This window comes from Aulonocara sp. 'chitande type north' Nkhata Bay, linkage group LG3 (assembly GCF_057382095.1).
Source record: "Aulonocara sp. 'chitande type north' Nkhata Bay isolate Kocher_YH1m ecotype deep benthic linkage group LG3, A_spYH_male_GT1.1, whole genome shotgun sequence".
In the NCBI taxonomy this organism is placed as follows: Eukaryota; Metazoa; Chordata; class Actinopteri; order Cichliformes; family Cichlidae; genus Aulonocara; species Aulonocara sp. 'chitande type north' Nkhata Bay.
In genome coordinates this window covers 68,904,384-68,976,472 of record NC_141346.1, presented here as the reverse complement: position 1 = coordinate 68,976,472, position 72,089 = coordinate 68,904,384, and the positions used below count along the sequence as shown (strand labels likewise).

Sequence of the window (72,089 nt, the reverse complement as noted above, 5' to 3'; positions counted from 1 at the left end):
CTGTGGGACGTAAATGATTGTTTTGTATGCAGATCTGTACAAAGGATGGAAACACTTGATTACAAAGGAGATCTCAGCTGTGTTGTTATGGATGGACTTCAACGTATTTGTTAAAAAAGAGAATAAAGCAAAGTGTTTTAGCTGTTTGGGAGTTTTTGTTTGATTCGATTCAGTTTTATTTCTATGGAGTCAAATAATAACAAAGGCTCTAGAACAGCCCTGAGTTTGTCCAGGTGACACTCCTCTGAAGAACAAAGACAAAGGGGAAGAAGGGGATTCGTTTTCAAGTCTTGTTTCTTTCAAAATAAAAGCTGAAATGTTTTGGAAGCATGATAATATTTTCAGCCAGGATGCCGTCTCCAAGGAGACCTGCACCTCAGCGCTGAGCTCCACATCACGCCCTGTGAAAGCACAGATATAAATCTGCTGCAGTGAGACGAACTTTACCCAACACAAGTGTAGAAGTAGACATTTGACTTTACCTACAACCTGTTAACAACAAAGCTTTCATTGCCTCTGTTGTTGATGTCATGTAGGACTAATCATACTTCACATCAGCCAAGCACACGTCAGAGGATCTCCAGGCTTTCAGTAATAAAGCCAAGCAGATGATGTGAACATAGCAATAGTAAAACATGCATCAGAAAATGCTGAGGATTTTCTATGAGTCTGTGGTGGCCAGTGCGATCCTCTATGCTGTTGCATGCTGGGGGAGCAGGCTGAGGGTCGCAGATGCCAACAGACTTAATAAACTGATCCGTAAGGCCAGCAATGTTGTGGGGATGGAGCTGGACTCCCTCAAGGTGGTGTCGGAGAGGCGGATGCTGTCCAAGATAAAGACAATGTTGGATAACACCTCCCACCCACTCCATGACATGTTGGTCAGTCACAGGAGCTCGTTCAGTGAGAGACTGAGATTACCGAAAAGCACCACTGAACGACACAGGAAATCATTCCTGCCTGTGGCCATCTCCCTGTACAACGCATCCACTTAACACACTGTTTGCTGCTACAACTACACGTTTCTTTTCCAAATATTTATTTATAAGTGACTTATGTATGTATGTATGTATGTATGTATGTATGTATTGTTAAGGTTCAGAATATTGGGGATGGAGACAAGAGGAAAAACCCACAATAACAACACTGGTCCGGTCGGGTTGAGTCAAACGATGATTTAATGATCACACACGTGGGAGATGGACACTGTATGCAGACAGTCTCAGATCTCATCTCAAAAAACACATCTCCATAGTTTTATGAAATCAGGGTATTAGAACGCCCCCTCATGCGTAGCGACAGGTATAATACAATCAATGTTGACAATTTTATTTAACACAAAGAATAACATTGTCTCCTTCCCGAGGGCAGACGCTGACTGCCCCCCTTCTCCTGGAACCGTCTGTACCCTGCTAAGACACAACATGGCAACTACAAGGACTCTTTCATTTATTAAGACCATCAGTGTGTATTGCTCTAAATCAAGTATATAATATTAAATGAATATTGCTGGATCAGCTACTTCTACTTAAAACATATTAAAACATGACTGAGCACAAAATCACCAAGAATGACATCTTATAAGTGCTGTGTAAGCGCGTGCGGCCTTCCAAGCTCAAAGCCTTTGCCCTCCATAGATCAGCCAAACTCGCGCTGGCTGTAGCTTTTAACCTTTAATTACCTTGAGCACAACTCTAGAATGAGCAACAAACTGCAATGTGTATGGAATGATCATGATTACATCTGCAATGGAAAATCATGTTATTATTCTGGTACCTGTAAGAAAGATCAAACTAAAGTTATCACCATCACTGTAATGCAAAGAATAATGTAAGATCAAAAACTTCAATTCATGCTTAATGCAAAGCTGGTTATATACTTCTAATGAACTAATAATGGCATATTAAAATATTAAATAATAATGAGAAAAACATCCCCTCCTTATTCTACAATTCCCTCTGTTGACCTCTGGAGAATCCAGAGGTCACAAACAGTTGTGTCCCTCCTTGGCCTACCCATTCAGTTCCACATGCATCATTGGCATCATGGACATTGGAGTAATGACTCCAGGGTCCACTGCTCTCACAGACATACTTTTGAACATTCTTCTGGCACAAGGGATGAGACAACAACAAATAACCATAATACCCACCACAACAGACAAAGAAAACATGACCGAAGCGATGACCCCCTTCCACCGTCCGAACACTCAGGTCAGCCAGCCTTCTAACGGATTACCAACACCGGAGTGATCATGCATAGTTTCAGAAAGGCTCTTTAGGCCCTCCAGAGCCTTGGTTACCGACCCATCTGGAGCAGTATTGTTTGGAATAAAATTACAACACTGATCGGCCAATATAGGACAACCGCCCCCTTTTTGTCCGCTAACGACATGTCAAGGGCCATTCTATTCTGCACTCCCATTAACGAGGTCGGACCCACCTGCTCCGCCAACCCCTCCATGCCGTCTCTGGTGAGGTTAGAGAGCCTCAGTACATTATAGTGAACATAATTGATCCTATCTACGTTCTTGCGTTCTTAACCCTTTTGGATCAACCCCCGCTATTTCCACCCCCAGAACCAAATACATAGATTGTTTGCGATGCCAATTCCCCAATGATAAAGTTAACGCGTTTCCAGAGGGGCTAAAATCCCTCTGTAGTTTAAGCCCGTTTTCTGATCCTGATTCTAACGGTTCCCAATTTTGCCCAGTGTAACCCCTTACCTGGTCCCAATTACGGCACCAGCTGTCATACGGACGATTTCCCCTCTCGCAGTGCGTACTCACTGAATAATCCCAACAGACCCACACATTGTATCCCCTCCAAGCACTGCCGACGTCCCTGCAATTAACAACATCACACAGATCAAACGTAAAGGAAGTTGTGGAGCCAATAACATAATCTAATTCTAAACCACCATATGGGCTGAGACACTCATCCTTTTTACCAGAGACCTCGCGCTTCACTCTTGCCCGCAACCTTAAATCACTATGGACCACGCGTGATGTACTTGGTGTATCAAACAACGCCGGACTGGCATGGCCTCCGTGCTCAGACTGGTTTCCCGGGTCGGTCTGCAACAAACAAATCAAAAAACAAATAGCCATGATTAGCAACATAGTTGACATCAAACTCATAATAATTTTGAACATTGTGATGGCTTTTGAAACTCTTCTTTCAGCACCAGTGTCTAATTGTTGTGATGGCATGGTGGTATGTGAATGTTATGGTGTAGTAAAAAGTTCAAAGCCCTTTGTCAGAGCCTCTCTCCTGTTTTAGGTGTTCAGTGTGGTACCGCTCCTTTTCGTTGGCGCGGCGATCTCCTCCTTGGCTGCTCTTCTTTCTTCGACCTTCCGGGTAGACTACCGGTCGGTCCGTTGCACAGGTGTGAGGGATTATTGTGCCGCTCAATTTCACCTGCGTCGGGTTGAGATTGATCCTTCCCCACCAAGCCCTCGTGCGCAGCTGCGCACTGCGTCCAGTGATACCAGGTGTCGCCTTTCCCCTTCAGTTGGACCGCTGTCGCCGTCCGAGCCGATACCTCATATGGACCAGTCCAGCGGGGCTCCTTCCACTTTCGTTTGATGACTCTCAGCCACACTGTTTTCGCGTCTGGGACCTCTCCTTCTCCTGTGGGCCCTTTACAAGCCGCCTGTTTCGTGAAACTGGACACTAGCGCCTTTAGCTCGTTCCAGTAGTCTGCGTGGGACCGGTTCCCCTTTTTGTCCCGTTCACCCGAGCCCACCGTCCAAGGTGCCGGAAACTGTCTCCTGGTTTGCAGCTCGTATGGTGTAAAACCTGTGGATTGATTAACAGAACATCTTATGGTCATCAACGCAACCGGCAGGGCTGCGACCCAATTTAGCCCTGTTTGCGCGCAGATTTTTGCCAATTTGTTTTTCAAATTTAGGTTCATTCTTTCTACTTTCCCCTGAGACTGAGGATGATAGACCGTTCCAAATTTATGCTGGACGCCCAACATTTTTTCTACTTTTTCCAAATCTTGATTTTGAAAATGGGTTCCATTATCTGATCTAATTCTTTTCGGGAACCCATGACGGGGAATGTAATGATTGATTAAACACTTAACGACAGTCTTAGCATCCTCCTTTTTTGTAGCCCAGGCCTCTGGCCAGCCGGTCAAAGCGTCAACACACAATAACAAATATCTTACACCGCCCGGCCCAGAATCAATCATATCAGTGAAATCAATAACAATCTCCTCTCCCGGCCTCTCAGGGGGCCGAAACTTACCCACTTCCGGTTTTACTGCTGGCTTAGGATTGTGTGCCCCACAGATTAAGCACATCCTGGCCTTCTCCCTTATCATTCCTCGCAGCTCAGGATGCCACCAATGACACAAATTTCTTTCCATCTGGGCTCTCCCCACGTGAGCAAGTCCGTGGGCTTCATCCACCTTCTGTTCTGCCATTTTGGCTGTCAGCACAGGGCGCCCGTCTGGCCCCCTCCACAAATGTCCATCCTGCCAGGCTCCTTTGTTTTTCCACACCCCCTTTTCCTCTGGGGATGCCTCCTCCTGGGCCCGTTTAACTTCCTCAATCAAGTCAACAGATCTCTCCTCTTCTGGGGTTACCTGTATCATTTGTCTCTGTCCTTTGTAGCCTGCGGCCTCCTTTGCGGCTTCGTCTGCTCTCTGGTTTCCTTTTTCCACCATGCTGGTTCCTTGGGAGTGAGCTTTGCATTTTATAATGCTCACCTCCTCTGGGTCAGCCAAGGCCTTTTCCAGTTCCTCCATTTCATGTTTGTGGGAAATAGGTGCATTGGTTGCTGTTCTGAATCCTGCTCTTTTCCACTGAGGCAGCTCCACATGCGCTGCTCCAAACGCATATGCCGAATCGGTGTAGATGTTCACTCTCCTGTTCTTGGCTAGTCTCAAAGCTCGAGCTAAGGCTATCACTTCAGCTCTCTGGGCCGACTGCTTTCCCTCAATCCTTCCTGACTCTCTGACCTGATAATCTCCTTCTACTCTGCAGACCACCACATACCCTGCTTTCAGTCCTCCTTCGTCTCGGTGGCAACATCCATCGGTGAACCAGTCCTCAGCTCCCGGTATGGGTTCGGCCTTCAGGTCCTCTCTAATCTTTTCCTCAATCTGTGCTCTTTTGGCGCAGTCATGTGGTTCCCCTACACCCATTAAATCTGCCATGTTAATTCCTTCATGTGTGAATGTCAAATTTGGGGCCTCTAAGACTTTGCTCAGTCTCTGATGTGCCCGTGGTGACATACAAAATGCTTGTGAATTCACGTATGCCACTATGCTATGTGTAGTGAGTATTTTTAGTGGGTGTTCTCTCACTACATGTGCTGTTTTTTGGATAATTCTCGCGACCCCTGCTGCATGTTGTATGCATGTAGGATGCTTTGCTTCTGTTGGATGTAGTTTTACACTAACATACATGAGCACTTCTCTACCCCCCCCTTTTTTCTGAAACAACACTCCATTTACAATAGAGTTTGTTTCAGAAACATCCAAATAGAATGGCTCATCATAATTGGGTGTGGCTAAATCTGAGGCCCTTGACAAATCCTGTTTTACCCTAATAAATGCGGCTTCAGCTTCAGGCGTCCAAGGCAACTCAGCCTTAAAGTTTCGAACACCAACTTGCTTCATTAGGCCCCTTAAAGGGGCAGTTTTGCCTGCATAATCCGGAATGAACTGCCTGCTGTAACCTGTTAAACCAAGAAAAGAAAGCATTTCTCTCACAGTTCGCGGTTTTGGGTGTGTCAAAATTTGGTCTCTGTGTGTGTTCATCAAACCCACTGATTTGTGTGCGATTACCCGGCCCAAAAAGGTCACTTCAGGGCGAACTAACTGCAGCTTGTCTTTACTTACTTTAAAGCCACATTCCGCCAACCTATTCAACACAACGAACGATGCCGCTGTACAATCCGCTGCTGACGGGGCTGCAATGAGAAGATCATCAACATATTGTATTAATGTACAATCATTAGGCAAATTACATGACGACAGGGCTTCTTTAAGCACCTGATTGAAAATGCCTGGAGAAAGTGCAAAGCCTTGTGGCAAACGTGTGTATCTGAGTTGTTGGCCTCTGTATGTGAATGAAAAAATGTCTCTGAGTGACTCATGCAGAGGAAGACAAAAAAAATGCATTTGCCAGGTCTATGCACGTGAACCACTTTTGGTCACATGTGATAGCTGATAAAGCTGTGTACGGATTTGGTACCGGTGCAGTAGTAGAGAGCAATATTTCATTAATGGCTCTCAAATCATGTGCCATACGGTATTTTCCTGTTCCATGTTTCTCCACTGGTAGAATTGGTGTGTTCCACAGTGAGTGAGAGGGCTCTAACACCCCGGCCCTTAGCAGGCCTTCTCTTGTTTCTGTAATTCCTGCCTCTGCTTCAGGTTTGTGTTTATACTGTGGTCTATTGATTGGTGTGTGTGACTTGAGCTGGAACAAGACAGGAGGACACTTAGCTAGGCCAACATCCGTGGGCCCTTTTGACCATAGACTGTCAGGCAGATTCGACAGTCCAGCAACTGCGTGAGGATGATCTACACACTCCTCACCATGTGTTTTTGAAATTTCTTTATGTTCCAAGATCACTGTATCCTCACAGGCACAAGTTATGCGATAGGTTTTACAATTTGGAGCATAAGATAAGTTAGGAATTTGGGTTCTTTGCCACCCTGTGTCATCCAGTGCTTGCCTGACCATTGGACCTAGATCACCTGCACCATGACCTTGGTGGACCGCCAATGTAATGTGAGGGGTTGAATTTTGTTCCACATTGTACCAAGGCAATTGTTCATCAGTTAATTTCACAGCCGCGGCTACACCTTCTGGTCCGATGTAGATGTCATGTGTTTGCACATTCCACGTCTGACCCTCAAGATCAGATTGAAATAATTCACGATAGGTGTCGTCATTCTCTTTATCATAAAACAGGGTAACGTGGTAAGGGTCGCGCGGAGGGGAGTAAACTGCCAAGCTCATTATCCAGGGTCTCCACAGCTGAAATTGCCTCAGAACATCCTCTTTCACTAGTCTCCCCCAGTAGATATTGACTTTTGCTCTTTCACAGTCTTGAAGCAGGTATTGAGTCTTTGAACTTGTTCCCAGGCACGGAAAATGCTGGCCCCCTGGCAGAGTCACAGATAATCCATCTGCTGAACATGTGATTGTGGCGCCCAACTTCACGAGCAGGTCCCTGCCCATAAGATTTACTGGCGCTTGCGATGACACCACATAGTTGTGTTTCAAAGTCTGCTTGCCCAGCTTTGTCAAAGCTGGGTCAGTCACTGGCAGAGTTGTCGGGATCCCGGAAAAACCCACCACGTTCACTGTGTGGCAGGACAACGTTGCACTGTCTGGTGCTGCTCTCAAGGTTGAATATGTTGCTCCAGTGTCTACTAAGAAGGGCAATTCTGTCCCTTCTATAGTCATTAACAGCATGGGATCTGCCATTACCATACTGTTTGGTCCCTCCGGGTCCCTTCAGTACTGGTCCTCCCTCCAGTCAGCCACTGGATACTGCGCGGCTGGTGCTGCACTCGGGTTTGGGGCCTGATATGCTCCCCTAGAGCCATCTCTTGCTCTCGGAGCTCCACGTGCCTGGGATTGGTAGCCTCTTCTTTGATTGTTCTGACGACGTTCTGGGCAATATTTGCTCCAATGACCCTCTGCTCCACACCTCCAACAGACATTCCAAGGCACACTGCTGAGATTCCCCGTGTCACGAGCTCTTTGTACTCCCCCCGCTGAGCCACCACGCCCTCTGTACGATTCACCGGTTCCCCAATTCCCTGTGGGTTGGTTCTGCCTTGGTGCATTGGCGGGCCATCCGTCATTAGTGCAGGGACCCGGGCCACTATCTGGCCATTCAGGCCCAGGACCAGGCTGGGTCGCAACTATCATAATTTTTTCTGTTTTTTCTTTTTCCTCTTTTTTCTTTTCGCTGGCTTTGTTTCTGGCCTCCACCAACTGTAGTTTGAGTAGAGACGCTTGTGCCTCCTCCAACTCTTTTTTCTGCTTGTTCGCCCTGTCCTGCTCCAGCTGCAAACGATGTGAGACGTGTCTTTCCCACTGCACCGAATCTGCTACGGCAAAATCTGGGTTTTTCTGTAGATCTTCTGTGACCTGGTTTGGCAGCCCTGCCAGCACCGCTGAGCGAAACCACGCCCGATGCTCACCTTCTCTACCCGGATGGGTACCTGTTTCTAACAACCACTGATCTCTGGCTTTTTCTAAAAACTCTCTAGGTGTGTTTTGGGGGTCCCAAATTATTTTAGGTATGGCTCCTGTATTAGGGGTTGGGTACTTTTCACGGACTGCGTCAGACAAAGCACATTGCACTTCATGATAAGGCAAATCATTTGCATAGCGAGTTGTGCGAGCTATAGCCTCTACATCTGCTATCCCACCACCGAGCATACACCGCGCAGAAATGGCGCGAAAATCACCAATCGCAAGCTCCTCTCCTTCTGTTAGTCTGCCTAATTCACGCAACCACCTTACTCCGCCCCCAGTTATAGGTGGAAGCTGTTTAACCAATGCCTCCAAATCTCTTACTTTGTATGCGCGGTACACTGGTTCATTTTTTGCACCAGCCACTAAAGGCAAATTATAATGAGTGCCCGCAGCTTTTTCTGCTTTGGTCACAGTTTTACACTGTCCCAATTTTCCCTTGCCTTTTGAACTCTTAAAAATAGGCCTCCTCTGTCCCTGCTCTTTTTTTTTTTCACCTGTCTTGACCTAAAATTCCTGGCTATACTTGGTTCTGACGAGACTCCTCCTCTGTCGTTATCTTCATCATCTTCTTCTTCCTCTGTGGTAGATGAGTCATTGTCGCTCTCCTCTTCTGCCATGCTTTTGGTCATTTTGTCCTTTACGGTCTTCAGTGTATTTAATACTTCCAATAGCCCTTGCGGGGCTTCAAGCATTCGTCCGAATACTTCTCCTGCCCATGTGTCTGACTTGGCCATTGCTTTAGAGTGTTTTGACCTGGTTTGGGCCTGCTCTTCTCTTGCTGGTGTTGGCAGCCCGATGAAAGCCGGTTGTGCCATCCTTTCCACCGGTGAAATCATTTCCTCGTTTGTTGCGGTCCAATCCGCTTCTCCAGTCTGGTCTGGCAGGCTCTCTCTTGATGCTTCGGCTTTTGGCCTGTCTTCTCTCTCATGTGAACAAGAAGGCAAAGGCAAGCCTTCCTCTGCGGCTGATGTTATCTCTTTCCCTTCCCCATTCAGGGACTGACATTTAACTGTCATAGGCCCTTCATTATGAAACACCAGTGGTGCTCTGGTGTATTCAACATCAGCTTACAGGCATGATATGTTGTCGTCCTACGGCATTAGATGTTAATGTGGCCCAAGGAAGAATCTCTGCTGTGTGATACTTGTTAGCATCTCCTGGTTTTGGAATCCAGTTCTTCATTTGGCCTTCCAGCTTCTTATTTTGGTCTTTCAGTTGTTTCAAAGCCTCCATTATGCTTTCCATATCTTCTGTTTCCGCTGTGTTATCCTCCTCCATCCAGGAAGATGCTCCGTTCCACAAGAACATCCACTTGCAACACTTTGCATGAGTTTGCTGTAGTTTCTTGATTTGTTATTTAATTTTCCAGTTGATTGAACTTTTCTCTGCCTCGGTTTGCAGTTGTTCCAGTTGCTGCTCACATCTCTCTCCTTCTATTTTGAGCACAAGACTTAGGGCTATTTTGTCATCCAGCCCTCTCTGTTGGGAATCAATAAGCTTGTTTAGCTCAGCTTCCATTGCTTTGCAGTCCTTCTCAGCTAACTTTGTTGATCCAGGGGAAGCTAAGCGAATAGCTTTTTTTAACTGTTGCTGCTGCTCCTTTAGAGGCTTATAGCCTCTGTGCCCAGTAGGTGTCGTGTTCGGGCCGTCAGCCATTATCCTAGAACACAAGCTTACCTCCCTTTTTTGTGACGTTATACGGCTCCTCCTTCTGGATCACTCCGCAATGTCTGCCTGTTAGCTTTCAGAATTACTTTCGCTCCTCCAAGGGTCACTGTCTCCTTATGATCTGCTTGGTAAGACACACAGCCAACGCAGTGTGTCAAGTCTTAACCAAGCCTCTTTCAATATTCGCTTTTAATGACCACTTTTCACTCTGGAACATAAATGTTATAAACTCATACACACTGCATGTTAACTTTGGGGCACAAAACAATAACACAGCTCAAATGCATTCACACAGCCTTAAATTTTTTCACAGAAAATTGCCCCAAAGCAGTATCATGTTTGCTCACAAACTAACAAATTCACCGTGTTGTTTACCGAGCGAGGGAGCAATGGACCAATTAAATCCAAACTCCTCAATAATTAGCTGTATAGCTCGCTCTACTTCAATGCCAAACCATAGTACTGTGATTAGCTTTATTCAAATCAAATCTATGTTTCAAAGCCTTTCAAACGCACACCCACACACACAATTTCAACCACGCACTCTCAAGCACACATTTGTCTCCTTTAAATCTACTAATCGCTTGGAGACATCTCCACAGATAATTACATTATTTCCCAAGCAAGCATATCAAAATCAAAACCGTCTAGTACCGACTCTACCATAGCCTGAGCAAAGTGGGCGGCCTCTGTGGGCTCCCAATTTGGATCATTTTCATGCTCAGTCATCTCCTTTACGCCTTGAAATAGAAATAGACAACGTTGTATATAGGCATTTAGCTCATGCAGCTCAATCTCGGACCCCACTGTCATCTCATAAGGTGAAACACCTTCCTCAGTCACTATGTGACATTTACAGGTCACCTCCAGTCGACCCTCTTCCTCTGCAATTTGTATGTTACAGGTTGCAAAATAAAGCACAGGCATGTTTGCTTATTCTATTTAAACAACGATTTAACAGTATTAAATGAGACTGTTTAGTGCATGGGACACAATATAATCATTTATTGTTGAAGGGACAAATGTCAAAGGGGTTCTAACAGGTCCACTTTATTGCGTGCTCATAAATTATTGTTATCTGGGTCACTCACCCAATATGCTTTATTGTTTGAAATTATTAATTATGTCACGCTTATTAGTGGCTCATATTTATTTAAGGCCTATGTTTGAACTTGACAACAAAGGCAGAGCATCATTTCATCCTTTCAGGGTGAAACACTCCACTTTCTCTGTGTCATGGCAGCTCAGAAAACTTCATGAACTTTACTTATTTAAAGATATGGCTTAAAATCAGTTGTGTTATCAGTATAAAATATTTAAGATTTAATTAAATTATTTTCAATTGACTTACAGCAACTTACTCTGATCTAGGAACGCTCTCTTATCCTCCTCAAAAACTGAAGTTACTCAGTCTTAAATGCTTTTTACATTACATAAATCAACTGTGATTAACAAATAACCTTCTAGTGATTCCCACTTGGTTTAAAACATTCAAAAGCCTTCTAGGGACCTATTCTGATCATAACCTATGTGTTTGTAAGCTTGTTTGCATTTAACCCTCTGCACTCAAGGCATTTACTACACTTTATCAATCCGGACAGTCACGCCGAATGAAGCTTCTGACCTTCAAAGGCCGAGTGCCAACTCATTATAAGCACATTTGCAAGGTGTGTCTGAAAATTATTTAAACCACTCTTTTTAAATCAAAAACTATTTACATTGTTATAACATCAAAACCAGCAGCATATTTACAAACTTTCAGCAATAAAAAGCCTTCTGCTTATAAGGCTCACACACACTCTGGGCAGGAAGTGAAAAGCTCCGTTCTCCTCCCAGCCACACGCTCATTTGCATGTTCACACCGTCTAAAAATAGCTCGCAGCGCTGCAGCTGCGCTCTCATCACACACAGGGTCACACAAAGCTCAGATAGAATTCTATTCACAAAAGACGTCTTATATTTACAATCACTGACAGACATGACAGATTCAGCACCTAACAAATTTCGACAAATTTAAATTAACGGGTCCAACCGAAGAAAGCTTCACTTTTTTGTAATCAATTAACCAGTATCTGTTTCCTCCAGAACAGCCTATGGCCTGATTTCTAAAGTCCCTAACTCAATTTAACTTTGTCCAAACAAGCACATGACACCGTTTTAAACGATGAGGAGTCTCGGTAACTCCTAGCTTATTTCGGGATGCCCTGTACCCCACAGTTAAACCAAAACTGAACTACCCCTGTTCGCCGACAGGTCAAGACCGCGCGTCCACGGCCAGGAGGGAGCGTAACCTCCGGGCTATGTGCTTCTTAGCATCTTCCAGTGCCGTCCTATAACAATTTTCACCTAAACAATTTTGACAAATTTTAACACATCAATTAAACAGTATCTGTTACCTCCAGAACAGTTTCTGACCTAATTTGTAAAACTATTAAACAGTATCTGTTACCTCCAGAACAGTTTCTGTCCTAATTTCCCTACCAAACTACCTGAGCCTTCAGCTCAATATCCAGGGACTCAAACCCAACATTATATCTGTTACCTCCAGAACAGTTTCATATTTCTTCAACTTCATTAAACATTCTTAAGCAACTTTAACTGCATAACACACGGTGATTCTCATCAAAATCAAAACAGACACCCACCAGCAACGTCAGTGAGCAGGCTTTTAATTTAATGCAGCCCAATTTGGCACAATTTGGGAATCAACTCAACAGGCAGTGCCTTACCTTTTAGATGCACCCGGGAAGCTCACTCACATCAGATCCCTGGTCCGTGCCTGTCCGCTCGACAACCTCAGACCGTCCACACCTCACACTTCCACCCCAATACCACAGGACGAGCCCCCAAAATGTTAAGGTTCAGAATATTGGGGATGGAGACAAGAGGAAAAACCCACAATAACAACACTGGTCCGGTCGGGTTGAGTCAAACGATGATTTAATGATCACACACGTGGGAGATGGACACTGTATGCAGACAGTCTCAGATCTCATCTCAAAAAACACATCTCCATAGTTTTATGAAATCAGGGTATTAGAACGCCCCCTCATGCGTAGCGACAGGTATAATACAATCAATGTTGACAATTTTATTTAACACAAAGAATAACATTGTCTCCTTCCCGAGGGCAGACGCTGACTGCCCCCCTTCTCCTGGAACCGTCTGTACCCTGCTAAGACACAACATGGCAACTACAAGGACTCTTTCATTTATTAAGACCATCAGTGTGTATTGCTCTAAATCAAGTATATAATATTAAATGAATATTGCTGGATCAGCTACTTCTACTTAAAACATATTAAAACATGACTGAGCACAAAATCACCAAGAATGACATCTTATAAGTGCTGTGTAAGCGCGTGCGGCCTTCCAAGCTCAAAGCCTTTGCCCTCCATAGATCAGCCAGACTCGCGCTGGCTGTAGCTTTTAACCTTTAATTACCTTGAGCACAACTCTAGAATGAGCAACAAACTGCAATGTGTATGGAATGATCATGATTACATCTGCAATGGAAAATCATGTTATTATTCTGGTACCTGTAAGAAAGATCAAACTAAAGTTATCACCATCACTGTAATGCAAAGAATAATGTAAGATCAAAAACTTCAATTCATGCTTAATGCAAAGCTGGTTATATACTTCTAATGAACTAATAATGGCATATTAAAATATTAAATAATAATGAGAAAAACATCCCCTCCTTATTCTACAGTATATATATGTATATATTGTACTATTCTTAGTTAGCGTATTGTCTGTCTTGTCTTAATGTTGGTTTAAAATGGAGCACTGTAACAAAAAATAATTTCCCCCAGGGATCAATAAAGTATTCTGATTCTGATCATAATCAGCTGTACAGTGGGGCAAAAAAGTATTTAGTCAGCCACCGATTGTGCAAGTTCCCCCACTTAAAATGATGACAGAGGTCAGTAATTTGCACCAGAGGTACACTTCAACTGTGAGAGACAGAATGTGAAAAAAAAAATCCATGAATTCACATGGTAGGATTTGTAAAGAATTTATTCGTAAATCAGGGTGGAAAATAAGTATTTAAGTTTATTACTCTGTATCACACATGAGTGCCCGAGGGAGGCGGGGCTGACTGGGGAGACACAGGAAACAGAGAGACAGGGCTGACTCGACATGAAACGATGAAACGTGGGACACGGGAACAGAAACTAAACACAGGCTGAAATGAACACTGAGGGAGGGAGAACTAAGATTACTGAGAGCCTGATAAATAAGAAGAACAAAAACCAAGAAAAACAAGAGTCAAAGAAAACCAAAAACACAAAGCATTGGGCCAGGACCCACTGCTGTGACATTTATATGTGATAAAAACATTAAAAACTGCTCAGATGTTGAAATCTTTCTACGTATACTTTAGGTTCAGCTCTCCAGCCTGGCATTTGGTTAAGCATGATTCAAACATTTGATTTTGTTTAACTGGTTTTAATTATAGTTACTTTTTGTGAACATTTGTTGCAGCATTTAAAAATACATCATTTATTTTCAAACTTTTATTTGATTTAGAGCATCATATTTGACCAACGTAAATGTTTTAATTTCATATAAAATAACTGAAACAGTGAACTAAATATCTGAAATCTTTCCTTCCTTAAAAGTTATAATCCTACTTAAGTTATAGTGCAAACGCTTAAGCAACAAATATACTTGATGCTAATTAATTCATATTTCCCTTTGATGTTGCAACTATGCGGTCACTTCTGTCTTTAAACAAAATAATATTTTCCAGTTACAGAAATCATAAAGTCCAAACTAAAGTGCTACTGTTGCTATATGCATTGTATATAAATCATGGATGATGGTCCTGACATGAAGGAAGAGAAAGTTACAGGTTGCATCCTTTGACTTTGTCTCCGTGCCTTTGGGCGATTTTCAGAAGGACAGATGTTTCTGTTCAATTCTTAAATCAATTTTTTCAAACACAAACACTATTTTAAAGCTTCTAGAGAGTAAAATATTAATGATAATTATAATAACAATAATAAAAACAAAAGCTCTCAGATCCATCAAACCAAGCAGCAGAAAGAACAATAACTGAAGAGAAAACTTTAACCTTGTAGACTTCATTATGTTCCAGCTGCTCTACAGACGCTGTGACCTCAAACTTAAGCAGGTCGTAACGTATGTGCAGCTCAATAACTTCATAATCAGACCCTGTGGTATTTAGGCAGCAGAACAACTAAGAATAACAACTACAAATAATGTTTTTAGGTTTCTGTTGTACTGCAAGGTTCTGTACAGGAGAACCAAACCAAGAGCAAATATTACGTCTCATTTACACCTGAGCACGAAGAGCCATCAACATTTAGCAAATTGAATCATCTTTGTTTAGATGCAAGAAGAATCATATAGAAATGAAAAAGTAGAAATAGAAATCCAGAGCAAAGATATCCTCTAATTCAGCGTAGCACATGTGCAGCTGCTGCGATTCACGTAAGCATTCGGCTCGTCGCTGTTGCAGATTTTTCTCTCGCTTTTCTGGCTCACAGCGCTGCAAACACAAAAATAAATATCCCCAAAGGTGTGAAAGGGAGCTAATTAGTAAGAGTATTGTTACTCTCCGCAGGAGTAGTCCAGCAGTAGAAATCAGTCCAATAACAAGGTGTGTAACATCTAGCAGGGTGACAGAAAAACCCAGGGCAACTTCTAAGGACCTCAACGTCTCTCTCACATTGTGTTTTTTAAACATGTTTCCATTTGTGTTACGTTCCCCTGGGGTCTAGGCGGGGAGGGGGAAGTAACAAAAGTGACCGGGTCAGAAAAAGGAATCAAGGAGGCGAAACAGTTAAATAAAACAGTTTTATTGAAGTAATTAAACTAAAAGAGACGGACAAGCCGCTATCACCATAAGAGTAACACAAACAAAACTCAGGCGTTGGTCAGTAATGCAAAATGTCAAAAGGAAAACGCAGCTCACTAGCTGAAAACCACAAAACACAGCTCACCAGCTGGAAACACCGCAAAAACACTCAGCTCACTAGCTGTACCCACACAAATGGCACTCTGGCCCAGAGCTCACCCTGCTCTGGGCTTAAATACCTTTAATTGCTGATGGGAGTCAGCTGTACAGGAGGGAAAGGTGGCACTTCGGGCAGGAAGTAGTGGGACACTCCCACACAGGCATCCTCAGGAGAGAGAGAGGCCCTGCTAGGGCCGTAACACCCCCTCCCATAAATGCAAACCCATGGTTTGTCAAATTTACGATAACACAAAGTGAGTCCATAGCCGTTTCATGAAGAAATTGCAGGGTTTCCACCTACCAAACCCCATAGCACCGGTTAGGCATTACCTGCGGGAGCTGCCAATCCCATCTCAGTGGGTTCACAACATTCCCAGAGAGTGGCCCCAAACCCTCGAAACAGTGTCCCATGGGATAGCCAGGGCTTCGAACTATCACGTGTGGAGAACCCAGCAGGCAGCTAGCAGGCTTCGCTGAAACACAGACATACTTGTTAGCAAGGGGTGCAGATCTGAAGGGTGGTTTTGAACATGAACCGGAGAAAGGGTCAACCAGCGGCAGCTCAGGGTTAGTTGGCCTCGTACACTGATTACGGGGTGCTACCGAGCAATTATGCTCCAGGTTTAGCCTTTCCGTAGGCCTGGCAAGCTTGTCAGTTTGAGAGCCACGACTGACTTTTCTCAAAACAGGCCCCTTTTGTGTTGAGTGGGCTTTCTGTTTGAGTGCCAGTTTGACACAATTGGCAACCACATGGCCAGGCTTGTGACAGAAAAAACACAGTTTGGGCCTAGGTCTTAACACCATAACTGCATTTTCCTTCTTAGCTGGCCCACTTTTACCTGTCCAGGCTGCGCTATAGTGCAGAGGGATATCCTGTCCTACCGCACTTGCTGTATGAGTCAGCTTAAACTCATCTGCCAGGGTGGCAGCTTGCTGTAGAGTTGTAACCCTCTGTTCACTTAAATAAAGGGCCACAGACTTAGGAACAAAGATTTTAAAATCCTCCACCAGCATAAGCTCACGTATGGACCCCACATCATTAACCTGGGTTGCCGCACACCACCTATCAAAGAGCCTCGCCTTCTCCCTGGCGAAGTCAAGACTGTCCCTGTGCCAACTCCAACCCTCTGCCTATAGGCCTCAGGTACCAGTTCATAGGCTTGGAGGACGGCACTTTTGATCTTTCCATAAACCAGGCCGTCCTGCCTAGACAGACAAGAACACGCTTCTTGAGCCTTACCTGTCAACCGACACAGCAACATCACCCCCCACACATCTTGAGGCCACTGCAGTGCAGTTGCCAAGCGTTCGAACACACTGAAAAAGCTGTGAACACTGGATTCACAGAAGTCTGGAACCAGGTGAATGTTATTGCTCACAAACAAGCCTCTAGACATCTGTACACTAGCAGCTGTGTCAACCATTTTGGGGATGGTGAAGAGTTAGCAAAACGCAACCTAATTAAGACAGTTAACAGACCACTACACAACTTACTTTAGCTGACCAACGTACCTTCCGCCACACACACGTTAACAAAACAACTTACCCAGTTCCAAAACCTTGCCCTGTCTATCTTCCGGAGCGTGCTGGGCTCGAGGCAACTTTAAAGGCAGAACTTCAGCGACCGGAGCCCTGAATTGCTTACCCCCAACAGAGAATTAATCTCCACCCAGGATTACTCCTAAAACAACAAAGGCAAAATAACAAAAGAGTGCCCGAAGGAGGAACTTAAAAAGCTCAGCTGGGCCCTCACCTACCTTAACTGGGAAGTTATTAATCTCTAAAAGGTGCCAAAGCGAGATAATCAAAAAGAAAACCAAATCCAACACAGAACTCCCTTTTCAAAGATCCCGGACGAGCCCCCACTTGTTACGTTCCCGCTGTGGGTTAGCTGGGATAAGTGATGGATGGAGGGAATTTTACTTCAGCCACAGAAATCCTAAACAGGAAGGAGGAGCAGAGTTACAGTGGATCACTATCCAGCAGGGAAACAAGGTTTATTTCAATTTCTTGGCCATGAGTGAGATTTACTGAGTGGGCAAATTAGTCCTGTGCTACATCCATAAATAATGAATAAATTAGGAGCTAAAGCTGAAAGGACAGTTTATTTGTACCATCTTCACGTGAACACATTCAAGAACATCACAGATGAAGAAACATTAAAAACTTCCACACTACATAAAGCAAGAAAAATAGTTTTTCTTTCAGGTGGTTTCAGAAAAACAGAAACATCAAACATCTCCAAGACTCTCTTTGAAAGAACTAAAAACCTTTGTTCTCATGGTCCAATCATGAGTGAACTCCCCGATGAAGCCTTGTGTGCTAAAACATGTCAGAGTTTTAAAGGTTAAACATGAGTTTCCAAAACGTTTTGCTGGAGAACAATGAACTATTTGACTGAGTTTCAATCATTTACAGACGAGCAAAACCAGGACAGAGAAAAAAGGACAAAACTGACCCAGTAAAACAACAGAAAAGAAGATCCCATGTAGATCTGTATTATGTAGAAGTTCAGCCCAGCAACCAGTTCAGTTCAACACAAGTTTAAATGATTCTATCTGAACTCTGTGGAGCCTGATCTCAAGCTTTTTGAGTCTGACCAGAGGATCTTTCTGTGTCTTCAGATTCACTGTGATCCAGTGATGGGAGTGATTTCAGCCCTGAGTGATCGCGCTGATGTTTGCACAGAGCAGACAATGAGGTGAATGTTTGGGCACATTGGTAACAGTGAAACAGTTTATTAGTAACGTGGGATCGTTTGTGTGCAGAGTATGAACTGAGATTCCTGAAGCTCTTGTCACACTGGTCACAGCTGTAGTTTCCTTCCATGTGTCCACGTTCATGAATGTTACGATTACCTGACTGTGAGAAGCTTCTCTCACAGTGTCTGCACTTGTGTGGTTTCTCTCCTGTGTGGACTCCTTTGTGTGTTTTAAGCTGACTTGCAGTGGTGAAGGATGACCCACACTGATCACAGAGGTGCTTTTTAACCCCACTGTGAATCAGTTCATGTTGTTTTAACTCACTTGGTGTGGTGAAGCTTCTCCCACATTCTTTGCAGTATTTCAGTTTGTCTCCAGTGTGTCTACGTTGATGTCTTTTTAGGGCCTTTTGCCAACTGAAAGTTTTTCCACAGAGGTCACAATGAAAGTCTTTCCCACCACCACAGTGATGACAGGGTTGAGAACTGGATCCATCTGTGTCACTCTGCTTCTAAACAAAGACACAAAGACAGTGTAAGTCAGTCCTTCAACATTTGTATCCTGAACGTCGCCTGAAATAAAGAGCATCTCTGCAGACGTCCAACTACATTTCACTGTTTCAGTTAACACACTCAGTTTACTGGGCTGCAATAACTACAATACTACCACCATAATACTACAGTAATACTAAAATCATAACTGAAAGGAAAATCTGAATAATCACTCAGAGCTGCTTTTCCATGGAGTAGAATTGCTAACATGCTAACACAGTTTAATGAGCAGAGTTGTTCCAAACAGTCAGGCTAAAATGACAAGATAACAATATAAATACATACCTCACAGTAGCTGCACTTGTAGAGTCTCTTTCTGGTGTGGATCTGTTGGTGTTGTCTCAGGTGCTGTGGAGTTTTAAAAGTCTTGTCACACAGGTCACATTGATAAGGTCTTTCCTCAGTGTGGGTAAACATGTGTTCTTGTAAGTGTGTGTGAGTTGTAAAGTATTTGCCACACTGTTCACAGCAGTACACATCATGTCTGGTGTGAATGCGTAGGTGTTCATTTCGTCTCCCTCTCTGGCTGAAAGTTTTTCCACAGATGTCACAGCTGTATGGCTTAATTCCAGAGTGGGTAACTAGATGCCTCTGTAAGTGGCTACTTTGAGTAAAAGCTCTGCCACACTGATCACAGCTGTACGCTTTAACTCCACTGTGGATGAGTTGGTGTTGTTTTAGGGAACGCTTCAAGGAAAAAGACTTTCCACACAAGTCACAGCTGAACGGTCTCTCTCCAGTGTGGATGACCTGATGCTGTTTTAGTTTAGCCCTCACAGTAAAACCCTTCCCACACTCGTCACAGCTGTATGGCTTAATTCCAGAGTGGGTACCTAGATGACTCTGTAAGTGGCTACTGCGAGTAAAAGCTCTGCCACACTGATCACAGCTGTACGCTTTAACTCCACTGTGGATGAGTTGGTGTGTTTTTAGGTGACCCTTCAAGGAAAAAGACTTTCCACACAAGTCACAGCTGAACGGTCTCTCTCCAGTGTGGATGACCTGATGCTGTTTTAGTGAAGCCTTCAGAGTAAAACCCTTCCCACACTGATCACAGCTGTACGCTTTAACTCCACTGTGGATGAGTTGGTGTGTTTTTAGGTGACCCTTGAAGGAAAAAGACTTTCCACACAAGTCACAGCTGAACGGTCTCTCTCCAGTGTGGATGACCTGATGCCGTTTTAGTTTAGCCCTCACAGTAAAACCCTTCCCACACTCGTCACAGGTGTGTTTTTTCTCTCCCTTTCTTCTGTGAGGTTTGTCGGCCTCCTGAGAGCGCTGACTTCTGGCTCCATGTTGGTCCTGCAGTGACAGAGATACAAACAGTGGCAGTGAGTGAAAAGCAGTCGTGGAACAAACTCAACCTTCAAACTCCATTAACACTAGTTTTAAACCTGAAGGTGGAGCGTGGCACCAAACACCTTAAAGGTCTCTTATCCCCACCTGCTGGTAGTTCTAACACATTACATCCAACCTGCTGTTAAAGATAATTCATGACTGTTCAAACACTAAAATCATGCCCATCCTTCCTGATTGTACACACACACACACACACACACACACACACACACACATTATTTTATAATTTAGATTATTTTGTTGTTTCCTATTACATATTTCTATAATTTGTATAGATTTATACAGAATTATTCAGTGATAATAAATCCTATGTTTTTTATTCTAAAGGAACCCCGTTAGCTTCCACAACAGATGTTGCTCGTCTTCCGTCAAATACTCACATAAAATATTACACAATAAAGTGGATTCAAGATATCCACATAATTTCACTCTTACATCCACAGTGAGGTTTCACAATTGTTCAAATATAAGCAATCAATAATAATAATAATAATATCAATAACATTGAGGCACATTACACAAATTTCAAAAACAAATCATGTCTTACAATATTTACAACAACTAAAAGCTCTGTAAATCGGCTTTTAAGTGTTCATTGAAGTTTTGAATAATTCTCTAATTCTTTAAGGCAACTTATTCCACTTAAAAGTTGCTCTAAATGTAACAGTTTTACAAAACGTTACTTTTAACTCGAGCATTTACTAAATTGCAGCTTGTTGAAAACTGTGTAATATGATGATGTATTTCATCTGGATACTGCAGCTGAGCAGAATAAATGTGGTGTGTTTAACAGAATTGCTTTCTTTAGAACTACAAGTAAGCCATAGAATATTTTAGCCTGTACAGGAAGCCAAGAAAGGTTATTATGCATTTTATCAATATTAGTATAGTATGAACATCTTCACACTAATCTGGACGCCTTATTCTGGACTAACTGAAGTCTGTTAAGATCTGTCTTATTAGCTGCTGACCAAATGATTGAACAATACTCCAGATGAGACATTACTAGTGCATTAATGACATCTTTCATAATGAAGAAGTGATACACAAAGAGCATTTCATAGCCATAGCTATGCCTTGTCGGCAGAGTTATGTGACATTAGTGATGTTTGTACTTTCAGCGTTAACTTGGTTTTAAAGCCTTTAAAATATACGCCGTTCAATAGTCGACCTTAATCTGACAGAGAATGTGATGATTTTGTGGATAATTAAAGTCAGTCATATATCCACAAACACAACAAGCTGAAAGTCAGTGATGCTGCTCGGTTTGCAGTCCTGAACATCACGGCACAAGCAGGATTCACTGCACTGTTAATGTTAGCTGTGTTATATTGCTGCCTCTGTTCGGTGGTGTCGAGCCAAACGCACTTTAACGTGTGTTTGAACGAGCTGACGGTTCACTCGTTAAGCTGAAAGAAAGATGCTTTAATCACAGCAGTCACACATGTGTCCACTGCACCATCTGGAACTCTTCTTGTTTACACTCGTAATAACACAAACACTAAATCCTGCTTCTCTGGTGCTGTTGTGTAGCAGTGTGTACACCTGAGACTGTCACCTGTCTGTCTGTCCTGCACTCTCTCTCTGTTTCTTTCTCTCTGATTGTGGAATAAAAGTATGAACATGTGGTTATAAGTTACACTTGTGTTTGAATCCTGCAGCTTATCACACATTTGATTTCCATGTGTGACGACTGCAAGTGTCCAGAGTGAGGACAGACTGAGGGAGCCACTGCTGCACATCATCTGTGAGGCTTTGCACCCCTGATGATCCACCAGGACAAACTCAGCAGTGTGTGAGGAAGAGGAGGAGGAAGAGCCAGCAGCAGCTGACAGATGGAGAGAATAGACAGACTGTTCCCTGTTTGTGAAGGACTGCTAGGAAAGTTTAACATAACTGTCTGTGCTGAATCAGTCTTATTAGGTAATGTTCAAATAATGTGATCATCCCAGTGTTTTCAGTGTGGGAGAAAGTACTCAGGGCCTTCAAGTTACACACTATGAAAGGCAGCAACAAGTTTAATGTTCAGAAACCTAAAGTCTGTATCAGCAGCAGAATGGAGCTAAAAATAAATGTTGGTTTCAGTTCTATGAAGCTTTGAGTATTTTGGATAAGCAGCTGCTGTGTTTGTTGCATCATATTGCTGTAACTGTTTATATGCTTTATATATTCTGAGCTAAGTTGATCTATAGTGTTACATGATACACTCTCAGAAATGGAGGTACGAGAGAAGAACATTTTTGTACCTATAGGAACATTTTTTTTAAAATGTTCCCTTAAAAGTACATTACTGGTCTTTAAAAGTCCAGAAATGCCCCTTTAAAGGTTCAATCTGAAATAAAGTACAAATCTGTATTATAAAATCTTAAGCAGCAACTTCTCCAGGTTCCAATATTTATGCAATTCTCAAACCTTTTGGCCACGACTGTATAACCTCTTCTGAAGTTTAGTGGATATTATACATGGTTATGCTCAGGATGTGTCGGCCAGTTTCCACTGGAAAAGCCTTTTGGTTAAACTGTCAGCGAGGAATTTGCATTTGCACTGTTACATTTTTATATAACTTTAATGCACATAAACAACAGCTGCTTGTTTCAGTGAAAATACATTGATGGTTTTTAATAAAGTTGTGGAGCTGTAAAGTATTTTGTCTGGTGTCAATTATATCGTCAGCTACATCGTTATGGCAAATGTTCAAATGTATATGGTGATAAATATCTTTGGTCATATGGTCCTGCTCTGTCTGTCACCTTCTGTGTTGAGCTCATTGTTTCCTCTGTAGTGGCTGAGCTGAGTCCAAGTAGCTGAAAATGTTCCTCTGCTGCTCCGTCAGACTCTCCTCCTCCTGCTGATCAGCTGGGACACAAAACAGATCTTTGTTAGGCTCCACACTGCACTGAAGAGTCAAAGTGTCTCATATGTTCATCTGACAAGTAAAAGAACACATTTTTGTTTCCCGAGGTGGGCAACTTGTTGGAAACAAACACAAAAGCTTTGAGCACTGATGCCTGCAATTGCTGCCATTGAAAGATGCAACGCCAGCAATGTGGATTGTCAAGACTCAAACCAATCATCAAGCAAAGACAACAGGGATCATTTGTTTCTGTTTATTAAGCATTCACAGCATTTGTAGTTGCCTTCTGTGCAGGGGAAGTCCACGCACACTGTGTGGTACCGCCATCCGCAGAAGGTGCATTCAACCTCTGTAAGAGAAACGAGGTTGTCTGAGACTGAAATGATATTCACTAAAGAAGTGGTGATTTGTAAAACTTCACATTTTGATCCGGGACGTACTCTGCATGAAAACAAGCGCTCACTCTTCCTGCTCAACAAATGACAAGGGCGGAGCCTTATACCACCCTAGACAAACGCTACACAGTGCCGTCCAGCAACTATTTTTCTATTGTTGCACTACCTGCTCTGTACACGCAGCGTCGAGCAACGGTGGAGACGGAATTTCAAGCAGGACAACATTTTGCTGCAACAACAAAACGTGAGACATTTGTTGTTTTATGTTTATTTATTGTTATGAGAGAATCATGATCTCAATTCTAAGCAAAAAAATCGTGATTCTCATTTTATGCAAAATCGTGCAGCCCTAACATTAACACAAAACTATTGTTTCACCAGAGAAACACACATGAAGAGAGAGAGAGAGACAATAACAGCTACCAAACAGTCGTCATAATTCGTCACACAATGAGAAAAGGACAAATCAACAAGTAACAATGACTAATTAATATTAAAATCTGTAACATAATGTATTGTTTGGAGTTTAGTCTGATTGGTTCAGGATGAGCTGCCATTATCCAATCACACGTCTGCTTACCTGCATCTTTTCTCTTTTTTCTAACCTGAGCACCTGATGGCTTTGAACTTTTGTTGTCCATCTTCCATTGGTTTGAATTTTGCGCTCCAGTACAAACACAAATCCCCCAACCCGAGGATCAGCACAATTAACCTAACAGACCTACACCTTAGTTCACAGATTCACTTTGTCTAAGGTTGATTTCTGGGATTTCACACAACCCAGGATTCAGATCGTGAATCCATTATGGGCTTGGATTTACATCATTATAAATGAAATGTGCTCTACTTGGAAGCAGCCGGCCCCGCCCCTTTTGACGGGTTGTGTGAGACTTTAAATCATCAAACTGTAAATTATAAATTTAAATTGTTATTGATCCTTTACCCCGAGTCCTAAAGTGTAGATTTATTTTCTTACTCTTCTTATATTTATTGTTTGTTTACTTGCACCGCTGTAACTGCAGCCTCGTCGTCTCGTCTCTCTATATGCTGGACTGTCTGTAGCGGAGATGACAATAAAGTTTACTTTGACTTCAGCAGCACACAGGCGCACCGAGGGCTCTCGCGCTCACTTTATAGAATTTAGAAAAAACATCGGTGCAGATTATAAGTCTGTATCATAATATCTGTTTGTTGTGTTGTTTTTATTTTGTTTTGCGAGTTGGTTATTAGATGCCGCTCCAGCCAGCCAGAGACTCCCCGCCGCCCCGCCCTCTCCTCCCTGTGCCGCCAGCAGCAGGCGCACCTCGCAAACGGAGGGCGCCCTTACTCCCAGCAAATGGCTGATAGAAAACCGATCGGTGCCTACGAATTTCCCAATATGCGCTGGCATGACGTCGGGGAAGCATGGGTACGACCGATTATTTTATTTTTTTCTTGCCAATGCCCGTGATGCCCCCCCACCATGATGCATTCTATTGGTTTGCACACTTACACACACCCAGCTGTGGTTTCCTGTTTTGCTGGACTCTGGAGAGCCCCGCCTTTAACGCTCTTCTCTCACAGAGAGCAACAGAAAACTTGGAAAAACTCCAGATTGACTGAACTCAGTTCAAAGTTACCTTGACACCTTTAGATGTGAGAGGTAGTGATGGTCCGCTTGAAGCTGACGCTCCGGTGCGTGTGTCAGAAAGATCAACGCGCTGCTTCAGAAGCACCGTGTCGAGGCTTGATTCGTTTGGCCAGAATCACGTGATCAGTGACGTCTGAAGCTTCGTTTAGAACGTACCTTTTTTTAAATCGAACTTTATTGAAACACAATGAGTATACAACATACAAACAGATGAAGTTTACAAAAGAACAGAACATGAACATACAGAACAAGGAGTAAAAAAATTATGATATGAGTAGGTGAAAAAAATCAACATATTGTAACGTGCAGTGGAGATGAAGCCAGCCGCGGAGGTGTGCAGGTGGATAGCGAATGAGCAACAGCTTCTGACTTTCCAAAAAGTACTCATTTATTTACAATATCAAAAATAAAAGTGCTACCTCTACCACACATTACTAAAGAGTACACTAGTCCGCGTACACACGGGAGCATCCATTACAGGAGGAGTGCGAAGAAGAACAAAAAGGGGGTGACACCAGTCGTGAGACAGGAGGCGCCGCCATGTGGTGATACACTGCATTACAATAGCAACTGTTACATAGTCCCCCCCTGGTGAGAAAAAGGCTGTCCTCAGCCGTACACAGCTGAAAAAGCACACACCACACCTAACAGTACCCTATACATAGAGGTTACAGCTAAGATTGGTGCACACACACAGGGCAAAAGACAATTTAAAAATGAAATTGGTGAAAATAAGACGAATATGTACAGTGGAAAATCAGTTTTCTTAGTTTTTTTCACTTTTTTCTTTTGTTCTTTTTTTTTCTAAGTAAATGCCAAGAATGAACCTTAACGCACGAAAGAGCCATAAAACTGGTAGAGCAAACAGAAACATCTACATATCATGACTCAAAGTAGCAATGCAACAAGACAGCATCAAACAGGTTTAACCAAAACATTTCACTTCAAATCAAGCCTGGTTGTGTGAAAATCATTAGTCCATCTTTTGTTGCTCCAGCCAGACGTAACTCTGGGGAAACGTCTGGGCCTGAGATTGTAATGTCCACCAGCAGCTGGGTGCTGGACAGATCTGGGTGAAACACTCTCTGGAACAGCGCCCACACCAGAAGAAGAGTCAATGTCCGGTAAATCAAAGGGGAATGGCTCAGAGTCAATGTCAGTGTCTGCAGGGGGGCCAGGGTGGGCCTGAGAGTCAGAGTTCAGACCCTCTGCGGTCTCTCTCTCAGCAGGCAATGAAACAGAATGTTCTTTGGAAGTGAGAGAGTCCCAGGTATGGAACGGTTGCATGTTCACAACATGATAAACACCTGCATCCACACCGGAGTCCACCCAAGTGAGCCTGTAATTAACATCACTGAGTCTCTGAGATACACACAATGGTCCCTGAAACAGTGGTGCAAGTTTAGCAGTAAAGTTAGACTGAGCGTCTGACCTGGGGTGCGTCTTAACTCTCACAAGGTCACCAACACGAAACGTGGCATGTCGATGTCTCAAGTCATAGTAATGTTTTTGTCTGTCATGGCTATAGTCCAAAGCTGCTTTGGCGTGGCCGTGAGCTTCCTGCAGGGAGGCTCTCAGAGTCTCGGGGTAAGGAACACCCGGTTCATCAACACCTGCTGTAGAAGGCTGAGTGATAAGGTCAAGCGGGGTGTCTAACTCACGACCATAAAGCATCATGGCAGGAGTCATACCTGTACTGTCATGGGGGGGCGGTGCGCAGAGCAAAGCAAATCTGAGGGAGAAACTTGTCCCATGATGTGTGCTTATCACCTACATAAGCGCGGATTGCAGTTTTCAGAGTCCGGTTTTTCAGAGTCCGGTTGACGCGTTCAGTAGCATTTGTCTGAGGGTGATATGCCGTAGTGAGTCTGTGCACCGAGCATAAGGCAGAAACAACATGTTCAAAAAGCTCACTCACAAAAGGATCAAATAAGCATTACCAGTGGGGGTGCGGGGAAGTGGCCCAACAAAATCCACACCCACATACTCCCAGGGTTTCTGGGGGACAATGGGAACCATAAGACCGGCTGCTTTTTTCTGACTTGGCTTGGTGAGTTGGCACACTGAGCATGAAATCACATAGCGTTTCACATCAGCTGCCATTTTGGGCCAGAAAAACCTAAAACGCAGTCTTGCCAATGTCTTAGAAACACCCAAGTGACCTGCTGTGGGGTGGTCATGGTAATAGTCCAGCAAGGTGCCTCTCATGGCAGTAGGGGCAAACAGTTTCAGCTCTTTCAAAGGGTGCAAAGCACATGTGGACTTGGGTTCTCTGTGATACAAAAGAGAGTCATACACAACATACTGTAACAAGGTGGCATTGTCCGAGCTGTTCAGAGAGTCTGCTTCAATGTCTCTGAGCAGTGGACCTGTGACATGATCGTCTAACTGCAGCTGTCTGAATTGTGAACGGTCAGCCAGAATGACGGGGGGCAGAGTACGAATGTCCAGGCTGCCCATAACAGCATGATCTGGTAAAAGATCAGTCGGCCTGTCACAGGTCAGAGGCAAAGGGTTGCGTGACAGTGCGTCGGGAACTTTGTTCTGTGCACCAGGTTTGTGCACTATTGTGAAATCAAAGTCCTGCAAACGAAGTGACCAGCGGGCGAGTCGGCCCGTTGGGTTTTGACGAGACATAAGCCACCTGAGACTGTTTTGGTCAGTGAAGATAGTAACATGAACACCTTCAACATATGGGCGGAAGTGTTCCAGAGCCCATATCACAGCGAGGCACTCCTTCTCTGAAGTGCAGTAGGGGAGTTCAGCTTTGTGAAGGGAGCGACTAGCAAAAGCCACAACGTACTCACGACCCTTGTCATCCTTTTGCATCAACACTGCCCCAAGACCAATGTCACATGCATCGGCGTGAATGGAAAAGGGACGGTTGAAGTCTGGAAATGACAGGATCGGGGCTGATGTGACATGATCCTTCAAAGTGTCCATGGCCCTTCGACAGCTGTCGTCCCAGTGGAAAGCATTGTCCTTTCTGGTGATGGCGTGAAGAGGTTCGGCATGGTGGACATAATTCTGAATGAAGCGTCGATAATAGCCAGTCAAGCCAAGGAACTGACAGACGTGTTTCACTGAGGTTGGGGTATCAAACTCCTTAACCGCCTTTACTTTGTCCGGATCGGGCTTAACACCTGATGATGTGATGCGGTACCCGAGAAAGGTGAATTCATCGAGGCAGAATTGGCACTTTTTGAGCTTCAATGACAAGCCAGCAGCCTGGAGTCTGCCCAGCACCTCCTCAAGATCCACTAAGTGCTGTTCAAAGGTAGGTGAGGCGATAACAATGTCATCCAGGTAGACTGCGCACGTTTTGTAAATGAGGCCAGCAAGCACAGAGTTCATGAGTCTCTGAAAAGTTGCAGGTGCGTTGCAGAGCCCAAAGGGCAGCACCCGAAACTGGAAGAGACCGCAGTGAGAGATGAAGGCAGTTTTAGGCTTCGAGTCCTCTGCTACAGCAACCTGCCAATAGCCTCGCGCTAAGTCCAATGTCGAGACAAACTTTCCTCTTGCCAGAAAGTCCAAAGACTCATCTACACGAGGCAGGGGATAAGAGTCTTTTCGGGTAACTTGGTTGAGCCCTCGAAAGTCCACACAAAACCTTGGTTCCGTGGCCGCTCTATTTACAATGACTACAGGAGCTGCCCAAGGGCTTGTGGAAGGTTCAGTGATGTTGTCCTTCAACATTTGTTGCACTTGTTCTTCAATCACACGTTTCTTAGCAGGTGACGTGCGATAGGGTGGGAGTTTGACAGGTGTTGCATTGCCAGTCTCTATGGCGTGCTCAGTGAGAGCCGTTCGACCAAGTTGACCATCAAACAAGGAGCTAAACTTGCTGAGCAGATTTAGTAAAGCATCCTTGTTGTTCTCTGAGAGACTTGCTTCAGACAGTTTGGCTGTTAAGTCTGAGCGAACCAAGTCCAAAGACATCAGTGTTCCAGGTGAATGTGAGTAATCATTTTGAAGGTCCTCTTCATTGTCTGCGAGTGGGCAGGGGATGTCCTCAATGTAGACTGTTCTAGTGGGAATGTGAATAGAAACAGAAGCTCTTGCCATAAAATCCATTCCCAGAATGAAAGGAGAGGACAAATCTGGTATTATGGCAAAACGCTGGTAAAAGTTCTTGTTCATGAATCCAATATTGAGCCAAATAACACCAACAGGGATACAGGGAGCATTATTGGCGAGGTTAACTGCAGGACCATTCCACTCACTTGTGTTTCTAGGGTAAGAGTCATTTACTTGAATGAGATCTGCTCGTACAGCCGAGAGGGAAGCACCCGTGTCGAGGGTAGCATCCACAGATGAAGCATTGAAGTTCACTTTCGTTCTTAGTGGGGTATTCCAGTGGACTTGTGAAAAATTGTCTTCCAAGTGTCCAAGACTGTGTCCACCCTGTAGTGAATCGGGCGTGTGAGGCTCCGTTAGTAACTGGGGGAAGGTTGGCCTCTGTGAAATGTCCTCCCCCCCTGTAGTTTCCCGACTGCCTGTATTGTGGCTGGGATGTGGTGCTGCTTAATTCCACCTTTTCATGGCCAGGGTCTAGGGCTGAACGATATATCGCATTTGCGATAATATCGCGACATGATCAAGTGCAATTTTCTAACCGCAAAGGCTGCGATTATACTGCGATTATAAGGCTGTCCAAATTACTACCATATCCCAGAATTCATAGCGCGGCCCAGCCAAACTCCAGTTTCCAGCAATGGCGGCCGCTACTAAGTTTTAAAATTACTCATACTAATCTTTCTGGGTCACAAAATAAACTTTTAACATATTTTCAGGCGAGAAAGTAGTTGTGTAAACATCAAATATCTGCTCGGTTTATCAAGATATCCCATATTTGCAAAAGTGCTTCGACGTTTTCAGAGGCGTCTGCTACCCACCAGCTCGACAGCTAGCCGGGAGCTCGAGGATTACTGATGCGGCCGAGAACGGCACAACTCCCGGCACATCATTTTCAGATCACCGCGGAGTTTCGCTGCTCGGGTTAAACGTAATATATAAGTCACTTAGACAACCTAAAAATGTTATTGTTGGGCTTTTTTCAGTGTTTTGTTTGTTCGTGAGTAAATCGGTTTGGCTGAGATTAAAGTTATTAGATTAGATAAAATAAAACTTTATTAATCCCCCGGGTGGATTCCTCCTTGGTTTTCACACAGCTGACTAAACGTCAAACAGAAAACTTATTAAACAGAAGTATGAGACAGTCGAGAATTTACACCAGTGTCTGGTTATATTTTAGATAGCAAGAAGCAGACGGCCGAGTATATTAAACTCCACCGAGACAGCGGTGACGCTAATCAGAAGGCTAGACCGTCCAATTTCACGCCTTTAAACTTTAAAGGCGTGTTTGTGTGTGTGTTTATACAATTGCTATTATGTTTGCACTTTATGTGTAATGTTAATGACTGCAGAGATCAGTAAGCTGTGTGTATTTTTTATTTATTAGTTTTATTTATTTAATATTATTTTTTAATTGAATGACTGTCTAGTAGTTCACAGATGTCGAAAAACTGAGTGTGGTAAAGCCACTGATTTTTTTTTATGTATATTTCTGCAATCTGCACATTGTACTGACTTTCATTTTAATGTTTACACCAGGGTTCCTTGTCAGCACTTTATGCTCAGATGTTTGTAAGCTAAAAATAAACTATTGTGTATGTTCAAATATACTGTTGTGATTGAAGAAGTTAAATAAAAATGTCAGTCATCAATTCATGCATCACCTCATGTCATCATAACAGAGGTCTGTCTTCCAGGAAAGAACAGTTTAAAATTAATGTAATATAGTATTGGCCATACTATATGATGTATTGCTTGTCTTTGTTTAATAATACAGAAGACAAAGACCTTAAAAAATAATCGCATATCGCATCGCAATCGCAATATTGGGGCAAAAAAATCGCAATTAGATTATTTTCCATAATCGTTCAGCCCTACCAGGGTCAGAGGTGCCAGGTGCTGGCAATGGCTGGACTGGGCCATGCCTAGCGGTGTTCGAGGCTCGTTGTGGCAAATGAGGTTGGGTGTTACAGTTTGGGCAGGTGCGTGTAGTGAACCCTGGCTGAGAGCATTTGAAGCAGTAAGGTTCAGGCTTATAGTTGTCTTTGCTACATAAAGCAGGCTGTGGTCTTTGTGGTCCAAGCACTGAGTGAAGCTCATGAGCGCGTAGCAGCAGGTCCATTACAGAAGTGACATTAGCGCCATACAGGGCAACTCTGTATTTTTCGAGAGCATGTTTACTAATTAGGTCAATTCTGTCTTTTTCAGGTGGGGGGCTCTTCAGTTTGTCAAACTCACTCAACATGTGGGCGACAAAGGTTGGGAGCGGCTCGTCCTGAGCCTTAACACGATCCAAAATTCCTCTCAGGATGCGTTCTTGGTTGTCGGAGGGCAGAAAAACTGTCTTAAACAGTTGACAGAATTGAGCCCATGATGTGATGTGGGAGCTCAGTGCCTTGAACCATTTCCCGGGCTCTTTTGCAAGAAAGTGTGGCAGTTCGTTTAGCAATTGCCCATCAGTTAGGTTCAATGAGGCTTTGTATGTGCCAACTGTATTTAACCAGTCTTCAGGTTGCACTTTTCCGTCCCCAGCATACACAGGAGGCTCCAGCTTTGCGTGATGTAAAGCTGCCGCAATCACTCTGGAAGTGCTGCTGAGTTCAAGTGAGTGAGATGGGAGGAAAGGATTTGTAGGTTGAAATGGGTTGCTGGGCAGGAACGGATTGGTACTGTTGGTGGGTTCAGTTTTGTCCATCACATGAACATGAGGTGTCGATGTGGCCATTGGGAAAACAGGAGACTGTGGGACTGCAGGAGGGGGAGAGTTCCCCGTTGTGAGTTGGTCCCACTGCCTTAGTAAACTGCTGTATGTTCAGTGAGTCACGTGAACAATCACTAAGCTTATTCACCTCAGTTCTTAACTCCACCACTTGTTGGCTAAGGCTAGGAGTCACATTTTCAACTATCTAGCACATAGGTAATGAGGTAAGTTCCATGTCTGAGTCAGAGTCGTCTGGGCAGTGTGCCATTGCGATTTCAAAAAAATTAAGCCGCTCCAGGGCACAGCACAGTTATTAATTTAGCAGTAAAAGAGTCAGTTAGGTCAGACTAGAAAGACAAAACTGCAAAAATACGTTCAAGATTAAATTTAGAAAAACCACATATAAAATTTCGCCCAACAACTGAAATTAGACTGGAGTGATCAGAACCATGTTATTACAATAGCATGTCTGCAACACTAGAGCTCAATGCAAGATTAGTTTTAAGTCGTTTCGTTATACTGAGCCGAAGACCAGCACCAACGGTTGTAGTCGGCCAAGCTATCACTTACATGTGCTACAGTCAGTCTCAGCAGAGGGAAAGGGGAATGAAAAGCCAGCAGAAATGTTCATGTCCAGGCTCTCCACAGAAGAATTAATCCTTAGAAGACGAAACCAACAACAAATAACAAATCCACGGAGTCCATTCGCGTCGCGGAGTCAGCTTCTCTCTTTTTCTTTCTCCCAAGCGGAGCAGCGGCACACCACGGTATCCAGAAATTATTCGGGTCCCACCTGAGCTGAGGCTGCGGCCATGGCTGGAGAAAACGTCCGAGCGTCCGCAAAACTGGGGGGATTTCCGAGACAGTTCACGTGCTAGAAGAGAAGAATCCTCGGCGGGATGCAAAAATCGTCTGAAGTCCAAGGGGAAAAAGTTCGGGCGCCAGTTGTAACGTGCAGTGGAGATGAAGCCAGCCGCGGAGGTGTGCAGGTGGATAGCGAATGAGCAACAGCTTCTGACTTTCCAAAAAGTACTCATTTATTTACAATATCAAAAATAAGTGCTACCTCTACCACACATTACTAAAGAGCACACTAGTCCGCGTACACACGGGAGCATCCATTACAGGAGGAGTGCGAAGAAGAACAAAAAGGGGGTGACACCAGTCGTGAGACAGGAGGCGCCGCCATGTGGTGATACACTGCATTACAATAGCAACTGTTACAATATAAATATTGTTCTGAGAGGCTTTTTGTTGGTTGAGTCTGAAATTGATTGTATGTACAATTCATATCCTTATAAAAAGGCAGAAATATGGTGTTTTATTAATAAACTTACATTTATGGATATAAAATAGCTAAAAGTATTAACAAATATTTTATAAAAAAACATTTATCATTCTTCCTGCGGAACTTAAAGAAAAAGAATAAAACATTTTCCCATCGTAAAGAAAACTCCCTTAAAATATGGACAATAACAAAACTGCTAAATTCTTCCAGAATCTCTGTGTAGAGGAACCAAAAGACATGTGCCACAGTTTCTGGATGATCCCCACAGAAAGTTCAATTAGTATTTATGTCTCTTTTAAATGTTACCATATAGTGACTGGCTGGGTAACATTTATGAAGAATTTTATATGAGATTTCCTTCACCTTGTTCACAATTAGATATTTATGGGATCATCCAGACTATCTTCCAGGTGATATCTGGAACATGTCGGTTCCAGTAAGATATTCTATATATGGGAGAGACATGATATCTTCTTGGAATAAACTACGTATTCTCTTATTGCTGTTACCAAGTTCCTGTGAAAAGCAGATTTTTCCCACTGCTGACTCAGCTGGATCAGGGAGAGTGACTGAGGCAGATATTGAGCTGTCAGTGTTTTTATATAACATTAAAGTCCCTGAGGGTATGGCACCAAGCACCATTGAGAATTCCCCAACACTGTTTGACAAGTTTGACGAGCATCTTGACTTTTGGTCTTTGGATATCAACAGTCCTGGATATGTGACTTCTTGTTTAACAGAAATGTTACAGAGAGCATTTGCAGTGCAGCCTTTAATTGCTAGTAATTCACATTTTTTTAGATTTCGACATAAAGCAGATGCCTCAGAGAAATCACTAATAACACTAAGGGCTGGACGGATTTGATTTGCATTCTTCAAGAAGAGTGTGGTGTCATCAGCTAGCTGGCTGATGATGAGCTCCTTATCAGCTGTGCTGATTCCTTGTATAACAGGTCAAATCTCTGGGTGGAGTCTTAATCATTTTAATTGAGCTATTACCATTCGTGTACAATGTTTTGATAGCTTTACAGAAAAATGCCAAATTTTTCCAAAGACTGGAAAATAAATTGATGTTCAATTGTATCAAAAGCCTTTTAAAAATCCAGGAAGAGAATGAAGCTATAGTCAGATACCAAATCAGAGTAATCAAGTAGATCTAAAACCAGTCTCATGTTCTTAGAAAGGTGTCTGTTTCTCATAAAGCCTGATTGTGTCTCATCCATAATTGTGTCCAAGAACTCTTTCATTCTGTTAGCAAGTACTAAAGCCATAATCTCATAGTCATCATTGAGCAGACAGATGGGTCTCCAATTATCAATAAGAAGTAAGTCTTTGTTTGGCTTTGGAATAAGTGTTATGAGACCCTGAGTAAGAGTAGGAGGGAGGATGTTATTCTCTACACTTCCTATGAAAAGCTGCAGTAAGAACGGAGCCAGGAGATTAGAAAATGATTCATAAAACTCTGCAGTTAAACCATCTGTGCCGGGAGATTTGTTGGCCTTAAGTGCAGAAATAGGATTACAAACGTCCTCCACAGTCAGAGGGCTGTCACAGTGACTTCTATCTTCCACAACAATAGTTTTTAGGTTTTTAATATTATTGAGAAACAGCATTGAGACATATATATATATATTCTACTTTTCTAAATGATTGACTATTTCAATGGAGAACCTAAATGACACGGACCCGTGTTTGTTATTACATATCTCTATTTTGAATGTGACAAGTCTATCATTCCCTGTTATTCATAGGTATTAACAGAGTTTTTGGCCTTTTTTTCCATCTATAAAAGCTAATTGACTCTTTACAGTGGCCTGCTATGGTTAATAATAACATGTTCAGTCATGAGTGAAATCAAAGCTTTTCTTCACTTTAGCATTTAACATTCCCAACAATATAATGTGATACCTTAATTAAAACACAGCTAATAAAAAACAATTTTATTAATGCAAACATCAGTGACTCAACATTAGCAACCAAAGGGTTCAGTCTGCAGATCACACTCATGTGAAGCTACAGCCTCCCCCTTTAGTCTCTGTCATCCTTCTGCTCCTGCACAAACAAAGCAAGACAAAACCTCCACCCTTCTTCTACAGGCTGGGTGAATTGTTGTGGACATTCACTAATCCTAAAGTCGGCACCGTTTTTGTCTCAGTATCAAGTCAGTTAAACTTTTAGTCGTCAGTCCATCACAGTCCAGTCACATGCATACATCCACACACATTCATACCAGATATTGCTGATAATGGAGTCTCACGCGCAGCCTATTCGAGCCTCCATCACCAGCAAGATGACGTCATCATTTTAAAGGAAAACAGCTCCTTGTTTTTGGACTGGATTGACTCGCTGCAATCCTTTTAGGCTCAGGACTTCTCATGTGATCAATGTCACATATAAGTGAATTTCTCCCAAGCCCATTATAATCATGGAGAAAAACACTTTGCCACTGTTTCCAGTAAGAATATTTTATAGCGCTTTAAAGTTCAACCTCTCAGGTCTGGATTAAAGAGCTGATTTGTTAAATCGGGAACTCACAAAATACCAAAATATCACCACCGGTGGATCACACCTCTCAGATGTTCTTATCTCAGTGCACTGTAACAAAAGCACAAACAAACGCAACCAATAAAATACTAATAAAGTAACAAATACTGGGGCCCATTGCAAACATGTCCAAGGATAAAACCATCTTTCTCTCTCTTAGAGAAAGAAAACAATCCAAACCTCACTGATAAAATCAACCTAGTGTCAAGCAAAACCCAAAAATCAACCAAAACTTCACCAGAAAGTTTTTCTCCCTCCCGGGACAATATTGTGCAGGAATACAGGCACCGTAACTCCTTTTTGCACTGACAAAAACATGTTGGATTGACTTGATTCAATAGTGGACACTGGTTGCACACAAAGGTTTTGCTTTGGCAGAAACTTAAACAACTGAGTTAAATCAACACAACCTTTTCATATTCAGTAAAGCTGCATGTTGTGTTCATAAAACACGATTGAAACATGTTCAGATGGAGTAAGTTGAGCTCCTGGAACATTTTAATCCTTCAATTGAAATTGAATGGGTCTACAACAACTACCATCCTCCTATCTCTATCCTGGTTGCAGCAGGGCTGGGAAATAACCCTGAAGTGATAGGTTACCAGGCAGGGTACACCCTGGACAGCTCACCAGTCTATCAGATAGAAACACACAGCCGTTTACATTCATGGATAATTTAGCCCAGGACCTTCTTACTGTGGAGCAACAGCACTAACCAGCATGCCAACAATGGAGGAAATACAGGAAAGCTATGATTTCCTGTATTTGAGGCAGAATTATTTTGTTCTTGTCCTTGACAGGTTAATCCACAATAAATAGCAACAGCATGCATGTGGTGTGTGTGTCGTTGTCTGCCTCTTATAACTCCAGTGATTTTCCTGTAGTTTGAAATCTTATGCGGTGTTGACACAATAATTTGTTGTAAACCAGGAAATTCCCAACTGTGGTAGAAAGCACAGCTTAGCCTGAGCAAATGTTCAAAGAAAAGTCGTCACTTCCTGATTTCTGCTTCACTGATAAATATTGTCACACTGGGGTTTTTGCAAATGATATCAGTGAGCACTGTGTGGCAGCTGGAGTCAGACAACTGAAGCTCCCACAATCAAGACCACAAACAGCTTTCAAAGGAGATTTGAAGCTTTTCTGGCAGCAAGCTTCATGATTTATGGGACTGGAACTGGAACAGAAACTACCTGATCACCAATGGTGAGCTGGCATGGAATTATTTTTATGACATTTTATCAAAGTTATAAATAAGCATGCCCATTAACACATAGTGAGTGAGCATGTTGTCTTCCCACGCAGTGAACAGCGGACGCTAATGTTTCTGTCACTTTTTACAGAGTCAAACTCAAAGTAAGGTCAGTGCTTCCACGCTTTAAACGCTGCACGCTCACACTCTCTCCACACTCGATAGATTATCCATTGTTCATCTGCACACAGCTGCGGTTTTAGTAACGCAGTAACGCAGCGTGCTTACGGGAAAGTAACAGTAATCTAATTACCTTTTTTGCAATAGTAATCCCTCACTTTACTCGTTTCTTGAAAAAAGTAATCGGATTACTTCCCATCTCTGGTTGGAGCTGTGCACTTGTGGGTTCCACCTTGTGTACACGTTTATCTTTGCTGTGTGTACTTGTACCTCTGAGTGGAAGCTGAACTCTTGAGTTCGAGTATCGAAGCATCAGCTGTGACGTTAAAGTCCAAACAGCTCGTTCATTTGACGTGCAAATGAACGAAGGTAACGCCGTTTTCATGTGGATGTGTCACTGAGACACTTTCCACATCCACAGCTCACAAAATGGGAAAACTATAGAAGTATAACAATGAAGAAGTTACTATGTTACGGGTCCCAAGGATGAAGACCTCGATGACAAATATGTTACCTGTAAAAGCAGGTGAAGAGCAGAGTAAGGAAGACACGATGCGTCTCTGCTTTCCTCCAGAACGTGTCTGAGTCTGATTTATTTCACACAAATAAATGCTATAAAACACTAAACATGAGCTTTCAATATACTGTTCAGCTGGTTCCTCATTCACATCAATTACATTTACTTATTTCACAACATCAGTGAAATATACTCTTTTTAACTGGTTCAGTTTCTCAAGTTCACACTTCTTTCCATAACAGCTACATCCTTTTATCATATCAATAAACACATCACATTGTCTTCTGCAGTGTCTTACTGGCTAAACAGTTCTATTCAATAACAGCATTGGTAAATACATTACATTTGTTCCCTCCAGTAATTTACTGGCAAAATCACTATTTAGTGCATCATGAAACACAGCTTGTTTAATCAACCCATGAATGCCTCTTTTAGCTACACAGAGTTGCTCAGAGTGCTTGTGTTACACTAGCTAATCTACTCAGTCACTTTAACAGAACTATTAACATTCACATCTCACAGAACTGATTTGATTGGAGCATTACAACACGTTTGCACAGAGCATAGGAGCGCACTGACTCTGCTTCACGAGCGCTCCACCTAACGAGCAGGCTCGCGGTGCGGTCGCGCGGGACACTCCTCTGGTTTTCTCCCGTGTTTACATATAAATAACTTTGGCGGACCGCCTTAACTCTCCCATTCACATTAACGTGGGTAACCATGGTGACAATAAACAACATTTTCGGTGCGAGCACCGTGTACCGACCTGTAAAAGCAGGTGAAGAGCAGAGTAAGGAAGACACGATGCGTCTCTGCTTTCCTCCAGAACGTGTCTGAGGAAGCAGCGGAAGGTGGGCTCCACTTACTGCACCCCGAAACCCCGGAGCAAGCACCAAAGTTCCGCCCTCACTGCTTTCTAACATAAAATGAATCCCTGTTACATGGATTTTCTATCCTCTTAAAGAAACTGAAAATAAATACATATAGCAATGAAAAATGTCCCGTTACATGAGTGTTTTACACAAAATAATATTCATGTGGTCATTCCCTCACAGGGGTGCCACAACTACACTGCTGTTTTGACAGAGACACAGTGTGTTTATCTAACTTGGCTGAAGCCAAAGTTCTCCAGACAAATTCAGTCTGTTTCTGCCAAGTGTGAACTCACTGGATGAGCGCCAGATACACAGAATCAAAAAGGGATAAATTAGTTTTCTTATGTCATGTTCCCGTCACAAACTGGCTCAAGGAGAGGGGAAGCAGGAGTCCACAGATGAAATGTTCCTATAAATAAAGTGGAATTTATTCAAACTTTACCAAAACTTCAACACATCAAATACAAGCAGTTCAGCAGGGAGTGGATGTGTGTTGCATGTGCCAGGTGGATGCAGAGAGAGGCCAGGGCCACGTTCAAACCTGAACACGCTGCACAGTGTTTTGTTCCATTTGTTAGGGATGAATGAAATGCTTCCTTGAAAGGATGTGTGCAGTCACCAGTCTATCTCAGGGCTTTAGACACAACCAACCATTCACATTACAACGGGACTTCTGCTCCTGAACCTCTGCGCACAGCGTCTGCAGGTCGGGGCTGTACGAGTCACTTTATCTCTACAGACTGTAAGCTGTCGTCTGTGAGGCGTGAGCGTGTTTGTTTGAACACAGTTCACGGTGGAGAACAGCTGCTGACATAATGTGGATCCGAAGATCCATAACTGGCCTACCTGGGGCTGAAAGTCTCCATAAATGCAGGCGTTTCGGCGGCTACACCGGCTTCCACGAGTGTGACGCTTATTTTGAGAAAATAATAGAATATAAATTTATTTTTATATTCCAATATCACAATAATCTTCCAATGTAGAACTACAAGTTAAAAAAGAAGTAACATAAATCAAATCCACTTCAGCTAAATACTTCTCATTTATTTCCATCTTACATGCTGTGACTGCAGCCATTCCCACATCTCTGTGAATGGGACTCATGGACATGGATCAGTGGTTGTTGATCAATGGTCCTGAGAATCTGCATAATTAAGATGAAGGAACGGAGCTCCCAGCCCATCGTTCCTGCAGCTGCTTTCAGTCTTTATGCAAATGTCCTGTTTGTAAGACTGAAACCTGCAGCTGAGACTGAAGACGTCACCTGATGATGACGACACGTTTCTCCCACAAAACGCTGCGTCCAGATGAACAGAACCAACAGACTCACTTTCCTGGATGATTGAGATGCATCAAGACTTCATTGTGTGTTACTTCTCATTCAGCACAGACACATTATTCCTGTTAGGTCATGTCAGCTGTCACTCAGTACAAGCACAACTGTGAACAACACAAACTTCTCTTGTCACAGAAACACTAAGTGTGAGAGCCTGTATGACACACAGGACAGACTGTAAGCTCTGCTGGCTGCACAGCACTTTGTAGCAGTTTTCCAACATGTCCTCCACCTGTGATGTCAGTGGTGGGACCCCAGTCACAGCACTCAGCACCACCTCCTTTAAATGTATTTTATAGCAGTTACTCCCGTTACTCGGTGCAACGCTTCTTAAATGTGTTTTTGCAGGATAAAACACAGCAGGTGGTGTAGAGAGGACGTCAGCTGACGGAGCAGAGGGAGGCAGACTGTGGATAAATGACAGAGTGAGAGGAGAGCAACCATGACAGAAGCACAGGTGTGGCAGATAGAAGTGGCTTTATAGACACTTATTGTCAGTCCTCGTGCATGCTGTGGAAATAAGTGTCTGTGTCATGAGGTGACATGTGAGCTTATCTTTGGTCAATAAAGCTGAACGACCAGTTTTCACTTTGCTTGTTACGCTTGTTTAGTGACGTCTGGGTTTCTGTGGAGCCCGAATTTTGATGAGTTCTGGTGAAATCATCTGAGATCATCTGAGCATCGGTGAAGAGTCAGCAGAGAAAGTGTGGGACAGAAGTTTGCTTTGGACACATGGACTGAAATCAAAAAGGAACAAACAGGATTTCCAATGGACAGTATGGAGAAGTGAAAGTACACAAAGGCTGTGCTGGAACACGTGTGTTACACTTTTTGACAGCTGAGAACAAAACACAATATTTTGCATCATCTCTGCAGTGTCTCTTCTTTCCTCTGCTGTTGTGCTTTTAGCTCCAAACTGTTTCAAATGGTTTGTCAGCAAGCTGACCTCTGACCTCTGCAGTACTAACTCCTGACCCGTACAAAGAGCGGGCGTTTCTGACCTTTGGCCTGCAGCTGTATGTCTCTCAGTCTCAGTTCTTCTCTCCGTCACTGATGGAGCAGGTGTAGTTGCTGCTGACAGTCAGTCGTTTGTTTTCTCAGAGTGAGGCTGAAGTCTGAACTGTTCAGAGCATCAGGTCTCATCAACGTGCGCTGCTGTAACGCCGCTTTGTCCTCTGAGATCACCAGGTATGAAACCTGAGTGCTAACAGAGAAGCAGGACAGATGTTCCCCCTCATTCACCTCCACCACCACAGCCAAGGCATGCTGGGAAACTGAGGACACACAGACGGAGAACTGAAGTGTCTGCTGTGTGTTCATCTCAGAGTCCTCACAGGTGACACATTAGCTCCAGAACACCAAGCCAGGTGTTTGAAGCCTGACAGGGATTCTTCCCATCCAGAGGGAGGATTTAGCTGCACAACAATGAACATTAGTGTGTAGTTTAGAAACACAGACTGTGCCTGCACTGCATCTAGTGAAGAAAAGTGTTACTGCCAGAGAACGAGGCTCCTTTAAAGCAGCTGATATTAAGGTTGAAAAATCAACAATAAGCTGATGTAATCAACGTTTCACAAAATGGTCAGCAGCTAAAATCTGGAGCCGTTCTTTGGTGGTAATTAACAGTTTGTTCTTGTTAGCTAATTATGTAATTAAAGGTAGCAGCAGAAGCCTTGTGTTGAAAGCCCATTCACTCACACATTCACACAGTATGTGTGTGTCTGTGTTACACTGTGGACATCCCTTCTGTTGGAGCACCATCTTGTGGCAGGTTTAAGAAATGTTCTTCTTGTAAATCCAAACTGATGCACCTCCATAGCAGACTGTGGAGGCTTTCAGTGACATGAAGACTTGATTTATACTGTCATATTCTCCTGTTACACAAAGCACAGCACGCTGAACATGGATGAACTGAAACTCCCAGCATCTGACTGAGGAAAAGCACAAATCATTCTCACACTGACTCCTGCTTGATTTTAGATTTGCTTTCAAATCCTCACACTTTCATATGAAGCACTAAATGGGCTCCAGACTGTTTATCTCAGCTTCCTGTCAAACACACTGCTGCTCACACCGAGGCTCAGTTTACTCCTCCAGCCTGGCTTAACCTGCTGTCTGTTAAAAACAGTCCCACACTCCTCTGTTTAATCCTTCTGATCAGACTCTTTGATTTTGTATTGTTTTTACCTGAAGTTGTGTTTTTGACATGGTTCTGTCTGTGAAATAAAGCTCACACACACTGCTACAGTCCTTCATACACTTAGAAACGAAGCTGCTCCTTTCCTCAGTGCTGACACATAAAGAAGAGTTGGTTTTATATCCAACACGTCTCTGTTCCAGAAAACAGCTTCAGCAGCCTCTGAGTCTGAACTTGGAGTTGGTTATAAGCCACAGGCCTGTGTGCACAGCAATGAGGAAATATAATGCAGTAAGTGAAACATGGATGTGTGTAACAGATTATCCCAAAGGTTGATTCTGTTCATCTGGACGTTCTCAGTGAAACATTTCGTCTCTCGGTCAGGTGACTCCTTTAGTCTCAGCTGACTGCAGGTTTCCAAACCTTTGTCACTGGATCACTCACTTCATCTCCAACGTGTCCCTGACACAGACAGCTGGAGCCGTTACAGCAAAATCATTGATCATCGTTTTTAGAACATTAGCTGGTGTTGGTGGGCAGGCTAGCAGTGCTAATTGTTAGCACTAGTTCTGCTGCTCTCCCTTTGTCTCTGTTATTGTTGGTCTTTAGTGAACAATATAAAGTGTCTTCATGAGACTGTTGCCTAATGTTCAAATGTAGATAACACCACCTGCACCAACCTGTTACACAGCACAACCCTCTGGTGTAGCTTTGGCTGGAGCACATATTGGCAGCTCCAGTGACATCACCACTCCATGGTGACATCATCTCTACAGACTGTGGCTGTTACATATCCTCACCTGGTAATAATAAGACTGACCTCAGCTGCACACAGCTCCAAGATGAACAAACTGAAGTAAATACAAATTAGAGTTACGATAGATTGAAATCTTGTAATCAGAGCTAATTCTTAGTGAAACTCTCACAACATCATATCATGATCCTGGGTTAGTGTCTCGGTCTCAGATCACTGGAAACACGAGGAGTCTTTGTCTAGCTTGTCTCGGCAGTTGGCGGCGTCCGAGCAATGGGCAGGCCGAGTTAATGAGACCCTGTCGGCCATTCAAGAGACTTTGGCTCGGCTAGTTCCTCCTACTGCTCCCGCTGTTCCTGCTCCCCCGCCCGTACCGTCTGCCTCACTGAGTGTGGGCTCTGTTCGTGACCCCGCTCCCCCGGCTCTGGTGCCTTTTACGGGAGAGTTGGGCCGTTGCGGGGGTTTTTTGATTCAGGTTTCTCTGCTTTTTCAGCGTTATCCCCAAGCGTTTTCCACTGATGCTGTTAAGATTTCTCATGTTATCGGTGCCCTTCGTGATCGTGCTTTGGACTGGGCCGAGTCTTATCTCGCTCTGCATCCCGTGGAGACTGTCACGTATGAGCAGTTTGTTCGGGATTTTAAGGCGGTTTTTCACCACCCCCTGCGCTCGGATGAGGCCGCGCGGCAACTGCACGGGCTCCGCCAAGGGGGCCGGTCGGTGGCGGAGTTTTCTATTGATTTCCGGGTTAAAGCCGCGGAGACGGGGTGGGGTGAGGACGCGTTGCGCGGGGCTTTCGTCATTGGATTGGACGATCGCATGAAGGATGAGCTCGCCACTCGTGAACCGGTTTCGTTGATTCTTTCTGGTAATCATCGTGAGGTTCTTCGTTTTTTTGTTTTTTCCTCCCCGGAGTCTCCCATTGTTTTAGGTTATCCGTGGTTCGAGCGTCATAATCCTCATATCAATTGGTCCTCCCGTCGCATTGAGAGTTGGAGTAGCCACTGCTTGTCTCACTGTTTACAGTCTGCTCTTCCGCCTTCGCCTGTCTGCTCGTCTAAGCTGGCGCCCGAGGAGGTGGATCTTTCGTCTGTACCTGAACAATATCATGATCTGGGGGCGGTTTTCAGTAAACGCTGTGCGCTCTCGCTTCCCCCCCATCGCCCTTATGATTGTGGCATTGAACTGTTACCTGGAGCTCCTTTGCCCACCAGCCGGCTGTATAACCTCTCTGGTCCAGAGAAGGCAGCCATGGAGAGGTATATTACGGAGTCACTGGAGGCGGGCCTGATTCGTCCATCGTCTTCGCCGTTGGCGGCGGGTTTTTTCTTTGTGGATAAGAAAGATGGATCTCTCCGACCCTGCATTGATTTTCGGGGTCTTAATGACATTACTGTGAAAAACAAATATCCTCTTCCCCTGATCTCTTCTGCTTTTGAACCTTTACAGGACGCGGTCATTTTTACGAAGCTGGACCTTCGCAATGCGTACCATCTGGTGCGCATGCGCCAGGGAGATGAGTGGAAGACGGCCTTTAACACTCACCGTGGACATTACGAATACTTGGTAATGCCTTTTGGTCTGACGAATGCGCCGGCAGTGTTTCAGGCGTTGATTAATGATGTGCTTCGGGACTTTTTGAATCGGTGTGTGTTCGTTTATTTGGATGACATCCTTGTTTTTTCGCGGTCGTTTGAGGACCATGTTCAGCAGGTGCGCAGCGTTTTGCAGCGCCTCCTGGAAAACAAACTTTTTGTGAAAGCGGAGAAGTGTGAGTTTCATGCTCATTCTGTGTCGTTCCTGGGCTATGTCTTTGCTAAGGGGCGGGTGGGGCCGGATCCTGGCAAAATCAGGGCGATTGCTGATTGGCCGACTCCTTCCTCGCGCAAACACCTGCAGAGGTTTTTGGGGTTTGCTAATTTTTATCGCCGATTTATTAAGAACTTCAGTCAGATCACCCTTCCGCTCACCCGGCTTACGTCCTCGGCTCGAGTTTTCTGTTGGTCTCCTGAGGCCGAGCAGGCGTTTGCTCGGTTGAAGGAGTTGTTTTGTTCCGCGCCCATTCTCGCCCACCCGGATGGTGCCAGACAGTTTGTGGTGGAGGTGGATGCTTCTGATGTGGGTGCGGGGGCGGTGTTGTCGCAGCGCTCGCCCGATGATGGCCGTCTCCATCCGTGCGCATTTTTTTCGCGGCGGTTTTCTCCGGCTGAGCGGAACTATGACGTGGGTAATCGTGAGCTGCTGGCGGTTAAGCTGGCTTTGGAGGAGTGGCGTCACTGGTTGGAGGGGGCGGAACAGCCGTTTGTGGTTTGGACGGACCATAGGAACCTCTCTTATATTCGGAGTGCGAAGCGGCTTAACTCCAGGCAGGCCAGGTGGCAGCTGTTTTTTAGCCGGTTCCATTTTACGATCTCGTTTCGCCCGGGTTCTCGCAATGTTAAGCCGGACGCTTTGTCCCGTCAGTTTTCCCCCGCGTCTGAGTCTACAGGGGTGGTTCCGATCATCCCCTCGTCTTGCGTGGTGGGGGCCGTGACATGGGAGATCGAGAGCTTGGTGCGCCAGGCACAGCGGCAGGATCCGGACCCGGGTTCGGGCCCGCAGGGTAAACTGTTTGTTCCGGCGGCCGTGCGCGCGTGTGTCTTGCACTGGGCGCACGCGTCTCGTTTTGCTTGTCATCCTGGCGTACGTCGTACGGTTTCCCTGCTACAGCGCTCCTTTTGGTGGCCCGCTTTGGCGAGGGATGCCCGCGAGTATGTGCTGGCCTGTGACACTTGTGCGCGCAATAAGAGCCGTCACCTGGCCCCTCCCGGGTTGCTGCATCCCCTGCCTGTCCCTGGTCGACCTTGGTCGCATATTGCAGTTGACTTTGTTACCGGGTTGCCGCGTTCCGCTGGTCACTCGGTGATCCTCACCATTGTGGACAGGTTCTCCAAGGCGGCGCATTTTGTCCCTCTGTCTAAACTTCCTTCTGCCCTGGAAACTGCTCGCGTGCTCGTGGATCATGTTTTTCGGTTACATGGACTTCCTTTGGACATTGTGTCGGACCGGGGGCCTCAGTTTGTTTCTCGGGTGTGGAAGGCTTTTTGTACCGCGTTGGGAGTGGGGGTGAGCCTTTCCTCAGGCTATCACCCACAGTCTAATGGACAGACTGAAAGGGCCAATCAGCAGCTGGAGTCCGCCTTGCGCTGTGTGGCCTCCTCTGACCCCGCTTCCTGGAGTGGTCATCTTGCTTGGATTGAGTATGCTTATAACTCTCTCACCTCGGCAGCTACGGGGTTTTCTCCGTTTGAGGTCTGTCTGGGATATCAGCCGCCGTTGTTTCCTTCTCAGGAGGCGGAGATTGCGGTTCCGGCCGTGCGGGATCATCTACGTCGCAGTCGGAGGATTTGGCGCCGGACCAAGGCGGCGCTGCTCCGGACCGTGTCTCAGACTCGCCGGGCTGCTGATCGGAGGAGAACGCCTGCGCCTCAATACACCGTGGGCCAACAGGTTTGGCTGTCCTCTGCGAATGTTCCTTTGAAGTGCGTGGCCAGGAAGCTTGCCCCTCGCTTCCTGGGTCCTTTCACCATCCAACACATCATCAATCCTGTTTCTGTGAGGCTGCAACTACCGGCTTCTATGAGGATTCATCCTACGTTCCATGTTTCTCAACTGCAGCCAGTCTCTCGCAGCCCGCTGTGCCCGCCCGTGGAACCTCCTCCGCCCGCCCGGGTGGTGGACGGGGGTCCTGTCTATTCAGTCCGGCGGCTGCTGGATGTGCGCCGTCGTGGCCGATGTTTCCAGTTTCTGGTGGACTGGGAGGGGTATGGCCCGGAGGAGCGCTCCTGGGTCTCGAGGGCCTTCATTGTGGACCCAGCGCTTATTGTGGATTTTTACAGGAGGCATCCTGACAAGCCTGGAGGACCGCCGGGTGGCGTTCCTTGAGGGGGGGATACTGTTAGGAGGTGGTGGGTAGGTGTACTGTTGTTGTTTGGGTTTTGTTTTCCTTTTGGTTATAGGTAGGCGAGGCGGGGCTTGATGGCATTCCAACACACCTGCGACGCATCGGACGTCATCAGTGAGCGCTTTTAGGGAGCAGAGTCACGGACGTCTGGTGTCGGAGTATTATCGCTGTCACAAGTGGTAACGAGTTAGCACAGGCTGCATCTGTTGATTTTACGCTGTGGAGCTGTATGTTTTAAAGGATCCACGTTTCGCCTACTTTTCTTTGTCTTAGCCTGTTCCATCGCCTGCCCGCCTACATAGGATTTTGTGTTGGCTATTCTGGATCCGCGACGGAGTGCTACGTACCATCAGGCGGCGATCACCGCAGCGGCTGTGGTTTGGGTGGTCAAGTAAGCTCTCCAACTCTCTCCGTCCACTTGTGTTTAACGTTCGGCTATCAACGGTACGCCATAAACCCTGTTTTGTTCCCTGTTGTCAGGTAGCTCCGGTGCGTCTGCTACCTACCTGTATGCTTCGGCTCCATCTCATCGCCTCGGTGTTTTTCTCCTGGCACATTTTTATTTATCACTGTATATAGCCCTTTCCCTTGTAAATATTCCCCCTTACTCGTGTATATAAAAACTTGCATCACAAACTATTCTGCGTCCGTGTGTGTTTCTGCCACGTAATCCATCTGTGTAATCCAGCTAACCTAACAAATAAAGGCTAAAAGCTGTGGGAGACCTGGGGAGTGTCATCTGTACCCGCTATTGTTGGAATAATAGTTTTTCTTGCATCTGAACTGCGCAAACACAGAGGTCATCCCACATATGGTTCGCCCCTCAGGGGGACAGAAGACCTCAGGAGTGAGAAGAGATGAACCCGGCCACACTGAATTGAAGGGTGTTGGTGAGGTCATTATTCTAATGAGCTCATCAGGGGGAATTGTTAGATTATAATATTATTTTATGCCATGTTATACCCCTAATTAAAGATTGTGAATTATTATGTAGTTTTAGTTTGCATTATTCTCCTGAATTAGAAGAAGCTGATAACTATTGCATTAGTTAAACTGATGTGCATTATATTAAACTGTTGACTTATTGTGAATGAATGATATTGTTTTATGATGCATTATACTGCTGAGTTATAAGAAATACTGTTTGCAGAAAGTCATCGCCTTATTTGTCTGATTAGAAGAGAACAGAATATGCTGGAGTTTTCTGCCCCATCTCAGCAGGAGCAGATAAACAGGGAGCCAAGGTCGTAGCTTAGGCGCTGTGTGAGAGAAAGCATGTGAATGTTTTGGCTTTGTATGATAAGGTGGAGACACCAGAGGCTATAAAAGTTTGAGCAATGCTCCACCATTTTGAGATCTGATGCTGTCTGCATACAGTTTCCATCTCCCACGTGTGTGATCATTAAAATCATCGTTTGACTCAACCCGACCGGACCAGTGTTGTTATTGTGGTTTTTCTCTTGTCTCCATCCCCAATATTTTTGAACCATAACAGCATGTTACACATTTTCTTTTTTATTTGTTTTTTAGAGCAGAGGCTGCATGCTATTAAAAGCCAACACATGCAGCTGTCTGTGAGCTCAGTTTCCCCTCACACTTCTGCTTTCTTTCTGGCAGCATTTTTTCTTTGTCTTTTTGTGTCCTGACTCATGTATGTTTTTGTTTTGTTTGATTATTTTGGAAACAAATTTGTGCCAATACTTGTGGATCACAGTGACACATAGTGATTAGGCATAAGATTTACAAATGCCCAGTTTTAGAGCTGTGAGCTATGTAAAGTTTAATTATTTATTTATATGTACACACACACACACACACACACACACACACACACACACACACACACACACACACACACACACACACACACACACACACACACACACACACACACACACACACACACATACAAAACCCTAACTTCAAAGTTTGACATATGTAAGATGTGTGGATTCTTTGAAAAACTAGGAGGTATCTGAAAATGCCTCAAGTGAAAATGTTTTGAAAGACGTTCTGCCATTAAATGAAGGTTTTGAGTCGTGGAGAGAAGCAGTTGAGCTAATTAGAATGCATTGGCATCTAATCAACAACAATAAAAAAAATGCATTTTTAAATGGCCTCCTCCCAAAAGTAAGGACCCAAAATACAGGAAGTCTGCCAGACGCCTTACAATACGCTGAACATGCGGTTAAAGTACAAAAACAAAAAGGAGGAGTTTTTACCGTAGATCCTGCAACAGGATTTGTAGCATTTTCTGGTGAACATAGGAGACATAAGCCAGGCCCCTACAAAGGGAAGGGAAAGGCAGGTCGAAGGAACACAGATCGTAGAACAAAAAATACAATTTGCTACAACTGTGGAAAACAAGGGCATTTTGCCCGCGAGTGTAGGCAAAGGAAAAGGAATGACAGTGAGGAAGAAGACGATAGGAACAGCAAGTGACCAGGAAGTGAAAAAAGCAAACACAGAAAAATATCGTCTAGTTCATGATCTTAGAGCAATAAACGAGGTAACAGAACAAACAAAACATCCCTGACGTAGAAATAAAAGAAACTTACCTAACTCCAAAGAAACAAAATATACAACCTATAACCATAACCTACCTAACAACACATAAACAGGAGAAAACAGGGTGTCAAAACAAAAGGCAGCTCTCCCCTACAAGCAGTCTGAACATGAAACAATAATGCTCACACAAAATACAAAGGCATGCAAGCCTGCACAAGTATGGCAACCAAAATGGCCGGAGGGCCCAGAAGCACAGCTCCACAGGCCTTAAATAGTGCTCTGCTGATTACCAATCAGCCAGACTCTGCGCAACATCCAATCAGAATCAGAATCAGAATACTTTATTCATCCCGAGGGAAATTAGGGTTACAGCAGGCAGCACGCTAATGGCGCATGCGCACTTACAAAGGAACCTTCTGACCAACTTCACACAAACATCACATTGGGCAGACATGTCAGAAGGTAGGCTGATAGGAAAAAAACAACGAAAATACACTACATGAGGTAAGAGGAGGAGAAAAAAAACTCCACTCAGACTGAGCTTCTAGTGGGAGAACAGTTTGATAACAGAAAAAACACCTCAGCACAAAAGCACATGACTATCAACACACCACAGAAACACGAGACAAGCAACAGGGGCGGGTAAAGGTGAGAGAGAGCCGGCGTAGACAGCGCATCCGGTCCTGCAGCATCTGTGCTGGTCCAGTTGACTGCCATCTTCCCCGGTAGGGCACAAGCATCAAAGGCGTTTGGAAGGGAGGGGGGATGAGTGAGTGCTTATCAGTGTAAGTGTGTGTGTGTGCGTGTCCATAGTTTAGCTGAGACAGTGTCCTTCGGCCTATCAGGCTAAGTAAACAGTCCTCCAGCCAATCCAGGTGTCCTTCATGGGACGGGAAGAACAGCCGTAACACAGTCGTTATCAGGGAGTGATTGTTCGGCTCCAGCCTTGGGCCTGCAGCTGGCGCCGTGGTGTCCAAATGTTGAATATTGTTGATTTCTCCTTTGTGAGCAGCTCGAATTCTAGCACTCCGAGACTGGTCTCTCGATCTCCCGTTGAAGAGCTGCGAGCCTCCCCATGATGGTATCAAACTTCTGTTCCGTGGTGTTGTCAGTCTTTTGATTCTGAGACCTCACAGCTGCAGTGATCCGTTCCACGATGTTTTCCAACTGTCGCTCAAGGGTCTCATTTTGAGCAGGCCTCTCTCTGATGTATCCCGTCATACGCTCAATGGTGTTGTTTTGAGCCTTCACGGCAGCTGTAAGCGTCTCCAAAGTGTTGACCATATTACGTTCGTTGTGAGAGGTCGCACCTCGTCCCGTCGCTTCGAATCCAGCGGGCAGCCTTGGGGGGGTTTGAACAGCCGGTTCCGCTTTCTTATTTCTCTGATAAACCAGGGCTAAGCCAACGCCGATCAGCATGAACCCTGTTATCATGGTTCCGAATAGGTAGATATCTTCAGCGTCCTCGATCAGGACAGAGGAGGTGGAGCCTGGACAAAACAAAGGGTTAATAGGGAGAAGAGACATCCTCCTGGGGGATGTAACACCCCCACCCAGAAAAACAAACGTATAAGTTTGTTAACCTTACACCATCACATTCTTGAGAGGGCATCGGCCACAATAGTTTCACATCCTCTTTTATGCTTTATTTCAATGTTGTAGTTTTGTGAAATTAAAGCCCACCTCATCAGTCGCTGATTGTTGTTATACATACGAGAGAGGAACATGAGAGGATTGTGATCAGTGAAGACCTCTACAGGTTGGGAAGTAGATCCCACATACACGTCAAAATGCTGAAGAGCCAGAAGCATGGCCAGAGTCTCCTTTTCAATTGTCGAGTACCGCCTTTGATGAGTATCGAACTTCTTGCCAAAGAAGCAGACAGGATGACTCACTCCTTGTCCATCATCCTGAAGAAGAACAGCTCCAGCCCCCACCCCACTGGCATCCACTTCAAGCTTGAAAGGTTTAGAAAAGTCTGGAGTGACAAGAACAGGTGAACTCGACAGAAGACCTTTTGCACATTCAAAAGCATGTTGACACTCAGGACTCCAAATGAATGGTACCTTCGGGCTGCACAGGTTTGTCAGTGGTGTTACAACTTCAGAAAAATTCCTACAGAAACACCTGTAGTAACCAACCATCCCCAGAAATCTGCGCAGCTCACGGCGTGTTGTTGGCACAGGACAGTTGAGGATGGCATTAACCTTTGCACTGATAGGGCGAACCTTGCCCTGTCCAACTTCCTTTCCAAGGTAGGTCACTGTAGCCTTACCAAACTCGCATTTAGCCAAGTTGAGGGTCAAGGAAGCATCAGCTAAACGCTTGAACACAGTAGTTAAAGTGTCGACATGCTCTGACCAGTTGGAAGAATAGATGACCACATCATCAAGATAAACATTACAATTCGCCACACCAGATATTACAGTTGACATTAACCTCTGAAAGGTAGCAGGAGCATTTTTCATTCCAAATGCCATGACTGTAAAAAAGTCATGGCATGTAAAAAAAGTGATCAGGTGTTACGAAAGCTGAGATTTCTGATGCTCTTTCTGTCAGAGGTACTTGCCAATAACCTTTAAGAAGGTCAAGCTTACTCATATAAGCAGCAGATCCGACGCTGTCAATACAGTCCTCAACACAGGGTAGTGGGAAGGAATCAGGTACTGTTACTGCATTTACCTTGCGGAAATCTGTGCAAAAGCGAGGTGTTCCATCTGATTTTGGCGTAACCAGGCACGGAGAACTCCATGGACTATAGCTTGGGATAGCCAATCCATGCTTCAGAAGGTAGTCTACTTCTGTGTTCATCATTTCCCTTTTTGCCATATTCACACGGTAAGCATGTGTCACGGCGTGGTGCGCCGATGTATGTGGAAACAGGACCCAAAAGCAGATGATGACGAGGAATTGTAATGATTAACAGAAAAGTGAACCTTTATTGCGATGACGGCAGGAAATGAACCAAGAGACCAAAACAAACAGGAAAAACACTAAGAAACAAAACACTAAGCTGGCAAAACACTAAGAAACAAAACACTAAAGGTACTAAGACCAAAAACTATAACTGAGGTGGAAAATAAACAGACTAAGACTATAACTGTAACTGTAACTCTGGTGAAATAAACAGACGAAAACTAGAACTATGACTGCGGTGATGTAAACAGACGAACCGACAATGGCATGAAGAAAACAAAAGGCTTAAATACAGACATGAGGTGATCAGGGGAAGTAGGGACACATGGGGGAAACAGCTGACAGACATAAACCTAATGACAGGACCAGGAGAGGAAAGCTAAATATAATGAACAAAGAACACATGACATTGTCAGAATAAAACAGGAAATGACAACACAACTTAACAGACCTAATACGTGATGAAATAAATAGAAAACCCCAAAACATAGAAAACCCAGGAACAATAACTGCCTAAACTAAAGGCAAATAGGAAATAACACAAACTAATAACATATCAAAAAATACAAAGAAAACTCAGAGTGCTGGGTCGGAGACCCAGCCTGTGACAGCATGCTGCTTAATAGGCACCGCATTCCCAACATCAATGTCGTGCTCTATTACAGTAGTACAGGAAGGCATGTCCCCAAAGAGTGTTAAATGAATGGTGACGAGCCTTTCAATGTCCAACTGTTGCTCACGGGTCAAGTGAGACAGATATATAGACAACTGGGACAGTACCTCAGAATTAAGCATTCTGGTAGCTGGCATCACAGAACAGCTTTCCTCTACGTCCGCTGTTAGACTTGGGTGGGCAGTCCACTTGCGCATCAAGACCCCATCTTCCAAGAAATAAGAAGCCTTTTTATTTCCTGTTTCAGAAAGAGAAGTAAAGCATTTAGTCAATGAGGGATCAGACTTCTGAGAAGCAACAAGGCTTTCACGTGTGACTGGCAAGTCTAACTGTGGGAGATGTAGATCCTTCCACTTCTCAGTAGTATCCTTTGAACCACTTTTAAGATCAATCAGGGTTTGCAAATCATCTGTAGCTAGAGCCTGAGCCAACGAAGAGTCTGACAAATCAATTTCTGCAGCTTTACGTCTTGCTTGAGCCCTGGTGAGAACACAAGCAGGAAAAACAGATGGGAAACATGTTGCTAGGTCGTTGCTCTTCAAGTTTGATTCTGGATCATTTGTTACTTCGGGAACAGGTTGCACTTTTCCACCAGCAATATCATTTCCCAAAATGAACTGCACCCCTTTTATGGGAAGTGAGGGGCGTACTGCCACAGAGAAGATGCCATTAACCAACTTTGACTTGATGTGTACATAATGCAAAGGAGCTTCGACATAGCCCATTTCAACTCCTTGAATCAGAATACTACCATGACAAGAGGAATGGTCACTCAGGGGTAATACATCAGATAAAATCACAGATCTTGACCCTCCCGTATCTCGGAGTATTCGAATGGGTTTTTCATCCTCAGGCTTCCCAGTCAATGACACAGTGCCATCTAAGAGGAAGGGTTTGAAGCAGGGATCAACTCCTTCACTTTGGTCCCTTCTCTCAGCACGGATGGTTTTAATTAAGCCTACTCCTTTTGGTGACTGGTTCTTGCGCTTCAAAGCGGGACATTCAACAACAACATTACCAAGTTTATGACAATAGAAACATTCCCTTTCAGTCCTTGGAGCAAAAGTCTGTCGTGGGCTTGAAGGATCCTTTCGTGGGGGAGGTTCTCTGGTGGTAACTTCACGTTTCTGCACAAAAACAGTTTTATGAGTCAGCACAAATTCATCAGCTATCACAGCTGCTTCTTTCAAAGTGGAAACCTTCTGTTCATTAAGGTGTACAACAATGCGTTCTGGCAGGCCATTTTTGAACTCTTCCAGCAGTATCAGTTCACGTAAGGAGTTGTAGTCAGGAACTTTACTTGCTGTTATCCATCTATCAAAAAGAGTAGCTTTTTCACGAGCAAACTCTACAAAAGTCTGATTTGCTGTTCTTTTGTGATTGCGAAAGCGTTGCCTATACGCTTCGGGAACAAGTTCATAAGCAGCAAGGATAGCAGACTTCACTACATCATATTTCAAACTTTCTTCCAAAGACAAAGCAGAACAGACTTCTTGTGCTTTGCCTACCAATTTGCACTGAAGAAGCAATGGCCAAACTTCTCTCGGCCAGTGCAATGAGGCAGCAACACGTTCAAACACATTGAAATATGTATCAACTTCTGATTCACGAAATGGAGGTACCAACACAATGTTTTTACTCACATTGAAACCACCTGGGTTTACAGGGGAGGAGGTTGTTTCACCAACAGATGAATTTGCAGAACTAGGTTGAGTAGTAGTACTTCTTGAAGTCTGTGCCTGTAACTCCAACTGACGCAGTCTGACCTCCCTTTCAATCTGCAACTCCAGCTCCAACTTTTTCAGCTTTAACACCTTTTCTGTCTCTGCTTCCAACCTGCGAAGTTCCAACTCTGCCTGACGAGCTTGGGCTTTATCCTGAGCCCAGGATAAACACACAGGAGACACGCAACACACTGACAGTGTTGCAACATCTAGCAGAGCAAGGTCACAAAGTCTCACAACACAAGTTACAGTTGTGGAGCAAAGAGGTCACGTACCTCGGACATAAGCTTACAGGAGAAGGCAGAACACTGTTAGACAGCAGAAAACTAGCAGTGCAGAATGCTCCAAAACCACTTACAAAAAAACAAATGATGAGTTATTTAGGTCTCTGCAATTTTTGCAGATGCTGGATACCTGAATATGCTCTGTTAGCTGAACCATTGCAAAACTTAATTTATGGAAAAAATCTAGCACTGAAAGATAAAATAGAATGGACACCAGAAGCAGAAAAAGCATTTAATGATCTAAAACTTGCATTGCAGACACGCATAGTTTTAGCATTGCCAGACTATGAAAAAACTTTTTATTTGCATGTTGACGGCGTGGCCAGTTATATGAAAGCCGTTCTAACGCAAGCTTTCGGGGAAAAACAACGCCCACTTGCATTCTATTCCTGCAAATTAGACTCAGTCGCCTCCGGTTTACCAACATGTGTACAAGCTTGTGCCGCTGCAGCAGAGGCAGTTAAAAAGTTTACCAACATGTGTACAAGCTTGTGCCGCTGCAGCAGAGGCAGTTAAAAAATCAGCTGAAGTTCCTCACGCTGTAACCTCCATCTTGCTACAAGGGGACAGAGCCTTTCAGTCTGTTGCACCAAGGCTGTGGAACAGTTTACCACTACAATTACGTTTGCTTGACTCTGTGGATTCTTTTAAAAAACAGTTAAAAACTCTTCTGTTCAAACAAGCCTTTTGTTGATCTACATATTTTATATTTTTTTTACATTATCTACATTTGATCTTTTACATTGTATATAATGTCTATTGATTTTATTGTTTATTTTAATATTTTAATATTTGTGTACAGCGCTTTGTGATTGCCTGTCTGTGAAAAGCGCTTAATAAATAAAGTTTACTTACTTACTTTACAAGAAAACTTATCTTATTTAACTCATGCTAGACAACTTTCATATGTAGGCATTCTGCTTTCACAGTCACACATTACAATCGAGAATTGTGGTCAGTTGAACCCTAGCACACTTCTCCCCGCATCAGTAGATGGTGAAAAACACTGCTGTATAAAAAAACTGGAAGAGGAAACGAAACCGAGAAGTGATATTTACAGTATACCACAGTCTACCTTTACAGACGTCTTCGTAGATGGCTCAGCATCTAAAAACAGTTATAGAAGCAAAGCCTTTAACTTCCTCAAACTCTGCACAAAGTGCGGAACTGACGGCTGTTGTGCGAGCGTGCAGGCTGCACAAGGGGAAGTGCATAAATATACACACTGACAGTCAATATGTTTTTGCAGCAGTGCATCATTTTGCAAAAATATGGCAAAATGACCGAGCCGCAAAGAAGGCCGCACAGCAACCAATACAAACTTTAGTATCTGAAACTTCACAGCTGATACCACTTGATGTACTTAAAGATGAACAGAAAGCCGCACCTATCGCAGAGCAAAAGAAATGGCTAAAGTGTGGAGCAGAACTACACAATGACTTAATGACCTGTAATGGCAAACCAGTATTGCTAAAATCCCTACACAAGACAGCAGCATTAGCGAGACACGGATTAACACGTGTGTCGAAAGGGGGGAATATCAGATATCCTCCCTAAGCACTTGCTTGAGAATAAAGAGATTGTGCTAAACAACCAACTGCCGAGTGATATCTCTCCAGTGTCTTGCAGGTTACAACCAGGAGATTGGATCCTGATCAAAGTGCTCCAGAGGAAAAATTGGAGTTCACCTAGGTGGGAGGGCCTATATCAGGTCCTACTCACCACGCCAACCGCCTGCAAAATATCAGAAAGACTATCTTGGATCCACCAAAGCCACTGTAAAAAAGTGAGTGACAATCCAGACGCTTAGACGCCGGTTCCCCTAGCTTCCAGGTGATCTACCGGTGGAGGAAGGGCTGATTGGGTATATCCCGCCTCTCCACTTCGCTGGTAGTCTACTCACCAGAAGTCTAGGTGTGCCTGGTAATCATGAAGAAACTTGTCCTCATAGTGGCTGGCATCGCGCTCCTAGTGAGCCTATTGATACTCACCTGGAAGGACGAGGTCCCACAGCACCACCTGCAGAAGAAATGGTCATATGACAACTCACACCTGAAGGATATGGACAAAGAGCACAACCACCCCTGGCTGAACAATGCCTGGTACCGGTACGTCTACAACCGAGTACATGCAGAAGACAACCACACAGGCTGCTACGTCTGTTCTCACCTCCCAACAACAGCAATGCAAGCCACCCTATATGGAAAATCACCCAGCCTTCCCGAAGCCCTATGTATATTCCAAAGCCATCAATGGAACATTCAACGTCAGAACGGAACCAGGAATACAACATCCAATGTGTTTCAACTTTGCACACGGCAACAGAAAGCTGGGAAGGAACCGAAACTGCTCCCAGACTTTCCGAATGCCGCAGGACAGAAAGGCACAGACAAGCTTCCTGAATGGCACATATTGGGTGCAGGGTACAGCATGGGCATGTGGCTCAAGGACATACTTCACCATCCCACCCAACAGTACCGGACTCTGCGCCCCAATTTTAGTGTCAGACCACACATTCAGAGTATTCCATCAGAACCAACCACGATGCAAGAGGAACACTGATGACGTGCAACCCCATGACCCAATCTGGGGCAGTGATGTACCAGCGGAGTTCAAGTTGTGGACCACCGGACAGAAGGTCCTGCACTCACTGTTCCCATGGGTCGGAACTGGAAAAAACACGTTAAGAATTGAGACTCTTGACTACCAATTTGGACTTTTCCTGAACAGCTCAACAAAGATGAATAAGGCAAGGCAAGGCAAGGCAAGTTTATTTGTATAGCACAATTCAACAGCAAGGTGATTCAAAGTGCTTTACAGAGACATTAGAAACAAAAACAAATAAAAAGCATGATTTAAAATTGATTAAAACAAGCAAATAAACTAACTAACTAATTAACAAACAAACAAACAAAACAGTATATAAAATCAAAACAGATAAAATCAGAACAGTAGATAAAATCAGTAGTTAAATGTATGTTTTGAAATTTAAGCTTAAAAGTGTGGATTTGGTGCTTTATTCAAATGCAGCTGAGAACAGGTGAGTCTTCAACCTGGATTTAAATAAACTGAGTGTTTCAGCTGATCTGAGGCTTTCTGGGAGTTTGTTCCAGATATAAGGAGCATAAAAGCTGAATGCAGCTTCTCCGTGTCTGGTTCTGACTCTGGGAACTGATAAAAGACCGGATCCAGATGACCTGAGGGATCTGGAAGGTTCATACTGGGTCAGGAGGTCATTGATGTATTTTGGTCCTAAACCATTCAGAGCTTTATAGACCAGCATTAGAACTTTAAAGTCTATCCTCTGACGGACAGGCAGCCAGTGTAAAGACCTCAGAGCTGGACTGATGTGGTCCACAGTTTTGTTTTTGTTTAGCTGGAGAAAATTGTGGCACAACCAGTCATTGATTTCCTCAATGCATTTACCAAGAGCCTGCACAGGGCCTTGTGCAGGCTCTTGGTAAGGCTCAGAATGAGGAAATCGACGCGATCAGAATAGTGGTCATGCAACACAGGGTCGCCCTGGACATGATTCTCGCTGAGAGAGGGGGCCTCTGTGTCTTATTCAACACTACTTGTTGCACCTATATCCCGGACAACGTGCAATCCTTGACCATGACCACCGCCCTAGACAAGTTGCGATAACTGAGTAATGCGCAGCAACAAGACTATGTCACGAACAAAGAGGACTGGCTGACCTGGCTGCTGAGTGGCAGCTGGAAGACCCTTGTGATAAAAGGACTCGTACTGCTGGGAGTTCTGCTTCTATTATTATGCTTGTTTTCTACATGTATCCTACCATGCATAAGATCCATGATTGACAAAATGGTACAGGCCACAGTAATTACCTATGTTGGACTGCCACTAGAAGATGAACCGGATGAAGAAGATTTAGTATAGAAACACACACACACATACTGAATGATGCTACAATTGAAAATGTTATAAGCAAGTGATTGTTGGCTGATAATAAAGTATGATTAAGTGAAAAATATTAACATCAGGAGGGGATGTTAAAGAAGAAACGCTTTTATGAGTTTTATGTTGCATTAAAGTATATGTTCATATTTTACTCTTAATAGGAAAAGAACAAAATGTACTACTCGCTCTGTTTATAGAAAGAGGAAGTTCACCCTATGACATTTATACGAACTTAGACACACACACACACACATATGCAAAATTAGAGGAAACTGCTATGCTTGTTTCACCCTGCTATAAATAATAAACGACTACTGCAGCTCGGTGTGAGTCCTCTCTGAGCCCTCACCCGTGCAGCACGTTAACCGTCTCCAAGTGTCTCAGTGTTGTTTATTCACCTAACTGTTTGATAACTGTAAATCTCTGACAACAGTTTATTTGTACCATCTTCACGTGAACACATTCAAGAACATAACAGATGAAGAAACATTAAAAACTTCCACACTACATGAAGCAAGAAAAATAGTTTGTTCCTTTATGTAGAAAAAACAGAAACATCAAACATCTCCAAGACTCTCTTTGAAAGAACTACAAACCTTTGTTCTCATGGTCCAATCATGAGTGAACTCCCCGATGAAGCCTTGTGTGCTAAAACATGTTAGAGTTTTAAAGGTTAAACATGAGTTTCCAAAACGTTTTGCTGGAGAACAATGAACTATTGGACTGAGTTTCAATCATTTACAGACGAGCAAAACCAGGACAGAGAAAAAAGGACAAAACTGACTCAGTAAAACAACAGAAAAGAAGATCCCATGTAGATCTGTATTATGTAGAAGTTCAGCCCAGCAACCAGTTCAGTTCAACACAAGTTTAAATGATTCTATCTGAACTCTGTGGAGCCTGATCTCAAGCTTTTTGAGTCTGACACAGAAACCAGAGGATCTTTCTGTGTCTTCAGATTCACTGTGATCCAGTGATGGGAGTGATTTCAGCCCTGAGTGATCGCGCTGATGTTTGCACAGAGCAGACAATGAGGTGAATGTTTGGGCACATTGGTAACAGTGAAACAGTTTATTAGTAACGTGGTATCGTTTGTGTGCAGAGTATGATATGAGATTCCTGAAGCTCTTGTCACACTGGTCACAGCTGTAGTTTCCTTCCATGTGTGTACGTAGGTGTGTATTTCGGTGCCCTCTCTGGCTGAAAGTTTTTCCACAGATGTCACAGCTGTATGCCTTAATTCCAGAGTGGGTAACTAGATGACTCTGTAAGTTGCTACTGCGAGTAAAAGCTCTGCCACACTGATCACAGCTGTACGCTTTAACTCCACTGTGGATGAGTTGGTGTTGTTTTAGGGAAACCTTGAAGGAAAAAGACTTTCCACACAAGTCACAGCTGAACGGTCTCTCTCCAGTGTGGATGACCTGATGCTGTTTTAGTGAAGCCTTCAGAGTAAACTCCATCCCACACTCGTCACAGCTGTATGCCTTAATTCCAGAGTGGGTAACTAGATGCCTCTGTAAGTGGCTACTGTGAGTAAAAGCTCTGCCACACTGATCACAGCTGTATGCCTTAATTCCAGAGTGGGTAACTAGATGACTCTGTAAGTGGCTACTGCGAGTAAAAGCTCTGCCACACTGATCACAGCTGTACGCTTTAACTCCACTGTGGACGAGTTGGTGTTGTTTTAGGGAACCCTTCAAGGAAAAAGACTTTCCACACAAGTCACAGCTGAACGGTCTCTCTCCAGTGTGGATGACCTGATGCCGTTTTAGTGAAGCCCTCACAGTAAAACCCTTCCCACACTCGTCACAGGTGTGTTTTTTCTCTCCCTTTCTTCTGTGAGGTTTGTCGGCCTCCTGAGAGCGCTGACTTCTGGCTCCATGTTGGTCCTGCAGTGACAGAGATACAAACAGAGGCAGTGAGTGAAATGCAGTCGTGGAACAAACTCAACCTTCAAACTCCATTAACACTAGTTTTAAACCTGAAGGTGGAGCGTGGCACCAAACACCTTAAAGGTCTCTTATCCCCACCTGCTGGTAGTTCTAACACATTACATCCAACCTGCTGTTAAAGATAATTCATGACTGTTCAAACACTATCATGGGAATCCCCCGGCAGCCTACATCTATTGCAGCATAACTAAGGGAGGATCCAGGGTCACCTGGTCCAGCCCTAACTATATGCTTTAGCAAAAAGGAAAGTTTTAAGCCTAATCTTAAAAGTAGAGATAGTGTCTGTCTCCCGAATCCAAACTGGAAGCTGGTTCCACAGAAGAGGGGCCTGAAAACTGAAGGCTCTCCCTCCCATTCTACTTTTAAATACTCTAGGAACAACAAGTAGGCCTGCAGAGCGAGAGCGGAGCGCTCTAATAGGGTGATATGGTACTATAAGGTCATTAAGATAAGATGGGGCCTGATTATTTAAGACCTTGTATGTGAGGAGCAGGATTTTGAATTCAATTCTGGATTTAACAGGAAGCCAATGAAGGGAAGCCAAAACAGGAGAAATATGCTCTCTCTTTCTAGTCCCTGTCAGGACTCTTGCTGCAGCATTTTGGATTAGCTGAAGGCTTTTCAGTGAGTTTTTTGGACATCCTGATAATAATGAATTACAGTAGTCCAGCCTGGAAGTAATAAATGCATGAACTAGTTTTTCAGCGTCACTCTGAGACAGGATATTTCTAATTTTAGAGATGTTGCGCAAATGGAAGAAAGCAGTCTTACATATTTGTTTAATATGTGCGTTGAAGGACATGTCCTGGTCAAAAATGACTCCAAGGTTCCTCACCGCGTTACTGGAGGCCAAGGTAATGCCATCCAGAGTAAGAATCTGGTTAGATACCATATTTCTAAGATTTTCAGGGCCGAGTACAATAACCTCAGTTTTATCTGAATTAAGAAGCAGAAAGTTAGCGGCCATCCAGGTCTTTATGTCTTTAAGACATTCCTGCAGTTTAACTAATTGGTGTGTGTTATCTGGCTTCATGGACAGATAGAGCTGGGTGTCATCTGCATAGCAGTGAAAATGTATGCTATGTCTTCTAATGATACTGCCTAAGGGAAGCATGTATAATGTAAACAGAATTGGTCCTAGCACTGAACCCTGTGGAACTCCATAATTAACCTCAGTGTGTGAAGAGGACTCTCCATTTACATGCACGAATTGGAGTCTATTAGATAGATATGATACAAACCACTGCAGTGCAGTACCTGTAATACCTACAGCATGTTCTAATCGCTCTAATAGGATATTATGGTCAACAGTATCGAAAGCTGCACTGAGGTCTAGCAGGACAAGCACAGAGATGAGTCCACTGTCAGAGGCCATAAGAAGATCATTTGTAACCTTCACTAAGGCTGTTTCTGTGCTGTGCTGAGCTCTGAAACCTGACTGAAACTCTTCAAATAAACCATTCCTCTGCAGATGATCTGTTAGCTGTTTGACAACTACTCTTTCAAGGATTTTTGATATGAAAGGAAGGTTGGAGATTGGCCTATAATTAGCTAAGACTGCTGGGTCTAGAGATGGCTTTTTGAGTAAAGGTTTAACTACAGCCAGCTTGAAGGCCTGTGGTACATAGCCGATTATTAGAGATAGAGGTTGATCATATTTAAGATCGAAGAATTAATTAATGGCAGGACTTCTTTGAGCAGTTTTGTAGGAATGGGGTCTAAAAGACACGTTGATGGTTTGGAGGAAGTAATTATTGAAGTTAACTCAGAAAGATCAATTGGAGAAAAAGAGTCTAACTTAACATCAATGGTACTAAGAGTAACTGTAGATAATATTACATCTGTGGGATGATTATTGGTAATTTTTTCTCTAATGATAAAAAATTTTATTTGTGAAGAAGTTCATGAAGTCATTACTAGTTAACGTTAAAGGGATGGTTTGCTCAAAAGAGCTCTGACTTTTTGTCAGCCTGGCTACAGTGCTGAAGAGAAACCTAGGGTTGTTCTTATTTTCTTCAATCAGTGATGAATAGTAAGATGTTCTGGCTTTGCGGAGGGCTTTCTTATAAAGCAGCAAACTATTTCTCCAGGCTAAATGATGATCCTCTAGATTTGTGACACGCCATTTCCTCTCCAGATTACGAGTCATCTGCTTTAGGGTACGTGTTTGAGAATTATACCACGGAGTCAGGTACTTCTGATTTGAGGCCTTAGTTTTCACAGGAGCTACAGTATCCAGAGTCGTACGTAGTGAGGAGGTGAAATTATTAACAAGATAATCGACCTCTGTTGGGGTAGCGTTCAGATAGCTGCTCTGCTCTGTGTTGGTACAGGGCATTGGAGATGATAACAGTGGGTGGATTATATTCTTAAACTTAGTTACAGTGCTTTCAGAAAGACATCTACTTTGATAAAGTCTACTCTCCACCGCTGTGTAATCAATTATTGTAAAAGTAAATGTTATCAGGAAATGATCAGACAGGAGAGGGTTTTCAGGAAACACTGTTAAATGTTCAGGTTCGATGCCATATGTTAAAACAAGATCTAGAGTGTGATTAAAGTGGTGGGTGGGTTCTTTTACATTTTGAGAGAAACCAATTGAGTCTAATAACAGATTAAATGCCATGTTGAGGCTGTCATTCTTCGCATCTACATGGATGTTAAAATCACCCACAATAATTATTTTATCTGAGCTCAGAACTAAATTAGATATACAGTCTGAGAAATCAGACAGAAACTCTGTGTAAGGCCCAGGTGGACGATAGATGATAACAAGTAAGACTGGTTTCTGAGTTTCACAGCTGGGGTGGACAATGTTAAGCATCAGGCTTTCAAATGAATTAAAAGTCTGTCTTGGTTAGGGATGGGTATCGAAACCCGGTTCTTGTTGAGAACCGGTTCCCACTGTTTCAATTCCTTGGAATCGTTTGCCATTTTTGCAAACGATTCCCTTATCGATTCCAGTCGCCCCGAATGACGTCACCACGTTGCGGAGCGTCATTTACCTGGCAGGAAACACGGCGCCAGCGGCTCAAATGCTCAAAAGCTTGGTTATACTTTACGAGAACGGATGACAACAGGGCAACTTGCAATACTTGCAAAGTAGATATTTCATTTAAGGGAGGAAACACTACGAATATGCAAAAGCATTTGCTCACAAAACACGTGATAACCTTAAATGAATGTCGTGTTTTTAATTCCGCTCCGGACTCGTGAATCTCAACCCAGCAGCAGCAGTAACGTTTGCACGTCCTCTCCCGTTAATGCGGCAGGTAAATAATCAACTAACAGTGCATATTATGTTAGCGCGATCTGCCTTATTACAAACCTGCCATTACTGTGCATTTAGGGGACCGTGATGAGACAGACAGAGTCTGGCTGGCTCAGATGCTGGCAGTTCTCACTGCAGTCTACCGGTAGCGTCTCCTTTCAGGCCAGGATAGACGAATGTCACCGAGCAGTGACTGAGTTTGTGGTCAAAGGCTTGCACCCGTTTGCCACAGCAGATGCCCCCGATTTCACTTTGGTAAGTGAATGTGTTTAATTGTAGGCAGGGACATTACTGGATATTCTTGTGTAATTGCTACAGAATAATTTATGTTACACTTTGTTATTGCTACAGGAGAATATTTATTTTATTATTTTACATTTACATTTTTTTCCTGGGGACCCTGTGACACCCCATTGAAGAGCCGCAGGCTGGATCTCTTAAGATCTCACTGTTGGGTTTGTAAGGCCATGTTACTCCTAAATTTCTATCTTGTTCAAAGAGAAGATAAAAAATAAAGTTCTAAGCTAATCGACCTCAGTGTTCTCATTTTTTAAAAATAAGAATCGATAAGAGAATCGATAAAGAATCGAAAATGGAATCGGAATTAGGGCTGGGCCATATTATACCGTTCACGGTAATACCGGTATAAAGTTAGGCAACGATAGGAAGATGAAATATCGCGATAGAATATGAGTAAAACGCGCATGCGCAGTGCCTTTGTTTTCATACGCACATGGCCGATTGTTGAGTGAAACAAATGAACCAGAATTGGTTTGTAAAAATGGTGCAACTTCAGTGATGTGGAACTGGTTTGGTGTTTGCCCGTCAGATACACAAAGCACATTTTTTGCAGAACATGCAAGCGGCCGTCGTTATTGTCGTATTTGTCGGACTAAGATGCTCTTAAATCTGGGAGTAATCTGGGTCCTAAACTCCGTATGCTATAGGTCAAACGAACACTGCAGCATCACCTAGACTTAAAAACTGTCTAAATTCTTTCATCTTTAATAAAACGATCAGCATTGCTGCTTTACCAGGTGTAACTATGAAGTTTAGCTTCCAGGCATCCATGAAAACAAAAGTTATTACATTTAACGGAGTTAGAAGTTAGCAGGAAGCTAGCGGAAGTTAGCTCGCTAGTTTCGCTAGTTACCCAAGAATGATATACCATGTTCTGACAGAGATTTCTGGAAAAATTCAAACGTACAGCTCTGCTATCACTTCTAACATAAATGAAGACAGGAAACTAAACAGCAGTGACGTTTGTAGGGTTACTGAAGGTGGGCTAACTGGTATATAACGATATGCTACGTGATCGCTAGCAACACAGCTATGTTAGCATAACATAAACAGTGAAGCTGGAGGACGAACACCAACACTTTTCCACTTAGAAAAGTTAACGTGCCTGATAGTTAGAGACAAATGCAATCGCATGGCAGGATGCTGTAAACGGACCAAACTGCAGTCAGGAGAACAACTGAGATAATCCATCTACAATACAAGGTTAGTCATTAATATACTGCAACAACATGGGAATAGAACAGCTGCCAGAGAATTCAACATTAATGAATCAATGGTACAGAAGTGGAGGAAGCAAGAAGAATGAGTTTAATAAAGTTTGATTTATCTGACTGCTTTGTTTCGCTTAATGTGCCTTATAATCACGTGCACCTTATGGTCCGAAAAATACGTACTGCACACTGCAGTTTAATGTTGCAAAGCACCTCTTTTTAACTTCAGTCGATATTATACATGGTTATGCTCAGGATATGTCAGCCCATTTCTACTGGAAATGCCTTTTGGTTAAACTTTCAGCAAGGAATTTGCATTTGCACTGTTACATTTTTATAAAGCTTAATGTACATAAAAACCAGCTTCTTGTTTAAGTGAAAATAAATGGAAGGTTGTCTTTTTGCGCTAGTAATGTTGTGGAGTTGTATTTTGTCTCGCATCAATTATATCGTCAGTTATATCGTTATCGCAAATTTTCAAATATATATCGTGATAAATATTTTTGGCCATATCGCCCTGCTCTAATCGGAATCGTTAAAATCTTATCAATACCCATCCCTAGTTTTGGTCTTTCATTAATTAATAGGCTGGTGTGAAAAATTGCTGCCACACCGCCCCCTCGGCCTGTGCTTCGAGATTTCTGGTAGTTAGAATGACTCGGGGGTGTTGATTCATTTAAACTAACATAATCATCCTGCTGCAACCAGGTTTCTGTAAGGCAGAGTAAATCAATTTGTTGATCAATTATTAAGTCATGTACTAACAGAGACTTGGAGGAGAGAGACCTAATATTTAATAATCCACATTTCACTGTTTTACTCTTTGGTTCAGATGTGGATACTGTATTGTTCTTTCTTTGTAATTGTTTATGTTTAAGTTGTTTGTTGCTGGTTTTTAGTTTGTTTTTTGTCTTTTTGGAAGCTGACACAGTCTCTATGGAGATGGGTTTTTTTTGGGGGGGGGGGGGGTAGCAGGAGGAGAGAAGCTGCAGAGAGGCGTGTAAGACTGCAACTCTGCTTCCTGGTCCCAACTCTGGATAGTCATATTTTGGGGGGTTTAATAAATTTGTCCATATTTCTAGAAATGAGAGCTGCTCCATCCAAAGTGGGATGGATGCCGTCTCTCGTAACAAGACCAGGTTTCCTCCAGAAGGTTTGCCAATTATCTATGAAGCCCACATCGTTTCTGGGACACCACTCAGACAGCCAGCAATTTAAGGAGAACATGCGGCTAAACATGTCACTCCTGGTCTGATTGGGGAGGGGACCAGAGAAAACTACAGAGTCCGACATTGTTTTGGCAAAGTTGCACACCGATTCAATATTGATTTTAGTGACCTCCGATTGGCGTAACCGGGTGTCATTACTGCCGACGTGAATTATGATTTTACTGAATTTACGTTTACCCTTAGCCAGCAGTTTTAAATTTCCTTCAATGTCGCCTGCTCTGGCCCCTGGAAGACAATTGACTATGGTTGCCGGTGTCTCTAGCTTCACATGTCTGAGAACAGAATCGCCAACGTATTGCTGTAACTGTTTATATGCTTTATATATTCTGAGCTAAGTTGATCTATAGTGTTACATCGTATTCTACAAGGATGTTATGTGTTTGTAGACTTTCTGCCCAGTTTGACCCATTTAGCAGAAGTCAGCCTGTTTAAGGCTCTGATATCTATTCTGTGTGACTTAAAGCAGTTATGACATGGTCTGATTTTCTCACCCAATAAAGGAATATTTCATATATCAGTCTACTCTTCATTCTATCAGACACAGTTATCACAGCTCCTACATTTGCTTTTTACACATATATGTAAGCACTGAGCCAAATTTAGTACCAACATATTAAATGAACAATATTTGTCTCTTATATATGATACATCTATATACACGCTGTCACAGATACTTGTCTGTGAGTGAAGTGATTAATATAATAACTATAATATTGGTCATATTATATTTACATTACCACAGTGAGATGACTTTAGTCTCATGAACAACATCAGCTAATTGTTATTTACAGCTAATCTTAAACGACTGTTCAGCACAGAAATGAAGCCCAACAATCATGTTTCACAGTCCTGTGGTCTCAGCCTCAGATACTCATCAAATCACACAGAGCTCATGTAGAAACAAATGAACTAAATATGTTCTCCTTCATTTCTGTCAAACAAAGCTGTATGAAACGTTTCCAGCTGTTAGTATCATGGTTGCTAGGCAACCTGGGCAGCGCGACGGAGGCTAGACGTCCCATTTCACGAGCCTACGAGCCTCGCACTTCGGCCTTAGCGGTCTTTGAGTACGCGGCCCTTGAGGACTTTAAAGCTGCAGAACCTGAATCGGGATACAGCCATGATGATCTCCAGCCTCGTGCTCGCCAACATTCTCACCTGAGTTAAGAAGACTGTTAGAGTTGTATTGTTGATTGTCATTTATGCTTAGAAACATTTACTCACATATGCTTAGAAGTATATAATCATTTGTAGATTTAAAGAATGTCTCATCCTAAGAGGTCTGTAACAACTCTGTGTAGCATGAAGAGAGGAGAGATCGTATCTTCCCTTGCTGATTTATGGTAGGATTAACGTAGCTATGTCTGTTCTAGTCTGAGTGCTTTTCTGTTTAGATGACCTGCTGGACTTCCTTACCGGGGGGGGGGGTCTAGTCTACCCTCTTCCTGACCAAGGATGTTTGCTTGTGTGCTTTTATGACCCTTTGATCAGCAGTACCTCACACACACACACACACACACACACACACACACACACACACCCACATACACAGGCAAGGTACTCTTTGTGTGTATGTGGACGTCATATGTTAATGAACCTATGCATATTCATGTGACCTCAAAAAAAGGACAGTGGTATGGGAGGACGGACGAGACCAACTGGAGTCAAGCGGTTGTCCAGTTCTCTCCCGTGCACGAGTAACATGAAGAAGCTTGCCTACAAGTGTCTTGCTTTTGCAGTGTAATTATATTGTCTTCAACGTTCCAGCGAATAGGTTTATACTCTAAAACCTATCATTAATTGGTCCTTCTATGCCGGTTCCCTGGGATCGCATTCACCGAGGGGGGGAGGGACACGCCGAAAGACTGACGTCAGCCAGGAAGTTCCTGTGGATTCGCGGTTCATCTTTCTCCTCGATGAATGTCGATCGGCGGGATTCGAGGGTGATATTACACGCTAAGCAACGCCAAGTAAGTTTGAAGAGGCCGACTCTATAACCGTGTCGTTGTGCAGTCTCCGCCATTTTGTGAGGCGTTGAGAAGTTTGTTGCTTTGTGGAGCGAAACCCGGGTTCCTTGCTGCTGTGTGCAGCAAGAGGTTCCTTACCGCTTTGTGGGGTAAGAGGTTCCTCGCTGCTTTGTGGAGAGAGAGGTGAGTTCTCCGCCACTTTGTGAGGCGTTGAGAAGTTCCGCGGGGTCCAGATTATGCTGGACAGTAGGCCTATTTTGTGTTATTGTTATTTTCGTCCTCGTTGTTGTTGTGTGTGCGGAGCAGACCGCGTGGTGTGTGACGTCAGCAGCTGTTGTTGTTATCATGGGTTTCCTAAGCAGCCAGGAGTGTGTGGAGAAGGCCAGCCCACATCAGCAGCTGTGCTCTGGTGGGTGGGTTTTTCCCCCACCCCCTTTGCTGACACAAAGTGTTAACTCTTTAGCTTGTGTGCCAGACCATGGACGTAATTGAGGTGGATAGTTGTTAAAAGTAATCTACATTAAGCTTGTGGTTGCTTAAATTCAGTACAATGACATGTGAGGTGACGTGATATAGGTAAATATTTAAACTAATGAAGTGCATAGAGGCACTTGACCTGTGTGAAAGACTGTCGTCTTATTATGAGCCATTGTTGAGATATGCAGCACATCTGTGAAAACAACTAATATGCTGAAGTACATGATGGAGAAGCTGTATTGAATATGAAAGTGTAAGACTTTGCCGCTGTGGGCAGAGCATGCAACTACTGTGTGATGTTGCGTTGCAGTTTTTTTCTGAGCTGATGAGCAGGCTACACATTATCAGATCGAGAGCTGTCTGAGAGCTGCTCAAAGAGAGGGAAACAGAGTTATGATAACTGTGATAACTGGAGTGTTCAGCGTCTCCATGAGCAGTTTTTCTGCACCTTGACTCGTGTGTGTAGCATCAACATCATGTTTTTGTTTATTTGTTTTGTTGGGTTGAAAATACTTAAATAAACGTGTGATCATGCCTATGGATCACCATGGCACATATCTCCAGCCATATGGTTTATTTATGCAGATGAAAAAGTGAGTGTGAATGTGTCTGACATCACAGTGTTTTTGTGCACTGTGCAAAAGTAATTGCCTTTGATTGTGAGTGAGAGCGGTGATTTTGCGGATCACAAGCTATTGTAAAGAAATAAAATAAAATTTAAAAAAAGAGTGAAAAAGAGACAAGTTACATTGTAGACGAAGAAAAATAATCATAGGAAAAAGGTTTTGTGTTGATCAGCCGAAAAACAACTACAATGTCGTTTTCTGCTTTTAAGAAAGGATTGTTCACAAAAACAGAGAGAGAGAGGGAGAGAGATGTGTGTTGATTAAGCAGTGATGATGATAATGAACATGTCTTAGTTTGTCACTTTCAGGTGAAAAGCAGACCTGTATCAATTTTCCACATGCAGCGGTCGGACGGAAGAAATTTATAGTTAAACATCATTGGAAACATGCAGGCCAAGTTCTGGCTGACTTATTTACAGCGCAATGTGTATGTGTCTCTCAAACTCACAAGCAAGCTCACTCCTCCCTGAAGAATGCAGCTCCAAAGCAATAACATGGCAGATAAAGAGACAGCAGCAAGTCCTGAGCAAAAAGTCTCGTCTCAGCGAGCGGCAGCAATGTGGACAAACAGCATCAGAGAAGAAGAAGAGCAAACCCATCATCCTGACTGATCGGATGAATGGCACTGTGTTTACAACAAGCTGCAACTTCACTGTGCATGTGAAGAAAACTTTTGAGGAGAACTGAGGAGACTGTTGGAGTTTGACATTTGCCACCTGTGGAGTAAGATGGCAAGAAGAGACAGTTGAACACAGGACAAAGCTGAAGGAGAACTGCCGGCTGTGGACTGTTGAAAGTGGGAGAGGACAACAGAGTGAGATGACAACAGAGTGAGAGTAAGTGGAAACACAGAGGAATGCTGTTATTAAATGTGGGAAATCAAAATTTGGGTTAGCAAACCTGGGGAAAAGAAAACTGACTGCTTAAGTGGGAAATTGAGACGGAGTTTTAAACACTGCGAAAATAGAAGCATATACAAAATCACACACAAAAGCAGAACATGCATTAACCATACTAACACTCCAAACACAAGAGAGCTCATGAAGATTAGACAACATTTTAAGTGTATGAGTCTGTTTATCATCTTGTCCAAGTCACCTCGTGTGATGCAAAGACCAGTGAAACTCATAGCACATTACATGCTCTGCTGGATATGCAGCTCCACAGACATGCAATGAAAATTAGCTTGTTATCTTTCATCAGTGTTAAAATAGTGTCAATTTAGCAGACACTTGTTATCAAATACTGAATTTATACAATGCAAAAAATTGACTCTCTAGGTTGCAGGACAGCAATTTAACTTTTGAAAAAAAAAATAAATCCTGGTTTGACCAATCAGTGATCAGACAATAAATTTAGTTGTTAATATAGTAAATTGGGAGAAGCTTCCTGCTTGATTAATGCAGCATAAGTGATTTACTGTATGAGGGGAATTGTCTTTTGTGATACTATTTTGAACATGCTTTTCTGTCGTCCTGTCAACTTAGTGGGTTAATAGCTGATATGCAAATTAGTTGATCGGTTTTAGATTAATGAAAGGTGACTGAATTCTAGTACGAGTGAATGAGATGTGTTGGAGTGTGTTGTGTGTTGAGTGGAAACTCTAAAACACTGAGTTTCCTGCTTTGATGTGCGAGTGAATTCTGTATCTAGATACACAACTCTGAATACGTCAGAACAAACGTCTTTTGTGAAGTGCATGACAGCATGTCACATGTTTTATGATGAAGGGAAAAAGGAAAATTGAATAAAGTAGATCTGTGATTTAGATGAGTGAAGAGCACAGACCTGGTGATTAAACTCATAGCTAATAAGACACATTAGGCTTATGTGTGTGTTGTGCAGCTGATGGTTGATTTGGAGTGAATCTAGCTGATGATTTTTCTTCTGTTGTGAAGTCGAGCCTGCCGATTAGTATGATGGTATGATGAACCATGCTAATGGTATGATTTACCCTCCTGAGATGAGGAGTTTGTGTCATGACTTAACAAGGCCTTTTTATTTTGATACTTTCACAGTGCACTGAGAGTTTGGTTTGATATTTTTCATTTTTATCTTTTGAACAGGCACTGATTTTGTTTGTCTATTTCTTTTCTTTAAG

At 43.6% G+C, this 72,089-nt stretch overlaps 1 protein-coding gene, 1 long non-coding RNA gene and 1 pseudogene across 2 annotated transcripts; all 3 read right to left on the bottom strand.

Annotated features, from left to right (window-relative positions):
• Positions 1 to 3,285: 3,285 nt before the first annotated feature.
• Positions 3,286 to 4,958, bottom strand: LOC147336838 (uncharacterized). Its single transcript, XM_086287692.1, has 2 exons — positions 4,257 to 4,958; positions 3,286 to 3,800 (listed from the first exon to the last, which is right to left on the bottom strand). The coding sequence occupies exons 1-2, from the start codon at positions 4,756 to 4,758 to the stop codon at positions 3,286 to 3,288; spliced, it is 1,017 nt and encodes a 338-aa protein (XP_086143818.1). The 5' UTR covers positions 4,759 to 4,958.
• A 2,399-nt stretch (positions 4,959 to 7,357) lies between these two features.
• On the bottom strand, positions 7,358 to 9,970 carry LOC147336837 (uncharacterized; annotated as a pseudogene).
• A 10,370-nt stretch (positions 9,971 to 20,340) lies between these two features.
• LOC147336836 (uncharacterized) lies at positions 20,341 to 38,295 on the bottom strand. Its single transcript, XR_015128327.1, has 3 exons — positions 37,881 to 38,295; positions 23,259 to 23,364; positions 20,341 to 20,451 (listed from the first exon to the last, which is right to left on the bottom strand). It is a non-coding gene; the product is annotated as an uncharacterized LOC147336836 (long non-coding RNA).
• Positions 38,296 to 72,089: the final 33,794 nt, after the last annotated feature.

Excerpts from the sequence above, each read along its gene's own strand:
- LOC147336838 (XM_086287692.1), bottom strand. The coding sequence starts at position 4,758 with ATGGAGGAACTGGAAAAGGCCTTGGCTGACCCAGAGGAGGTGAGCATT. Across the intron at positions 3,801-4,256 it reads AGCAGTAAAACCGGAAGTGG|GTTTTACACCATACGAGCTG; the intron begins GTAAGTTTCGGC and ends ATCAATCCACAG.